The following is a 72,089-nucleotide window of genomic DNA, read 5'->3' on the forward strand; positions in this document are numbered from 1 at the left end:
TGACTGATTGTGAGTTCCTGGGGTCACAGAGCTACACATCCATCATGTATAAAATGTACAGTAAAAAATGCCTGGGAATCCCTTAGCCAAGGCCTAGCCTTAATGAACATCCCTAGAGTGGTAGAGTAGTAGTTTTACAAGTTTTACAAGTAGTTGTTTTACAAGTTTGGGGAGAATGCTGAGTTGCATTTTCCCCCAAACTATACATATATGCATATATATGTGTGTGTGTGTATATGTCTGTGTTTGTGTGTGTGTGTGTGTGTATATATATATATATATATATATATATATATATATATCTTGATAAAAGGTCTATCTTGAAAAAGTCCAGTCATTGTTAATATAACAAGAATGATTTGTATAGCATTGATGTAACCTGGCAGCCAAGGAGAGTGGACTAGAATGCAAATGCATGAGCAATAACCACTTCACTGTACTAGTCAGTAGGGATGGTAGACACCATTAAGTGAGCATGTATACTATGTGGCTGTTGCATTCAAAATGACTGAGCAAATAGAACAACAAATATGCATCAAATTTTGCATAAAGCTTGAATATTACTCCATGGAAACTATTTGAATGATTCAGAAGGCCACAGCTATGAGCAACCAATGATTGCAGTGTCATCACAATGCGCCTGCTCATGAATCACAACTCATGCATAGTTTTTTGGCAAAACATCAAATCACCCAGGTGACTCAGTCCCCCTACAGGCCATATTTGGTGTCCTGTGACTCCTGGCTTTTCCCAAAACTAAAATCAGAAGAGATTTCAGACCATCAATGAAATTCAAGAAAATACAACTGGGCAGCTAATGGCTATTGGGAGAATTGTGTGAGGTCCCAAGTTGCCTACTCTGAAAGGGACCGTTGACTTATTGTCCTGTCTTGTGTCTTCTTCAATAAATGTCTCTATTTTTCATATTATGTGGCTGGATACATTTTGGACAAACTCCATATATATTCATTTTATCCTCAAAGCAAGCCTATGTAGTAGCAGGCCACAAAATATTTTTTGCAACTATCATACTATGTTGATCATAGTTAATTTTCTAGTACGTGGCAGAATCTGGGTAGGTTTCTCTAATATTCCTTGTAATAACAGAAGATACAACTATAATGAAAAAGCTTTATATTCAGATTTTTCTGAAAAGGCTATTTCTGGAACTTTCTAATTAAAAGATAGATATATATCAAGTATGGCCTTGGTAGAAATTAGGAAATTAGGGATTCAATTATAAGAAATAATTCTTTATTTTTTTATTTATTTCCCTCTTTCCTTCTATTTACACATACAAACCAGCTATTTTAACAAATTATTCTTGCTAATCTCAATTCTCTCTTTTAAAAATGCACAAGATTCAAAGCTTTTTAAAGCTTTCCTTCACATATTTCGACTTTTAAAAATCCTGGAATACTACCTTTTGTGACAGCATAGTTAGAACTGGAGACTTTTATGCTAAGTGAAATAACCCAGTCGGTGAAAGACAAATACCATATGATGTCACTTATATGAAGAATATAATGAACAAAATAAACTAATGAACAAAATAGACATAGAGACATGAAACATGGGACAAACTGACAGCTGCCAGAGAACAGAGGTGAAAGGAGGAATGGTGGAAAGAAGGGGAAGGGACTAGTCAAAAACAGGTATCAGTGACACATGGACACAGACAATGGTGTGGGAATTGGCTGTGGAAGCAGAGGGTGGGCTGGGAGGAGGAAGGCAAAGGGGGAAAAATTAGGACAACTGTACTAAAATAAAAAAATAAAAAATATTTTGAGTGTTTGAGATATTTATTAAAATAGATTTTACTTAATTTCTCCAAATATGATATATATATACTTTTTGAAAACTGACAGAAATTACAACAAACTCCCTTGATATTGAAATATGTTTAGTGCTTAACATTTTATCTTCCTTTGGAAACTGGTCAATTCATTTTTTGTAGGCTTAATTTTTTGAAGAGTTTTAGATTTATAGAAAATTAATAGTATAAAGAAATTTCATATGCCAGCACCCAGTTTCTTCATCAACATCTTATATTAAAATAATTAATTAAATGTAAATTAACATCCTATATTAATATTAAATGTATAAAACATTTGTTATAATTAGTAAATCAATAGTGATACATTGTCGTTAACTAAAATTCCTACTTCATTCAGATTTCCTCAGTTTTTCCCTAATGTCCTTTTTCTATTTCCCATCCAATGTATCACATTCTATTTTCTGTCATGTCTCCTTAGGCTCCTCTAGACTGTGACAGTTTCTCAGACTTTTCTTGTTTTTAGCAACCATAAAAATTTTGAGAAATACTCATCAGGTATTTTGTAGAATCCTTCTCTACTGGGATTTATCTAGTGCTTTTCTCATGATTAGATGAGGTTATGGTTTATTCTGAATAGGACCACAGAGATAAAGTTCCATTTCATCACATGATAACAAGAGTATATTTTATCAATATGAAAATGATATTAATCTCAATTTTGTTAATCTAACTTGAGATAGTGTTTTTTAGGTTTCTCCATTATAAAGTCACTCCCCCACCCTTTCACACTATTTTTTATGAAGATATCAGTACCCATAGTCTACAGTTAAGGACTGGGGAGTTCTGCTCTATCTCCTAGAGAGTACAATATGTACATATATTGTCTGAAGTTCTTTTACATAAGAAATGTGTTTCTTCCATTTATTTATTTCTTCAGTCATTTAATATAGCAATATGGACCCATGGGTCTATATACAGTGTAATTTAAAAATAAGAATAAAAGAATAAACTCTTTCACATACTCACTACTGTAAATCTACTTTTCCCCCACCTGGTAGTTTATACATTGGGTCATATCCAATACTACCTTTAAGGGGTATTTTTATTTTAATTTATTTTGTGTTTTTTCATTACAGTTGACATACAATATTATATTAATTTCAGGTATACAACTCAGTAATTAAATGTTATATAACTTATTAAGTGATCATCTCAATAAATTTATTGCCTATCTTGCGCCATACAGAGTTATTAAAATATTATTGATTTTATTCCCTATACTGTACTTCACATCCCTATGACTATTTTGTAATTACAAATTTGTACTTCTTACCCTTTTTTTACCCATCTGCCCCAGACTCTCACATCTTGCAGCCATCAAAATGTTCTCTGTATCTGTGAGTCTTTTTCTGCCCTGGTTGTTTGTTTTATTGTTTTTAGATTTAATTGTTGATAAATATGTATTTGTTGCCATTTTATTATTTATATATTTTATCATTTTTCCTTCTTTTTAAAGAACCTTTAACATTTCATATAATATTGGCTTGTTGGTGATGAACTCCTTAGCTTTTTTTGTCTAGGACACTATATATCCTTCCATTCTAAATGGTACCTTTGCTAGGTAGGGTAATCTTGATTGTAGGTCCTGGCTTTTTATCACTTTAAATATTTCCTGGAAATCCTTTCTGTCTGTAAAGTTTCTATTGAGAAATCATCTGACAGTCTTATGGGAGCTCCTTTGTAGATAACTAACTGCTTTTCTCTTGCTGCTCTTAACATCTTCTCTTTGTCTTTAGCCTTTCCCATTTTAGTTAATGTGTCTTTAGTGTGGGTATCTTTGGGTTTATCTTGTTTGGAATATTGCACTTCCTGAACTTCTTGTTTAAGAAATTTTAGAAAAGTATGAAGCATGGGTCAATATGGGCTATTTGGAATATCCACTGGAAACAGCTTGGTTGTGAACACAATTTGAGTGGAGAGGGGTTTCAGACAATCACCAGGGCTGTGTAAATTGTTAATGAGTTTCATGGAGACTCAGATATGGTGGCAGACTGCCAGCTCTGTGGGAGGAGAGCTCAGAAAAGGAACAATGGCATCTGCTAGTATTTCTGTCTTGGAAAAAGCTACTTCTCCCACTCTTGCCTAGACTCTAGACAATTCATTTTCTTTCCATATACCCTTGGGGTCTTGGGAGCTTCTGTTACAGCATTGGAGCACAGATCAAGTTCAAGTAAGTGTATATGCAGGCCCTTTAAGAAGAACACTTGTATCCTAGCTTGGGAGTTCAATTGGTTGGAGAAGCATCCCAAAATGTCAATGCTGCTGGTTCGATCCCCAGTCAGGGCACATATAAAAAGCAATTGATGAGTGCATAAATAAGTGAAACAATAAATCTTTCTCTCTCTTTCCCTCTCTCTCTTCTTATTCTCCTCTCTTTCTAAAGCCAATTTTAAAAAATTTAAAAGGAAGAACACCTGGGACTCCAACAGCCCTCCTTTTCACTCAGCCACAATTCCTGCTGGTTTCTACAGCAGATGTTAAGGGGACTTCTCTTCCTGGCACTGGAAACTATGGCCCAGGGACCTGGGATGGGGCTGTATTAATTTAATCCTCAGGAGGATTGTCACAACTGAGATATCCCTTTCAACTTTTTATCTGCCACACATGAGGGGGTATGGCACCAGCCAATTCCAAGTCACCACACTTCCTACCAGTCTCCATGTGGCTTCTTCTTTATATCCTTGACTGTAAGACTTCTGTTCAGCTCAGTTACAGGCAGTTCTAAATGGTGGTTGTTCTGTATTTTAGCTGTAATTTTGATGTTGTTATGGAAGGATCCAAGTACTACATTTACCTAAGTTGCCATCTTCAATGGATCATTTAAGTTTTGTTGCTCAAACTGTTGTAACTTTTCCAGTGGAAACTGTGTAATTTGGATCCTATGTCCTTTTGAAAAATTCCTATCATTGTGGACTTTTTTTAAAGAACCCTTAATGCCATGGCATGTGGCTCAGCTTACTGGATCACATTCCTGTGGATTCCAAACTCACTCAGGGCATATACCTAAATTGCGGGCTCCACCTTTGGTTGAGGTGCATGCAGAAGGCAACTGGTCAATATTTCTCTCTCACATGGAAGTTTCTCTATCTTTCTCTCCATCTCTCTCTTTATCTCTCTCTCCCTTCCTCTCTCTCTAAAAGCAATAAAATATGTTTGGTTGAGGATTAAAAATAAATTAATAAAAGTAAAAAAATAAAAAATATACACTCTCTTACTTCTGAGACTACAAAATCCTTTAGGCTTATCTTGTATATTTCTTGCCTGAGTGCTAGACTCAGACAACAAATCTTCATTCCTTTGGTTGGGCAATGGTATTCCAAACAAAGATCTGGGCATTAGGTATGCATGTTGCTACTGGGTGTCATTGGACCTAGGTTATCTCAGCTGACAAAGAAAAGAAATGTATTTATATATACTAACTTGTATATATGTTGATATCTATAAAATTTTTATATGTAACTACCTGTATACATATTAAGTTAGATGCAATTTCACTGATGTTCTTAAACTCTAATCAATTGCCAAATGAAGCAGTCTAGCCTCCTCCCCTTGGTTTTCTGTAACTCCTATTCCAACAGTGAGAAGCCTGGTTTCCACCTCATCTGTCCACTTACTTAACATTTCAATTCTAGTGTATATGTATGTAGCAATACAGGATTGTTAACCCATACCCTTGTTAGAACAGCTTCATCAACCATAGTGCAGTGTTAATGTGCAGTTACTTTTACATTTAGTTTTTTTTTAATTTTAACTTTTTTATTGATTATGCCATTACATTTGTTCTATTCCCCCCTCCACCCTGCATGCCCCTCCCCCACCATTCCCCCCTTTAGTTCATGAACACATGTCTCAAGTTCTTCAGATTCTGTATTTCCCCTACTATTCTTACCCTCCCCCTATCTATTTTCTATCTACTGTCTATGCTACTTATTTTCTGTACCTTCTCCCCGCTTCTCCTTCTCCCACTCCCCTGTTGCTAATCCTCCACATGATCTTCATTTCTATGATTCACTGCTGATCCAGCTGTCCTCTTAATTTGCTTTTGTTTTAGGTGTGGTTGTTGATAACTGTGAGTTTCATGTCCTTTCACTGTTCATCTTTATCTTCTTTTTCTTAGGTAAATCCCTTTAACATTTCATATAATAAGAGCTTGGTGATGATGAACTCCTTGAATTTGGTCTTATCTGAGAAGCACTTTATCTGTCCTTCCATTCTAAATGAAAACTTTGCTGGATACAGCAATCTTGGTTGTAGGTCTTTGGTTTTCATGACTTGGAATACCTCTTTCCAGCCCCTTCTTGCCTGTAAGGTCTCTTTTGAGAAATCAGCTGACAGTCTGATGGGAACTCCTTTGTAGGTGACTGTCCTCTTAGCTCTTGCTGCTTCTAGAATTCTCTCCATTTTAATCTTGGCTAATGTAATTATGATGTGCCTTGGTGTGTTTCTTCTTGGGTCCAACTTCTTTGGTACTCTCTGAGCTTCCTAGATTTCCTGGAAGTCTATTTCCTTTGCCAGATTGGGGAAATTCTCCTTTATTATTTGTTCAAATAAGTTTTCTACTGGTGGCTGTGCCTTTCCCCCTTCTGGTGCCCCTATAATTCGGATGTTGGAGCGTTTAAAGATGTCCTGGAGGTTCCTAAGCCTCTCCTCATTTTTTTGAATTCTTGTTTCTTCATTCTTTTCTATTTGGTCATTTTTTCCTTGCTTCTGGTCTACTCCCCTGATTTGAGCCCCAGTCTCTTTTTCATTACTATTGGTTTCCTGTGCATTACCATTCATTTCAGTTAGTTTAGCTTTCATATGTTTCTCTAATTTATGACTAAAATCAACCAGTTCTGTGAGGATCCTGATAACCAGTGTTTTGAACTGTGCATCTGAATGTTTGGCTATTTCCTCACTGCTTAGATTTATGGGCTCTGGGGCTCTGAGTTGTTCTTGAGCCATTTTTGGTCTGTTTGCGCCAGTAAGTAAGTAAGAGGGGCGAAGCCTTAGTTGTTTACCAGGGCGGGGCCACCCAGGTCGCTGGTTTGATGACTTGTGTGTGGGGGCGGGGTCAGAGAGGGAGCAATGGCGGTCCTCTCCGCTACCCCAGTACTTCCCGTCCCACCACTCGCCCCAGCCTGTTTATCCGAGCAGAATTGTGGGAGCCTGCTGCCCTGCGCCGTGGGGTCTCAATGCTCGCCTCTTCACTGGTTTATCTGCACACAAATGCCCGACCTACCACAGATAGCCAGCAGCACCTCTTCCCTGTGTGCACCCGTAGCTAGCCCGCGATCTGCGACTTCCGCTGCTTGCGCGACACCGGGTTAGGGATCTTTTTGGTCCACCGGCTTCGCTGCTGGCTTACCCATTTAGCCGAGCATTTTCGTCCTTTTTTTCAGACTCTGTATTGTCGATTTTCTGCGTGGTCTGGTTGTGTTTATCGTTGTTAAAAATAGTTGTTCTTAGATTTGGTTGTGCACGGAAGCAAGGTGGGTCCACCTATACCTCTATCTTGGTGGAAGTCCTACATTTAGTTTTATGAAATCATTAAATCTCAAAGTTAAATCAACAACTCTCCCCCAGTTCCCACCCACATACAACTTCTGAGGAGGTTGTTTTATAAATGTGCAACAAATTCTTTTGTCAAATTTTCTTTGGTGTCCTAATTTTTTTAGAAATAATATATATTAAGATTTATTCTTTGTGCTGTACAGTGGTATGAATTTTCATAAATGTGTGACACCAGATGTCTACATTTACAGTGTCATACAGAATGGCTTCACTCCTCCCCGCAAATCCACTGTGCTTTATCTATTCAATTCTTCTACCCCAAAATGTCTAACAACCACTGATATTTTTACTGTCTTCATAGTTTTGTGTTTTCTAACATAATTTGAATACGGTATGTCACTATTTCAGACTGGCTTCTTTCACCTAACATTAGACATTAAAGGCTGATCTGTATCTTTTTTATGAATTGATAGCTCATTTCTTTTTATTTCTGAATAATATTTCACTATATGGATACATAAAAGTTTGATGTTCTGTTCATCAATTAAAGAGCATATTGGTTGTTTCTAGTTTTTGGCAATTGTGAATTAAATTTTACAAACATTTATGTATAACTTTCTGTGTGTGCATAGTTTATCAAATCAGCTTATACCCTAGAAGTGCAATTAGTGGATTTGATGGCAATACTATTTTTGTCTTTCAGTGTTGCTCTATTATTTTGCATTTCCACTAGCAGTGAATGAGAGTTCCTATTGTTCATCATCCTTATCAGCAATTATTTTTTAGATTTTTTGGATTTTACCCATTCTAGTGAATGTGTCATCATATCTCCTGTTGTTTTAATTAGTAGTTTTCTTTTTTATTAGTGATCTGATATGCACTTTAATTATCTTTTACATTTTGAGTCTAATTCTTGCTGTCTTTATAACCAAAAATATTCATGTTCCGGAGCAGTACTAAAAATAACTAGACTTTCCCAAGAGACCATAAAGTGAATTTCTTCTCATATCTTCTTGGGTAGAATTTGGTCATGTGCCCACACAAAAGGCAATCACTAGCAAAGAAATAACATTTCCATGACAGCTTTGTCTAGTCCATTGATTTTCTGTCATCTCCGCATTTTAGAATCACATGGGAGTTTTCTTAGTTGCAAATTCTTGTGACCCAGCTCAAAATAATTAAATCAGAATCTCTCATACCAGAGCCCAGACATAAATTTTTAAAAACATCCAAATAAGCCCCAGCCAAGTAGCAAGTCTCTCAGTTTGTAGATCATCATCCTGAAAAGCCAAGGTTGTGATTTTAATCTCTGTTCATGGCACGTATGAGAAGCAACCAATAAATGCATAAATAACTGCAACAACAAACTGCTCTCTCTCTCTCTCTCTCTCTCTCTCTCTCAGTATTAATAAAAACAAAACGTGTCCAAGTAATTATGATTTACAGTCAGGTTTAAAAATGAGTGGTCTATTTCTAAACTAGCCTGGAGATGGGCAATTATAGTAGATGGAAGGTAAACATCTAAAATTATCCAAGCTCTGCTAGAATGAGGAGAGACGAGGGGAGAAAAAGAAATGAACAAACAATCAAAATGTCTGCTATGCAGTATTAAATTTTTGTGTTTCTAACCTTCTCTCCTTTCATACAACACTAAATTTTTGTGTTTCTAAAATTTTAGAATAATACTTATTAGACCACAAATAAATAGTAAATTTAGCTTGATGCAAATTAATATGCCATTCTACTTATTCACATACATTAAAAAAATATGCAGTGTGCCAAAGTTCTCAGGGGAAGACATTTCTGGTCTTCAGAAAATGTTCTGAAAGGCCTAGAAAGTTCCAGAATATTCTCACACAGATGGCTATGTTGCTCCTCTATACTTCGGCACCAGAGATAACTAATTATGTTAACTTTCATTATTTACCTACTCTGTGACTAACCTTTTAGAAAAGCAAGAGAAATAGTTAACCTCTTGTCACACCATTCATGGATGAAGACTTCTTTTTAATGTTATTTTCAACAGGCTTTCTGTTGCAAACTTTTTAGCCAGCGGGTTGATTACAAAAGTTACTCAAGGTATTTACTCAGAATTGCAAGTATGATCCTTATTTCTGCATAATGTAGAGTATTTCTAATTATAAAATAAGTGCCTTCATAATCAGTGCTTCCCTCAGGTGGTTCTGAGGGCTCTCAAGAGAGATATCATTGTTTTATAATCTGTACAGCCATTAATTTGCAGTTTTCTAACGACAAATTATATTAAAAATCTTTTCATATGGTTATTTGCCATCTGTATGTCTTTTTTTGTAAGGTGTCTGTCTATATATTTTGCCAAAAAGATAAGATGATATGTTTCTGTATTGTTGAGCTTTAAGAGTGCTTTTTATATTTTGGGCATAAGTTTTTTATCAGATATGTGTTTGCAAATATTTTCTTTCTTTCTGTAACTAATTTCTCATTCCCTTAATAGTTAATTTCTCTGAGTAGAAGTGTTGAATTTTAATAAATTCAATTTACCTATTTTAACATTTTTATGTGTTATGTTTTTGGTGTTTAAAAAATTATTGCCAACCTCTAAATTCCTTATATTTTCTCCTAAATTTTCTTCTAGAATTTTGCATTTAGGCTTATAAATGCCTAATCAACTCAACCATTTGAGTTGATTATTCTGTAAGATGGAGGGTTTGTGTCAAAGTTAGTGTTTGCTTGCTTGTTCACATGCACATTCAACTATTCCAGCAGTAGTTGTTAAACATCGTCCTTTGTTGAATTCCTCTTGCTTCTTCATCAAAGATCAGTTAGCTATAACTGTATGAGTCTTTTCTTCACTATGTATATTTAATTCCATTAATTAATACGTCTATCTTTTTTTGCCAATACCACACTATCTCAATTACTATAACTTTAGAGTAAGTCTTGATATTAGATTGTATAATTTCTCCACTTTTATTATTGTCTTCAGTATTGTGTTGGAAATTATGATGTTCGCTTATTCAAATAAACTTTAGAATGGTTTTTCCAATGCCAAATTTGTGGATCAAGTGTAGAAATATTGACATGTAAACAATACCGTTTTCCAGTCCATGAACATAGATTATTTGCTCCATTTATTTTTATTTTTTGTCAAAGTTTTGTAGTTTGCTAAATATAGATTGTGTACCAGTTTTGTGAGATTTATACTTACATATTTTATTATGTTTGTGTTTTGAAACACAAAATATAATTAATTTTTATTAATTTCTAATTACTGGTTTTCATTGTAGATATATGAGAAAGCAATAGACTTTTGTATATTAATGATGTGTCTTGTGAATTTGCTATAGTCATTTATTAGTCAAGTATTTTTTGCTAAAACTTTGAAATTTTCTTTCTAGACAGTTAAGCTGTATGTAAAAAAAGATATTTTTATTACTTGCCTATATATATATATATATATATATATATATATATATATATATATAGCTTTTACTTCCTTTTCTTGTATTATTTCAGTTGCTAGAACATCTAGTGCAATGTTGTTTTGTTTCTTGAACTTAGGAAGAAAGCCCCTAGTTTCTCACCATTAAGTGTGTTAGCTGTACATGTTTTATAGATATTCATTGTCAAGTTGAAGAAGACCCCTTCCATTTCTAACTTCTGAGAGTTGTCATTGTGAATGGTTGTAATCCTTGTTTTGGTATTTTCTTAAATCACATAATTTTGGCCTTTTGATGTGATGGGTTATATCAACTTACTTCTTTTTTGGTTAATTTTGAACCAGTCTTGAGTGTCTGGAATAAATTTCACTTGGTCATGGTATATAATTATACTTGATATTATTGAATTCCATTTAATAATATTTTGTTGAAGATTTTTGTGTCAATGTGGTGAGAAATAATGGGTTGTGTTCTCTTTTATTATAATTGTTTATCTGGTACTAGTGTTAGTCTAATGCTGACTTTATTAAATAACTTAGAAGGTATTGCTTTTGATTCTATTATTGGGACAGCATTATGAAGCAATGGCATTTTCTCTTCTTGAAAGTTTGATAGCACCAGTGAAACCATCTGGATCTGGTTATTGACTCAATTGATTTAGTAGAAATCTATTTAGATAATTAGTTATCTTTGTGTGAGCTTTGGTAGTTTGTGTCTTTCAAGGAATTGGTTTATTTTATCTAGTTATCAAATTTGTGGACACAGCAGTGTTCATACTATTTCTCTCTTAGCCAATTGATGTTCACAGGATCTATCATAATCACCATTCTTTGATTTCTGATATCTTACTTGTGCTTTCTCTCTGTGTTTCCAGGTTAGCCTGGCTAAAATTTATTAATTTTACTGGTATCTTTCAAAAAATCATATGTTGGTTTCACTGTATTTTTCTCTTGCTTTTTTGTTTTCAATGTCATTAATTTTCCATGTAATATTTATTGTTTCATTTTATCTGTTTGCTTAAACTATCTTCTTTATTCCATAAAATGAAAGTTCAAGATACTGATTTTATATCTTTTTCCCTAATGGATGAGTTTAATGCATTTGGTTGCTATATACTACTTTTTGCTACATTCTATGCATTTTGATTAGTTGCATTGTCATTTACATTTTGGTCAAAATATTCTCAAAATTTCTTTTGGTATTTCTTCCTTGTATTATGCTATTTAAAAAGTAAAATTTTATTTGTGATTTAACAGTTATCTTTTTGTTATTTTTTATTCAATTTCTTTGTGGTCTGTGAACATACTTTGGAGGTTTTTTTCTAATAAAAAAATTTAAAATTTGCTAAGGTGTGTTTTTTAGCCTAGAATATGGTCTTAGTAAATGTTCTATGTGTACCTGGAAAGAAAAACATGTATGCTTCAGTTGTTGGCCATAGTATTCTATAGATATCAGTTGAATCACATTGATTAATAGTGCTGTTTAGGTCAACTCTATCCATAATAATTTTTCCACTGCTCTAACAATCAATTATTTAAAGAGGGGTACTGAAGTTTCCAAACTAATCTGTTTAGTGGTTGGTGTATGATTTTCTGTATCTGGAGGCACTAAAGGTTTCAAATCTTCTGCATTTTAGTTTTTGTCTTTGGGCTTCTCTGAAAACTCTTTAAGTAGAGTTTGTAGTTTGCAACTCTGGCTAAAATCCACTTTTTACTGGAGTCGTGCTAGGTGTTGGTTCTGTATGTATGTAGGGGAAGAAGTGTTCTACGATTTTGTGATTGAAATGCCTTCTTTTAGTGGGTGGGTGACCCTGGCTATGATCTTAGCAAGTGCCTTTTCCTGCTTCCCTCTTAGGGGCTTAGGAAGGTGACAGTGAGACTTGAGTAAGCTAAACACCTTTACCCAGGTGGTATAGCTTCTGTGAAGTGTTTTTCTTTGCATAGCAGGCCTTTGTTAGAGAGAATATTCTGAGTTTATTTCACAGGGATTGTTCTTTCACTCTCCTTGTCAGATTTAGAAAGGGATCTTCTTCAAAAGTTCACTGTGGACATGGAAGGGTTCCTAAAAGTAAAGCCCACATGCCCTTCTTAAGATTACAGTTCCCAAGAATTTCTCACTCTCACATTAATTCACACTCAGCACCCAGAAATTCATTAAAAAGTAGCATTTAAGAAACTACTATTTAAGCTCTGGCTGATGTAGCTCAGCGGATTGAGTGTGGGCCTGCACACCAAACAACCATGGTTCAATTCCCAGTCAGGGCACATGCCTGGGTTGCAGGCCAGTTCCCAGCAGGGAATGCATGAGAGGCAACCATACATTGATATTTCTCTCCCTCTCTCCTTCCCTTCCCCTCTAAAGATAAATAAATCTTTTCTCTCTTTTTTCCTTTGAAAAAAAGAAAGAAACTACTATTTAACTGGTTTATGGCATCATTGGCTCCTGGGGGTGTAAGTTCTCTGAGTCACTTCTGAGTCTCAGGTGTAAGGAGTAGGGCCTGATGACAATTTTTCTAGATTTGGGGACTCGTCTTTCTCACATTAAACTCTTTATTTCAAGAGCAGGGTCATTTTTAATGGGTAAAAAATCAGTGACCCCACCAGCATGGCTGAAATAATTTATCATAAAGATAAAGCTGGCACCAGAGGTCATGGCACTTGGTCCTGCCCAGCTGTCAACCCCTAACAGTGCCCATCATGGCGTGTGCTATATGTTGAATTGTTTTCCTCCTCATTTTCTTCTCACCTATAATCATACTACCAGGAGCAATTTTCTCCCAGCCATAAATTTATGTGGTGAAACACACTACACTTGACAGCACAATTATAAGGCTTTTCCTCCTAACTGCATGAACCATGTACTTAACCTACAAGTGAAAAGGCAGTATTCATTTAATTATAACTGGCCTGGTGTATATCACTAATTAAGATAAGAATCAGAATGAATCCTAATTTGTTCACAAAAGCCCTGACTAGGGATTTTATAAAACAAGATAAACTTCCTTAAGGAGGAAGCCAGCTCTTGATTTCAATGTTCCCCCCCCCAAAAAGAGAGAGCAAGAGAGAGAGACATAGAATAAAAAGAGAAACATCTAATGTTTATTTCATGCAATGAAAGTTCTAGGTATCTTTATATATTTTCATTAAATTAACTTCATATATCATAATAGTCTATAATATATATTATTATTATATCCATTTTAGAGATGTAAAGAATGATGAATGAGACAAAGGAGAGTAGGAAATACATAAATAAGACATAATAAGTAAGCTTGCTGTAATAGGTACATGTAGCACATTGTGGAGAAAATACTTAGAGGATATATTCTTTTTCAGGCACATGTAGAACATTTACAAATATTGTTATGTGTAGGGAACAAAATAATTAGCATGCATGTTCCCCATTTTCACTCTCAGCAGATGCACTGCTCCCTACTTCATAAGAAAAGATCAGCCAGTCCTGAAAAGTTCCACAAGTCTCAATCTCTACTTCCACACACCCACAGGGGTTTGCGCCTACACGTGAAGCTTTCCTTCCTGTTACTATCTTTACAGTCTTCCCAGAGATCAACCTCTCTACTTGCACATTAGATGCCATTTCTTGAAGCTTTTCTCCTTTCTTCTGCACCACAATTTATTTTTTCCCTACTCTTTATTTCCCATTGTCATATATGCATGCTTGTTTTCTCATATTTTTAAAAATATGAGAAAAAGTAAATGTCATACATTTCCCCCAATATTCTACAATCTGCAATATTGCTTTCCCACCTTTTGTTGTTACTGTCTAGAGTTTGGTCTGGTTTGTTATGGATGCCATTTACATTAATTCTATATAAATTATAAGATACACCATTATTTTTCCTAAAAATTGTAAAATAACCCATGAATACTGACAATTAACATACACAGTACCTTTGATCATTCTTTACTGTTCCTCTTCAATATAAAATTTCATTCAACAATTGGAAGAAATTGATAATTTTGCAAGCTTCAGTTGCATGCTTATCTTGTAATAGTCAATACCTCTGCAGGCATCTCAGTCACAAAAAGGAAAACATTCTATTTTTAAAATAACAATAATAATAATATAAGACTGCTCTTTCTACTAGTGAGTAACATTCTTTCTTATGTTACTTAAAGTTCTTGCTTGTTGCTTTGAAACAGGAAAGTATGAAATTATTTCAGTCTTCCAGAGATTGATATTTGATTTGATAATATCCATTTTGTTTATTGTGTCTCCGTATTCAGATGATAGTTTTTTAAAAAATTATAATTGTGGATATTCTAATTTTACTGCATTTTATCTAGATCTGGACTTTTAAAATTTCTATTGCTTGGCATTCTGAGTAGGATGAGCATATAATTTATTATATTTTAAGTAAATATTTTCACATATTTCAATAATTTACAAAAAAGAATATAAAGTTTGTATATAAAAAATAATTTAACACCATTTTAAAAAGTTTAGGTTGATTTTACAAAGCTGATTTTTAAAAATTTAAAAAATTTTAAATCCTTGTCATAATTGGCAGCAAAGATAGGATTTATGTACTGCTGTGTTATTGAATGCTTTTGTGATTATCATTTATATCAGCATGAAAAATTTACAGTTACCATAAATGTGCCTATAAAATATACAAAAATGTATAGAATTATAACCTTTATTTAGAGTGTAATGACTTTGATGATTGTTTGGATGCAAGTATGAATTATATGTATACCATAGCAAATTCTAAAAATGTTTTAGCTCCAAAGCTTTCTTACTAGCTTTGTCTGTGCCATAATAATGTGCTTATATCCTCATCAACAACAAACAATTATCTTACAATAAATGCAAGACTTTTAAACCTTAATTTGCAATAGCATAAACAATAATGTCAGATGCTTCATATTTAACAGAATGAAATTCCAAACTTTTATTTGATACTGTGTACTGAATGAAAAAGAATCCAACCATCATTAGAATTAACTAATTTTCTATATAAAGCCACTGCTGTTAGTGATATAAAACTTCCACTATTCTGCCGTGAGATCCAATTTCCAGGAATCACCCTTGTTTGTTAGCATCTTATTAATAAGTCACTCCTTAGAAAGCTTTTTTACACTCTTTAATCAAAGCTGCACTGGAGATACTCTATCTAAATTGTGATCCATTTGCCCTTGAGGTATGATAGAGGCCAGAGGAGGAGTTGGCTCAGCAGAGTATCAGTCTGCTCAGTTCTTCACTACTAGTGATAGAGGGCATCCCTGTCTTAAGTTGGTTTGAGTAATAAAACATTTTACCATTATATGTGTTGATGACTGCTGGGAGGGGTTCTATATTTTTTACCATTTTAAGGAAGTAATTCTCTTCCTGGCTCTCTAATCATTTCTTTCTTTACATAGACATTAAATTTCATCCAAATTTTATCAGTATGCATGGATATAAAACAGTATTCTTTCTTGGCTCTTGCGATAGATAACTTATTTAAAAATGACTGCAATTATCCCCCTTCCGGTATAGATCTCTCTTTCAATGTAACTTTGTCAAACACAGGATGAGGGTTGTGGAGTAGCCCAGAGTCATGCAATCCCCACACATACAAGAAAGGTCTGCCAGCTCAGCAGTGGGGCCTGCCCTATGGACCGTGGGCCCATTGACTCCTGAACAATAATAAAAGTGTATTATTTTAAACAAATAGGTTTGGGGATTTTTTTATACAATAAAAGCTAAATAATTATAAGATAACTAACTAAACATGGTTATAGGTGCATGTACATATGTGGGTAGGTACCTGTTGTGCAGAAAATTATCTAAAAACTTACACAGCAAATTGATGTCAGCAGTTACCCCAGGGTAACATAGAGATGTTTTAAATTTGTATATACTTAAACCTATTAGTATTTTCAGATGTGATTTATTCTTTAATGACATGCTTATTTCTTTGACAGCAAGGTAAATAAATAACTTTTGTTTCTTTAATCCCTAACTATGGTGAATTATATTAATAAAGGAGCCAATGTCAAACCATATGTGCATACTCTGAATGAACTATATTTGTTATTATTTTTACTATAGTGCTGGATACTGTTTGATGTAATGTTACTTGAGAACCAGCATCTTGACATTAAAGAACAATGGTCTTTGGTGTTCCTGTTTTATGTAATGTTTATTCCACACTGGATTTTACTGTTTTAGAAAGGAACTGAGAACTATTACATCATTATTATATGCTGCTGACTCATTTGTCCTTCGGGCATCTGCATTTCTCCTTTTTTCTTTTTGTTTGTTCATTTGTTTTGTTTTAGAATAATTGCCATAGATTTTAATTAAATTTTACAAATGAATAATACTTATATTTATCTAAAATTTTACTATATTTTTATGATATTCTGCATTTAAAATGTGTTATTTCTTCCCTTCTATTTTGCTTTGGTTAGTCTTATTTTTCTCAAATTTAGGAGTATGTGCTGCAATTCTGAGTTCAGAGGGAAGGTGTGAGTAGGAAGGTCTGACATTTGGGAAGAATAAGCACCTTGAAGTCTTCATGAACATATGAAAGTAGATAACCCAGTGATGAATGATAAAAATGTCTCATAATCTAAGCAGATGGTGTTGTGTAGGAGTAATGTTTTGGGGTGATTATTAATACCAAGGATAGCCAGACATATTAATACAATGATTAATGTATCTTCATTAAATAAATATATGTCAAGGACCTAACATAATTTAGTCCTTATAATAGCACCAATGAAAAAATTCCAAGATAAATAAGAAATCATTTCATTCTTCAAGAAATATATATATTTTTAACATGGAAACAAAATTACATTCTCACATAAATTTGCATTCTTCTTATAGACAGAAAAAATCTATCTGGGAATGTGTATAACCTAATAGGAATTGACATTTGCATAAACTGAAGTCCCAGCAGTCTGTCTCTGTTTAAATAACAAAACCTTAACATCTGGCAGTGATCTTTGCAAATGCTGTAAGAGCTTTTGATCTCTAAAAGTATACTACTTAGGGGTTGATGGTGTCAGTATTAAGCAAAAGGATTGTGCTTAGAACTTCCCTTTGGGATCATCTCAGCAAAGGAGGGTGTCCCTGTGCATTTAAAGAAGGAAAGCACAGAGGTAGATGTAAGGCTTCACATCAAGATCTTTGCCTAAAGCATCAGAATCAAGGTGGCATCAGGTGTTCTGAACAGGTGTGGAAAGTGATTCATAACCAAGGCCATGATTTCCACTAATGTGATTCGTAGGCTGAGTTTCACCACGTCCTCAATAGGAGGCACTGTGTCTGGTCCAGGTCCTGATCCCACCAGTCCTGGCCCAGGCTCCATGCATTACAAGAGTCACTCAGAGCTTATTCCTCTGCAGCCCTTAATGACAACTTCACACCAGCAGAAGCTTCATTGCCAGCATCTCAGTGTGAAATGTGTCTACATATCCCTACAGAGTATCGGCAGAACTTGAACCTGGTAAATATGAAAATCAGAAGAGCTCACCACTGTCTAAGCAGTAAACAGAGTTTGGAAGAGGCGTTAAGTAAGCTCGAATAGGACTCCCAGGAGAAAAAGAGTTAGTATTTATTGTCCCAAGTTCTGTGCCAGGTGCGTTGTATACATTATCTCATAAACCACGTAAAAACATACTTTACACAAATGAATAAATTGTACCTCAGAGAGGTTGAGGGACATGTCAGCTAGTTGTTGACAGAACACTGATTTGACTTTAACCTTCTCCATACCTTTTCTTACCTGCCAGGAATGGGGGAGGATTTATTTAGTCATGACATTGCTTCCCAAATGAGCAGGCATGGTTCGGCTAGGCCCAAAGACTTGGGGACATGCCTGATGAAAAGATTTTTTGTGAACCATTGCAAATTTCCCAAATGGCTCCCTAGATTCTACAGAGGTCATCACTCAACTACTTCCTGAGGAAAAATTTTGTGTTCATTGAAAGATTTCTAAAGATTTGAACCTAATATTTTAAAAATTCCAGTTTTCAAAGGAAAAGAAAAATGAATTCTGGCTTATTTAATAGTCTACAGAATTCAATGTACCCTGTATCTCCAAGTCTCTTCTAAACAGAGACCCTCAGGGTAATTCATAGATGTGATTACTAAATTTTCTGTTATTTGACCCCATCAATCTGGCCAGGGTAGATTGCGTCATGAGTCCACACTCAAGTCAAAAAGTAGTGAAGGGTCAGGTTTAAAGGGCAGTTTAAGGTGTAATTTGGCAAAAGAATGACCAGTGGTTTTGCTCTGACAGTGAATCCATGATCTGTTTTTAAGTAATTTGTGTTGTAAATGAGAGAGGGGTGGGAGAGAGGAAGAGAGAAAGGAAGAAAACCAGCAGAAATCAAGGCGGAGTTAGAGAAAAATAGTTATGAATATGGTAAAATTATTAGAGAAATATGGGGAGATTCTTCCAATAGTGTGCCAAAATGAATGACAAGGTCAATTCATTACTGTTAAATTTTTAGAATTTTTGTTTTTGCTATTGGTTGCTGAGCTTTCTGTATGCCAGGCACTGTGCTATGCTTTGGCATATTGTCTCAAATTTATCTCAGCCACTAGTTTTGCTGAGTGTCCTTGGAACTGTTTTGCTACTTGAAAGATAATGAACATCATTTCTGTTGACAGAAGGCCTGACCTTGACATCATTGACACAGATGCCTATGCTTGATGACTTCCTGGGGCATCCTTATAAGTATCCATGATCAGAAGCCGAGAAGCATATGTTCATTCTGAAAACCTGAAATCTAACATACTGGAAATTGACAAACCTAAAAGAAAAGTAAATGCTGAATTCACCACATAATGTTGAATTGGTCATAATTCTTCCTTACATGAATAATGAATCAGTTAAATTATCTACTGTCTCAAGAAATCACCATCTGTTCTTTAGTCTTTAATTGATGTAAGAGATGTTTTTAGGAAATCCCCAATGGAAAATAATTCTGGTGTTCACAAAAATTGGCTAAAAGATTAGTGGCTCAGCCAACCAATTGGTACAGGCGCCATGAGTACCTGTGGCCACCTGGGCAAGGTGGCCATTCCCTTCACCTCATGAATCACAGAGCTTCTAGCATCACTCAAGTGCCCAATGTCTTTGCATCAAATAGTTTAGTTTGGAGAGGAGATTTTGAAGCTGGAAAATGAAAGTAGCAGAAGACACAATATATTCTTCTACTTTGCAGTACACTGAGGACACAGATAAAGGTGAAAAAGTTTTTTGGTAAAACAAAATTTCATCAATTAGCCAAGAATTCCAGATGGCGAGTTTGCACCACATTTTAGACAATTGGATAAAATTAAAAGATAAGAGACTGGATTGCCATGTACAGGAACTTTCCATTTTTGTAGGAAATTTTAGTTTTGACTGAAAGACCTATGTCATATTCATGTTGTCATGTTTCTTGGCTCCCTGGAATAAGGAAAGGCCATTTCCTGGTTTCCCATTACTCAAGAATTTCAAAAAGTTTATGCTGAAAATATTGTGACATCTCAGCAATTTTTAGAATAATTTCGACTTCAGAAAAATTGTGAAGTAAATAAAGCTGAGTTTAAAGCTGTTTATTGTTCCTGTTCTTGTACCTCCTTGTTCATGTATGCATGACCCTTGGTATGTACATATAATGGTGATTGCATGATGTTACTGTGAGCCCTCTCTCCTTCCATGAAATTTTGTGAGGGTCCACTGGATCACAGGCATTATTCCAGGTTCTGGGGATGATGGTAGGCTTTATCCAGTTACTGTCTCTCTTCTTGGAAAACACATTCTAGTGTGAGAACACATATTAAATAATTGGTGTCACAATGAATGAATCATTCAAAAAATAAAAAGCTGTCTGAAAGAAAGAACTACAGCTCAGGAAAGGCACAAAATATTGAGAATTGTCCTTTAGCAACAGGAGATGGAGGATGGGAAGTAGATGGTTGAAGAAGGTGTACTTGAGAAAATGAGAGAGTTACACTTGAGCTGAAATAATGCAAGGTAAGTAGAAGAATGTGCAAAGCTTTTCAGAAAACACCATTCCGAGGAAAGTGAATAACACTTAGAGAGGACCACTGAGAAAAGTGGATGGTGCAAAAAGGTCCAAATGTCCAAACTACAGAAAGTGACAAAACTACAAACTCCTCCTTTGCTTCTTTATTCTTCTTCAAAATATGTGGCACCACTAACATATTAATTATGTATATGTATATATATAAATTCATTATGTTTTACTACCTCTCTTTCCTCACTTATTATATTTGTGATCTATAAAAAAGTGTATTTCTGTGCTTCATACACTTCTACATCCAGTTTCTAGAACATCTCCCATCATACATAAGTGCTTGACAAATATTTCTTGCCTGACTGACTGACTGAAAGAATGAATAGTACAAGGTGATGCTGGGAGGTCCCAGGGTCTCAGTGCAGCTGGCCATGGTCTTGTAGGCCAAGTTATGGACTTGTTTATACAGTTATAGAAAGATGAGGTGCTAAGTAGATGGATGGGTAGCATACCTATATTTATGTAATCATTATGTTTACTGAGCACCTTTTTGATGTAGATATCTTACTAGGCAAGGTAACATTCAAAGGCAAATAGGGCTTTTTGCACCCCCGGATTTTTGAGGTATCAGACACATGGACAGGTCTGAAAAGGTAGAATTATTGAAGTAGATATACAGTTCAGTAGAATAACAGGTAGAGAGGAGATGAAACTTTCAGATGGTAAGCCTAAAAGGAATGGGAGAGACCCCAAAATTAATGGATTTAACACATTGTCTAAGATTTCATTGTAACAATAGCTAAAGTGGCTGAAGACAATATTAGCAGACAAACAGATTGTTCAATTCAAAGGGAAATGTTTTGGAAGTTAAAAACTAGAGATTCCAGAAAATGTCCTTATCAACTTATGTTACATCCTAGGTGCAAACTAGCTATGTTGACATAACAGTGTGCAAAATATTTTTATATACTTATAAACAATATGTGCTGTCAGTCAGAGGAAAGGGAAAGAATGAAGCATTTATTAAACAACTTCATCATGGTAGGAACTCAGTGCATATTATCTCATTTAATCTTCACAACAAGGAGAAAGTAGTACTCTATATTACCTTCATCTCTACATGGAAAGACAGCTCAGGCAACATCCCGGTCTTGTCTAGTAAGTAATGGAACTGAAATTTATACTCATATCTTTTTCTTGGTGAAATTTGTGTATTGTTTTTTCGCTATACCTACTATTAGAAGGAGGAGGAGATGGGAGAAGATAATGAAGAAAGAAGGAGGGAGGAAAGAAGGGATAGGAGAAAGAAGACATGCAGTATTGGGTCCCATCAGTGAGCCCAAGAAATCCTGTTCTTAATTTGAAAGAGCTTGTCCTTTAAGCAAGATTAAAACTAAAGGTAAGAAGCAGCAAAGTAGTAAACTTATGTTAGGTTACATTTGGCAGACCAAATGTGTAAAAATTCGAAAGCTTATAATACAACATTTCTATTACGGGAAATAAAATCAAAACAAATAAAAAAAGTCCTTTGGGCAGTGAAGAGAGGTGACTGCAGAAAAAAACCTTCCATCCATATCACAGACGTCCTGAATGGAGGTGGCTGACTGATGAGTGATTTGGAAGGTGCTGCAATCTCTCCCTCAGCCCTGTGAGTTCTGAACTGGCACTGTAGCCCTAACACAGAATACGTTTAGGGTCAATAGTAACATTCCAAGATGCGTTAGAGAAGAGGTCATTGGATAGTAAACAGTGAAGGTCATGTCTTTTAGGTAGCTCTCAAGAGACACTTTTCTCTAGAAAAAGAGCAGAAAGGTCTATGAGAATCCTTCTTACTGTAGTGCTATCTGTAGCCCACAGATAAGTACACAACTCTGGTGGTGACAATGACCTGCTATGGGGAACCAACACTGGCATCTCTTTAGTCTTCAGATCTCTGAAGCGATTTGGGAGAAAAGTAGCTAAGTACTGTAGAAAGGGGGGTGTTTTATAGTTTGTGAGGCCAGATTTATCAAATAAAATTAAATTTGAAATTTAGATAAATATCTAATAATTTTGAAACAGGAAGTTTTATTTTCTAAATATGAAACTCTAATTTAAATGCATGCTTTGGTCAGTTTTGGCTGATCTCGGAAAATAGACCAGGTTGCTTAAACAAAAGAAATTTATTTCTCATAGTTCTGTAGTCTGGAAAGTCTAAAACCTGTGTGCCAATGGCCCACTCTTGTGAGGCTTCTTTTCTTGGTTTGCAAACAGCCTCTTTCTTGCTGTGTCTTCACACAGCCAAGGGCACTGAGAAGAAGCTCTCCTATCTCTTTTTCTGTGAACGCTAATTCCATCAGGAGGGCTCTACCCTCATGATCTAATTACCTCTCAGCCTTTTCTGAAAAATACCCTGTTAGGGGTTAAGGTTGAACACGTGAATTTTGGGAAGACAAAAACATTCAGTCCCATTTTATATGATAACCCTATTATAGTTCATGTAAACTTTGGGTATGTGGAGTCAGACTGAGAAATCTCTGCATGGGAGTAGAAAACCTCACATGGATCACATTGGAATGTACAGAGACAGGAGCTATAGCTGATGGAAGAGGGAAAGATAGCCTCACTTTTGGTGATGCCAAGAGGCCAAGCCTTGTGTGTTGGCTTTCAGGAAAGAGATTAAGGAGAAGAATGGGACACATATTGAGGAGTATGGTAGAAAGAGAGGCTGGAGGCTGAATCTAGGCTTTAAGCTGACCAGGTGGCGTGGTGAAGCTGGACTCATCAAGACTGAGAAGGCAGCAGAGAGCCAGAAAGGGATCTGCAGAGGGTTAAGGGCACTTGGGAGACAGAGCCTAGAAAGTACCTAGAAGACAATGAACACAGAGGGTGGGAAATCTAAAAACAGCAACAACAACAACAAAAAACCCTTTTATTTAACCCTGAGGTGGCCTGGAAGGTCACCATGTCAGTTTCCACAAGAAATTCAAATATGATGATTTTAGAGGACTTTACCTCAATTTCTTCAGCCCCTCAGGGAGCTGGGATCGGATTTCATGGTGTATTAATAATTCTGTGTATTAATAATTAATAATTAATAATTAATAATTAATAATTAATAATTCATTGTTGAAGCAGAAGTTAACTGAAATTGACTACATCTACCTCATCTCATTGCTTTTGACCCAGGGATTATAAAAGTGATGCCTGGTTTGCCATTCTAGGATTTCCAAGTAAAAGGATATCTTCAGGTACAGCTGAGGAAAGGGTCCTGGACCATCAGCAACTCATAAAGCCATTGAAGCCAAAATTGTTTTGCCACATTGCCCAAGCAGGTAAGGGATTTCTTGTATGGAATGTGCCCAAGCAGTGTGTCCTTCTCTTCGGTGTGTCCTTTGCTTCTTTGCTCCCTGCTTCCCTGCTTACTCTGTGAGGCCCAAGCAGAGTTGCTTTTATTTGGTTTGTACTTAGTATTCAGATAGCATGTGATGTGTGTGTCATGAAGGAAAGATTTGGGACTCTAAATTACCTTTCATGCCAAGATTTTCTCAAAGCAAAATTTATATTTAGATGATAAGAGCTCATTGCATGTTTAGGGAGTTATGATAAGGGACAAAACCAGAATAAATATTGTGAGTCAAAATAATTATGTGGCTAACATCTCGCCTGCTGGGAGCAAAAATTGCTTTTCTTCTACTGATGCTGACATTGCTGTAATTTGACTTCTACCTGTTAGCAACAGTCATAAAATGACTGGAGAATAGCTTTTAGGAAATTCACTGATGAAACCTGCTAGGAGTTGTGAAGACATCCCCACAACAGCAGAAGGGATCTTCAGAGACAACCAATTCAGAGACTGTCTAAAGGTTTTGTTCTTTGATTTAAATGGGATTTTTTAACTTGACAATACATTTTCTTGGAAATTTAAAAGAATTATATATGTAAGATTGAAAGAAATGTCATAGTCACAGTGAGAATGCCACCTCATATACTCTAGTTCACCATTTACCAGAGAAGCATATTTCACAATTCACAAAGAAAATTTAAAATATTATCTATTTTCATTTACTTTCAAAGCAAGGTGAGACGTTAGCAGAAGAGAACCAGATTTGGGATCTGAATCTAGAGCTGCATTTCTAAGGTGCCCCTCCCAGTGACAACATTTAAGATCCACAGAGCACTTGTTCAGTGGCTAGGCAGCCCCACTGTGTTATGTATGACTTCAGTAGTTTAACCCCTGTTACAGTCCAATGAGTCAGGCACATTATCTTCCTGTCGGGGATAAGAAAACATCTTCAAAAAGATGGCCTCGCTTTTCCGAGGTCACACTGCTGGTAAACAATGCATATAGGAAGGCTGGTAAATAATGGATATGGGACGGCTGCTCATTCTTTCTGCACCTCAGCTCCAGTATTCATGTAAGTTAGATAAGAGCAACAGATGTTGCATAGCTACTTAAGCATTTCAGTTTCCTTCAACGGAGTTAACTCTTGGATTTCAAAACCCACTTGAGAGTTAGGTGTTGTTCCTTGATTCTGAGGAAATTGAAATTAAGTTACTAGGTCATAAGGTAAATGAGAGCTCAGAATCAATGGCAGGAGACTCGGACAAAGGATATTTTTTCCTTTTTCCACCTTTTTTTTTTTTTTTTTTTTTTTTTTTTTTTTTTTTTTTTTTTTTTTTTTTCTTGCTCCCCTCCCCCCCCCACCCCCCCCCCTCACTTTCTTCTTTTGCGTCTTCCCCCTCTTTTCATCCACTCATCCCAATTTTATAATAAGGGCTTGGTGATGATGAACTCCTTGAATTTGATCTTATCTGAGAAGCACCTTATCTGTCCTTCCATTCTAAATGAAAGTTTTGCTGGATAGAGCAATCTTGGTTGTAGGTCTTTGGATTTCATGACTTGGAATATTTCTTTCCAGCCCCTTCTTGCCTGTAAGGTCTCTTTTGAGAAATCTGCTGACAGTCTGATGGGGACTCCTTTGTAGGTGATTGTCCCCTTAGCTCTTGCTGCTTCTAGGATTCTCTCCTTCATTTTAATTTTGGCTAATGTAATTATGATGTGCCTTGGTGTGTTTCTTCTTGAGTCCAACTTTTTTGGTACTCTCTGAGCTTCTTGGATTTCCTGGAAGTCTATTTCCTTTGCCAGATTGGGGAAATTTTCTTTTATTATTTGTTCAAATAAGTTTTCCACTGGTGGCTGTGTCTTTCCCTCTTCTGGTACCCCTATAATTCGGATATTGGAGAGTTTAAAGATGTCCTGGAGGTTCCTCAGACTCTCCTCATTTCTTTGAATTCTTGCTCCTTGACTCTTTTCTGTTCGGCCATTATTTGCTTTCTTCTGGTCCACTCCTTTGATTTGAGTCCCAGTTTCCTTTTCATCGCTATGGGTTTCCTGTGGAATTCCATTCATTTCCATTAGTTTAGCCTTCATATGTTTCTCTAATTTGTGGCTATAATCAACCAGATCTGTGAGGATCCTGATGACCAGTGTTTTAAACTGTGTGTCTGAGAGTTTTGCTATTTCTTCGTCGCTTAGATTTATCTCTGGGGCTTTGAGGTCTTCCTGCGACATTTTTGGTCTGTTCTGGCCCTTCAAATGTGAGAAGCGGCGCCTTGGACTCCCAGGTTGCTGGGTTGTGCCGCTGTATGTGGGGGCGTGGTCAGAGCGGGGAAATGGCGGCGCCCTCTAAGCCGCGGCCGGTCCAACCACCCACTCCCTCGCCCGTCCGCTCGCGCATAGGCAACTGCAGTCAACACGCAGCACCACCTCCCTCCACTGTCCGCGGCGTGCGACGTCCAACAAAAGATTCCGCCAAAAAATTTTATTCCCTTTGACCAACAGAGATACTATTCATAAAATTCAGAGTCCATCACTACAGGGCCACCTCTCATGCTACACAGGCTTTCTACAAAGCTAAAAAAAATCAAAAGGCAACACTAAGGGAAGTTACTAACTTCCAGTCCCCAATGGATTTATGCCTTGGAACCCACAGAAATCAGTCTGATGCAACATAGTTACTAATTTCACCTTAAGGTAACCCCTAGTCTCCTTATATGCTCATTGTAATATATTAGCATACTAAATGACACAACCCACACAGACACGATCAGAAATGTACACAAAATGGCCAATGGGGCTCTTGTGGAAAGTCTCAACCCCTTTCCCAGAAAGATCCTGAGTATTCCTCCTCCTCATTGAAAGCCTTATACCTTGATTAAATGAGTGTCAATAAAAGAAGTAAATACCATTAGGGAGGGGCTGCTCTGCTTGTCCCTTTCTCACTGCTTCACTAATGAACTGACTTCCACTTTCCACTCCATGTTGGCTACCTTTGAATTATTTTCTATATGAAGCCAAGCACGCAGAGTGGGTTTTAGACCTTTGGGTCCTGACACCCCTAGAATGCCCACATTATCTTTTTTGTATAAACTATGCCTTTACATTTTTGTTTTGATCCCTTCTGAATCCTAGCTGCATTTTCTGGTTTTGGTTTATAAAGGATACCCCTCTGCTAAATCAATACATTTTCACTGAGGGTTGCTAGACTGACCTAAGCTCCCTCAGCTGTCTCTGGACACTGCCCTTTCACATCTATCCTTCTCTAGGGAGAAGGTGACTTCCTCTTGTTGAATATCTGCTCTGATCCATTTGTGAGGTTAGAATTTTTAAATACATTAACTTCTTAAATCACCACAATAACTCTGTTAGGTGCTGTTGACATTTTACTTATCATGGAACTAAGAATATACAGCTATGAAGCAATAAGTAATTTGACTAAGTCACATTTATACCTTAAGGGTGCAGCCAGGAATTTAGTTTAGGTGTATTTGACTCCAAAGCCAATGTTCTCCCCTTAATGAAGCTACACTTTTATTCCCTAGTGCAGTGACAATAATTATGAAAGATTCAGTGCTCACATTCACATAATGACCTCCCAAGCAGTTCTAATCCATGAATTTCCCGAGGTCTAGGATATTTAGAAAATCACAGGACTTGTTATGCTAGCCTGGATTTCTCAGAACATAGTTTGACCCACAGGAGTTACAAACACCTTAGAATCTAAAAAAAGCCTAAGGCACTTTAAAGCCACAACTCCTCTCCTATGTGACCTTAGTGACACTGTGGAATCATTTTTATAGATATAGACAAAGCATACACTATTTTTATGAGGCTAGTATTGTATAGGACAAGTTCTCTCTTCCCTGATACATCACCTTTCACTCATTTTTATTGCCAGTACTAGGCAATTAAACTTGTTTTCATTAAAATATCACTCTTAGTGAGAAGAGTATGACTTTGGAAAAGGCTGAGCTTTGAGGAACCTTGGGTGAGAACTCTCACTAGACCTTAACCAATTTAGACATAAAGGTGTAAAAGTGGAGCTAAGATAGTGGGGCATGGGAATACAGTGACATTGGCAACCTAAACTGCCCTTAGAGCTGATTCCTACCCCATCCTCTAAGACACCTGAGTGGTCTGACATGATGTTGGTTGTCATTCATGACTTGGCTCATGCAGGTGCTGATCACTGAAAAGATTTTCCTGAGTACCAAAGTGAGACTTGGTCTCACACTCTCAGGAGCTCAGTTAAGGGGAGAGCTTGCTAGGTGTTGGAGTAGCCTATTAAAGCAATAATGAGCCAAAATGAAAGAAGCGCTGAAGCTATAATCACTTACTGCAGTACACATACTGACTAAACATTGACAAGATACTATCTTCCCCTATTTTATTCTCTTTGAATGATAGAATCCCTGGTGGAGTGTCAGGTAGAAGTTGTCTATTTTTTGAGAGAGCACCGAGCAAAAGTTCCTGCAGTATTTTGTACCAGAGCCTGGGGGAAGAGTATGGGGGAGGGAAGAGGGGTTGGAGGTTGCTGGCACCATTAGTAACAAATCCCACCATTTCACCTATTGAGGAGGATCAAATTACAGTATTTTCTGTAAGTCAGAAAGAGGTACCTCTGATACAGAGAATGGGTCTATCGGCTGAGTCTACACCCAGCAGCAGCAAGGAAGGAGGCAAGAACCACAAGAGCTATTGCTCAACTCAGCTATTATTAAGTGCAGATCCACACAAAGTAGAACACCAACATCACATTGCTATCCTATTCCAAAATCACACAGTTAACACAACACACATCACTAAATGGAAGATAACAAACCCAAGTCCCAGAGTCACAGTCCCACGTCTAGGAGACAGTGCAGTGGGTGGTGAGCCATAAGCATATTGCAAGGAAGAGCTCCACTGACTGGGTCCAATGCTGAGGCCAGATGGGTTGAGTGGATGTCTCAGGGCTTGATCTGCCAGAGCATCCGGTGGTATGTGGCCTAAAGTGTCAGTGGAGCAGCGTCTTGTGTGGGAGATTTCCTGTCTCCAAGGTTGCTCTGAAATCCACCTAAATTATACCCAAATTCTTGGCACCTGATTGAACTGAGAAATTCTGTGGCTTGGGGCCAAGAGCCTCTAGCGCTCTACCAGTAGGCAAGCCCTCTCTCCAGACATGTCTCTCTGCATCTTGTGCACACTGCCTTAGCAGGCACTTAGCAGGCCTCCTGGTATGACTTAAGTAGTTTCCTTTTTGAACCAACGTGTCATGTCTGATCTGCAGCCATCTTGGTTGACATGAGTGATGCCATTTTGTTTTATATATTTTATCTTATCTTAACAGGACCAGTGCCATTTTATTGGTACTGCTCTCCACAGTTGGACTAGGAATGGGAAAGAACTGAGTAATGAGTCTTAGTGGGGAAATGTGTCTTCAAGTTTCTCCTCCCCTTTCTGTCTCCCATGAGGAGATCTCTGCAGTGGCAGGCACCTGAAGAAAACCTCAGATAGAGAGAGCTAGCAGTGAGGGTACCCGGGTTAGAAATGCATCGCTAACCAGCAGAGTCTGAGTCCTTGCCAGCAGCTCTCTTTAAAGACTGCAGTGCATCAGCATGCATGAGGCATACAATGGCAGCTTGTCCCCATGACACTTGCCACAGAAATCCCTTGTATTGTCTGTGGTCTGGCCTGAAAAAGTCACGCACAAGTTTTAACAGGAACCAGTCTCCAGAAACACAGTCCTTCAGTCAGCCAGGTGTGAACAGTCTGGGTGGGCACAAAAAATGAAACTGATCTACTATCCTGACCCAGGAAAAATTCATATGTGAGGGAAGATGAATTATTTCAGTCTCATATGTTGTCTCATTCTATACCAACATTAATGTTTGCTATTGTCAAATTATTTCTTCCTCATAGGCATTTCCGTCATGGTTTTAAGCTTATTTAATTATTAGGCATTGACTTTATAAATTTTGTTTCTTAAATTAATCTGTGTGACTTATAATGTCCCTGCTGATCCCAGTTACTGAATTTTGATGGCTGGCATCAAGGAAATAAGGCTATGGTATAATTAGGCTTCTTGTTTTAGTTCAGTGATTGAGTTTTTATAAGGTTTGGTTGGACTGCACCTGCCTGTGGTGCAATGTTCTTATAGAAGTGGATCATAGAAACAGCACAGCGATGTGAAATTATCCCCAGGTAATGTAGTAATATAGTAAATATATTACATATTTCTTTTGTTCATTTGCTGTCTCCCCCGCATTAGAATTTAAGTTCTCTGGGCAGAAAGTTATCTTTTTTACGTCTTTTTTTTGTCTTGTTTTAATTGCTGCAATATCTCTAGCACCTGGAGTGGTGTTTGACACATTGTAGGTGTTCTATTTATGTTTGGTGAATGACTCAATGAACAAGGTTGGCATTATATGAAACAATCTAATTTTCTCTCAGTAAGTACCTAAAATGTCATTTTAAACAGATATTACTAATGAAATGCTAACCACAAGCATCACATTCACATTGGATAGTGACACTTTAATGCAAGAGAAACAAATTCAAATGTTTTCATATGGCAAGATGTATTTCATGACCCAGTCATGAAAGCCTCAGACAAGTCACGGTAGTGATATAGCTCAATGTCTGATAAAGCATTATCTTGGGAGACCTCACTAGATGCCTCACTTATTAACACCACTCTATTATCCCGCAACCATTTGGGGAAAAGTTACAACTTTTCTCACTTGCAAGAGATATCTTTGTTTCTCAAATCATTAATTTTATTATAAGAATACATACTCAAAGATAGCAATACTTGGAGATAATAAGGAGAAATTGTGCAACATTATTAATGGACTGTCCTGAATCTTGAATGTATTGCCTAATTTAACTCATATATTCTTATTTCCCTTTTATATTTTGAAATCAAGAATGTCACAACTGAAAGAATAAATAACAACACCTCATTCTGATTTTTATCTCAGTACCTTTACAGGAGGTCTGGTCAGTGTGCTTATGTCAAAAGACTTCACATTGGATAGCTCTGAAACTTAATCTTTCAAGTTCAGTCCTGGAATACTTCTCTGTAAAAGTTTTGTATGCCCTTGAAGGCTAATTTCAGTGTCCTGGGTAATTGAAAGAGGTTTCCCATGGATTATCTAGGTTATTGTTCTTCAGACAGTGACATAATCATTTCTGAGGGTTAACTTCCCAAGAGCCGAAACAGGAACATGATTATTAAAATTACTAAATAACATCAAAAGGAATCCACAGTTTTAATAGTAGCGATTTAAATAACATTATACGAACATTTAAAATTATTTTCTAAATGTTTGTTGTTTATATAGTTATATAATTAATTTTATATGAGTATCCATCTAGAAGTCATGATTAATTCTAATAATTTTATGTAGATTTAAAATTATATTTTAATATGACCCAGCTGGAATAGCTCAGTGGATTGAATGCAGGCCTGAAAATCAAAGGATTGCCAGTTAAATTCCCAGTCAGGGGATATGCCTAGTTTGCAGGCCAGGTCCCTGGTACGGGGTGCATGAGAGGCAACCACACATTGATGTTTCTCTCCCTCTCTTCCCCTCTCTCTAAAAATAAATAAATAAAAGCTAAAAAAATAAAAATAAAAAATATATTATATTGATTATGCTATTACAGTTGTCCTATTTTTTCTCCCCTTTTCTCCCCTCCACCCTGTATTCCCCCACCTAAATTCAAGTTCATGGGTCACACATATAAGTTCTTTGGCTTCTCCATTTCCTGTAGCATTCTTAACCTCTCCCTTTCTATTTTGTACCTACCATTTATGCTTCTTTTTCTCTGTACCTTTTATTCCATGCTTCCCTCCTCCCTTTCCCCTCTGAAAACCCTCCATGTGATCTCTATTTCTGTGAATCTGTTCCTGTTGTAGTTATTTGCTTAATTCACTTTTTTATTTTTATTTTTTAGATTTGGTTCTCAACAGTTGTGAGTCTGTAGTCATCCTACTGTTTGCATTTTTTATCATTTTCCTTTTCTTAGATAAGTCCCTCTCACATTTCCTATATTAAGGGCTTGTTGATAATGGACTTCTTTAACTTGACCTTATTTGGGAAGCACTTTATCTGCCTATCCAGTCTAACTGATAGTTTTTCTGGATAGAGTAATCGTGGATGTAGGTCCTTATCTTTCATGACTTTCAGTATTTCTTTCTAGCCCCTTCTTGCCTGAAAGATTTCTTTTGAGAAATCAGCTGATAGTCTAGTCTTAAGGGAACTCTTCTGTAGGTAACAGAGTCCTTTTCCCTTGCTGCTTTTTTAAAAGATTCTCTACTTATCCTCAATCTTGAGTAATGTAATTATGATGGGCCTTGGTGTGTACCTTTTCGAGTCTAACTGTTGGGACCCTCTGAGCTTCCTGGATTTCCTGGAAATCTATTGCCTTTGCCAAATTAGGAAAGTTCTCCTTCATTATGTTCTCAAATAACTTTTTAATTTCTTGCTTGTCCTTTTCTTCTCCTGGCACGCCTATGATTTGGATTTTGGAACGTTTAAAAACGTGCCCAGATCCTCCAGATGCCACCTTGCCATGAGCCCTCTCCACCTTGGCTTCCAGTCTTTGCCCCTCCTACTAGTCTGGATCAATATTTCTTCTTTAATAGCTGTTTGATTGTCAAACTTCCATACAGCTCCATTTTTTAGAAGTTTTGGTTATTTTTTGTTTTTAAATTTTTTGTTTTCCTTCTTTTGGTTGTGCGAAGAGGCAAAGTATATTTACCTATGCCTCTATCTTGGTCAGAAGTCTTATGTACTTTTTTTTTTGTTTTCTATGTATATTCAAATATACAGTTTACAAATAATGAATTTTAATCACTTACACTTCTTAAAATATTTATTTCTTTTTTTATTGCACCATCTATATTGTCCAAGTAAATAGACTAAAAGTGGTCAAATGTATTGAGGTCTCTTCAGAAAAAGTCCATCCACTGATAATATAATATGATTGCTTTGCACTGCCTCTGATGTAACCTGGCAGTCAAAGAGATTGAGCATGGGAATGTGCATGCATGGACAATGATGACTTCACTGTACTAGTCAGTGAGAAGGTAGACGCCACTGAGTGAACATGTGTACTGTGTGTCAGTTACATTCCAAATGACTGAGCAAGTAAGGCAACAAATATGCATCAAATTTTATGTTAAGTGTGGGTGACTGGTGACTGGCAGCTTCAAAATGACACTGAGCCTGCTTGTGCATCATGCCTCCTACAGAGTTTTTTTGGGAAACCTAAAATTACCCAGGTGATTAAGCCCCTAAACAGGCCAGGTTTGGTACTTTGGGCTTTTCTCAAAACTAAAGTCACATTTGAAAGGGAAAATATTTCAGACCATTGATGAGATTAAGGAAAATAGTAGGGGGCAGCTGATGGTGACTGGGAGAACTGTGTGAAGCCCCAACATGCCTACTTTGAAGGGGACTGAGGTGTCATTGTCTTATGTACAATGTGTCTTGTATCTTCTATCTTTTCAATTAACATCAGTATGTTTCATATTACATGGGTGGATAACTTCTGGACATGCCTCTGCTATCCTGCAACATTTCTCCTATTCTGCCTCATTTCTTTTTTTTTTTTTAATTGTTGTTCAGGTACAGTTGTCTCCGTTATAACTCTACCCTACCCCTCCTGCCACACCCACCCCTACCTCCCACCCTCAAACCCACCTCCTTTGGCTTTGTCCATGTGTCCTTCATACATGCAAAGAACGTTTGAAATATTTCAGAATTAAGAATAATATATCATAGCCCTGGCTGGTGTAACTCAGTGGATTGAACATGGGCCTGTGAACTAAAAGATCGCAGTTCGATTCCCAGTCAGGGCACATGCCTGGGTTGCAGGCCAGTTTCTAGCAGGGGACACATGAGAGGCAACCATACATTGATGTTTTTCTCCCTCTCTCCTTCCCTTCCCTTCTAAAGATAAATAAATCTGAAAAAATAAATGAATAAAATAAAATTATAAAAAAGAATAATATATTATATAGATCCTTTGTGTCTTATTAGGAATTCTCAATTTTAGCAAATGCTGAATCTCATTGGCAACTAATGAGATTATTCTATCTTTGTCTCTATCCTGTTAATGCAGTGAATAATATTGACTTGTTTAAAATATTAAACCAAACTTGTTTTACTGGAATCAACCCAACTTGGCTGTCATATATTATCCTTTCAATGGAATTTGTATTTGGTGTGATAATAATTTTTATGTGATGTTTACATATATTTCAGAATAAGAATTCACTCAATCTTCCTTAGATGAAATGGTGATATGTTTTGTTATCAAGAGTAGCCTGACTTCATAAACTAAAGAAACTTCTTATTCTCTAATTTAGAAGCAGTCATGAGAGATTAGCATAATTTCTTCATTAGAATTTCTATATGAAATATGTTTCAGAATAATTACATATTCAATATATTACTGGATATAGAAGTATTCTGATTTTATACTTATTTTGGCAGTATTTGAGTACATGGGTGGAATATGAGATAATTTTGATGATGATGAATATTTTCCATATCCTGATTTTGGTGCTGATTATACTAATCCATGAATGTACTAAAATTCATAAAACCATTTAATAAATAGCACCAGTTTATGAAGCTTTGTCAGGGAAGATTTTAGAGTCTCTCTGAGAGAGATCCATTTCTGAAAAAGCCAGAACGTCTCTGGTTCTGTTAGGTGTTTAGTGGGTTTGATTTCCCTGGCTTCTCACCTTTGAAAGCTGCCTTTGAAATTCCTAGGATAGATCTTATTCTAATTAAAAGTCTCATTAAGTATGTTTGATTCCAGGATTGAACCCCTTTCCCTCCATTAATTTCTAGTGAGCTCTGTCTTAGCCCAAATTGCTCTGCATGTAGCATCCAAAAGCTTCCTTTCTGGACCATGGGTCCCTGTACTGCAGAGGGTTAGTCTTTTTTCACTTAGGTCATCCTCATCTGGCCAGGCATCTAGGTTTATCACAAGTTATCTTCTTTTCACAACACAGGAGAGAATCTTATCTTTCTTAGAAGTTAAACCTCCTTCTATGTCACAAACACTAGCCATCTCATAAGACACTTTTTAAAGAGTTTATGAAATGTTTACATAAAAAGTAATTTATTTTTGATAAAGTATAAGATCAATCATTTTATATAAGGTATATTTCATTTTGGATAAAGTATAAAATTAAATATTGATGTAATTTTTCACTAAATATAGGATCCATGAACCTCCACAATAAGAATTTTAATGTCTTTATGCAGCTCATCTGTTTTAAAATATGAGACTTACATGATAAAAATATCTATTAAAATGGTAATGAGAAAACAAAAAAGTAGTGATCCTAGTATTCTTTTACCTTTTTAAAAAACCCTTTTACTACAAACTTCAAACACTATTCTAGAGGAAAAATAGTTAATCAATTATGTGCTTGTCACTAGTGGAAAACAAAATATTTTGATTGTAATATTGTAAAATTTGGAGTTTACAAAGGTAAAAAAAATCTGTGCACAATTCAGTACAGAAAAATAAAGTACAGAGATCTATCCAGGATAACATGTAAATTGTAGCATGGACATTTTCTTGATCTACCAGTTGTATTATTTTTCCTTATTTTAAAATCATTTTTAGTTTTCAATTACAGTTGACATGCATTATTATATTAGTTTCGAGTGTACACCACAGTGATTAGATATTACATAACTTACTTAAGAGATCAACTTGGTAAATCTCACATGCATCTGATGCTACATATAGTTATTAGAATATTATTGACCGCATTCTCGATGCTGCACTATACACCACCACTATTCTGTAACAACCAACTTTTACTTCTCAGTCCCTTCATCTTTTGTACCTATCTCTCCAACCCCTTCCCCATCTGGCCATCATCAAAACATTCTCTGTATCTAGGATTCTGTTTCTGTTCTGTTTGTTCATTTATTGTGCCTTTTAGATTCAATTGTTGATAGATATGTATTTATTGTCATTTATTGATAATATTTTTTATCCTTTTTTCTTCTTTTTAAAAAAGACTCCTTAATATTTTATATAATACTGGCTTGGTGGTGATGAAATCCTTTAGCTTTTTCTTTTGTCCAAGAAGCTCTTTATCTGTCTTCAATTCTAAATAATAAATTTGCTGTGTAGTATAATCTCGGTTGTAGGTTTTTGCTTTTCTTCACTCTGAATAATTCTTGCAAATCCCTCTGGCTTGCAGTTTTTGTGTAAGAGCTCCCTTGTAGATAACTAACTGCTTTTCTCTTGAAGCTTTTAAGATTCTCTCTTTGTCTTTGATCTTTGCCATTTTAATTATGATGTGTTTTTTTGTGGGCCCCTATGGGTTATTCTTGTTTGGGACTCAGCATTTCCTGGATTTGTATTTCTATTTTATTCCCTAAGTTAGAAAATTTTTGTCATTTTTTCAAGTAGGTTTTCAATTTCTTGCTCTCTTTTTCTTCCAACACTTTCATTATGCAAATGTTGGTATGCTAGAAGTTGTCCCAGAGGCTCTTTACATTATCCTCTTTTTTTAATTCTTTCTTTGTTTTTGCTGTTATTGGGTGTTTTTTTTGCTTCCTTATATTATGAATCACTGATTCAATTCTTATTTTTGTCCCCTCTACTGTTGATTCCTTATAAATTATTCTTCATTTCACCCAGTGTAGCTTTCATTTCTGACTGATCTTTTTTAAAACAGTTACTGTCCTCACTAAGTTCACTGAGCATGTTTATTTCCAGTGTTTTGAACTCTAACTAGTAGATTTCTTATCTCCATTTTGTTTAATTCTTTTTCTGGAGTTTGTTCTATTCTCTGATTTGAGTCATGTTTCTTTGTCTCCTCATTGTGGCAGCTTCTCCATTTTTGTTTCTATGTAGAGTGGCTATATCTCCCAAACTTGGTGTAGTGGCCTCATGCAGTACTTGTTCTGTAGTGGCTAGGGGCACTGCCTCCTTGATCATCCAAGCTAGGCACCCGAGGTGCTTCCCCTATATGGGTTGTGTGCATCTTTCTATTTTAAGTGAGACTTCATTGCTATTAGCACATCAATGGTAAGGATTCACCTCCAGTCCAATCAATGACAATAACTGGCTGTGGCCGCTGGCCATTGACCTCGAAACATAGATCAGCTGTGTAGGGGCCCACCCCACAGAATAGGATTTACTTCAGCAGCTGTGGTGTCTGCTGAGTCCACCCCTTGAATGCGTTGTGGAAGTGGTTGGGTAGTGATGCTTTTTTGTAGTCTGTAGCTTTCTACTGGGTGCACTGGCTCTGGGGCCTTCTGAGAGGTGCAGGCCAAGGTCAACTACTGCCTATGTTCTGCCTGGGGCAATCTGGCCTGAACTATCAAGAGATATTCAGGTGGCTGCTACTTGTGCTATGCTTAAAGGTGCCCAGGTGAGACCAATCTGTAAACCAAGACTGGCTATTGCTAGTCCTAGGCCTGGGGCCAGTGAGGGAGAGGTATGGGACATGCTAAGCCCAAATGTTGCATGTCTGAGAGTTTTTAGGAAAATCTAAAACTTGAGCCAAGTCAGGTCATTCTCATGAAAAAGCCACTAGAGACACCTTGGGTAGTTCCAGGCATTGGGTGAGACAGGGTATCAGAGAATCACCAGGACAGGCTGAACAGTGTAAGTCTGTTTATGGAGTCTCATATATGGCACCTGCCCATTGGTTCTGTGAAAGAAGGACTCAGAAAAGGAACAATAAATGGCCTCTGCCATTTTTTCTGAGCACTTTTTTCTGAGATAAAGCTGTTCCCCCAGTTCTTGCACTGGACAATTCAGTTCCTCTTCATATGTCTCTGGCATCTTTTGATCTGCTGCCCCAGAACTGGAGTTCAAAGTGAATCTATCCAAATGTCTGTGTGTGGGCCCCTTAAGAGGAACCCCTGGGCCCTGGTCAGTGTGGCTCAGCTGGTTGGAGAGTTGTCCCATAAACTGAAAGATCACAGGTTTGATTCCCAGTCAGGGAACATGTACAGGTTGTGGGTTCTGTTCCTGGTTGGAGTGCATCTGAGAAGCAACCAGCGGTTGCCTCTCATATCTCTTGCATCAGTGTAGGAGACCACTCTGCGTGGAGTGGGCCCAGCCCCCAGTGGCAAACATTTACTGAAAAGTAACTTCCTAAAATCTATGCTAAACCTTCCAAGGGTCAGTGTAACTGGTTCAACCACTTTTCCCTTTTCATTTGCAAATATCACTCTTCTGTGATGTGATCAGCTGCACTGGCTCCTTTGTTTTCTGCAAAAGATAAACCACCTAAAGCAACCTGTGCATAGTAAATGAGGACCATCATGTAACCCAATAAAGGCCAGTCATGGTGGAGGCCATGGCTTTTGCTCCCCTTGAGAGAAAAGCCCATGCTGTCCCTTTTCCTCCACTGGACTCGGTAGTCCCTGTGAATGTCTCATTTCATCCATAATGACACAGACACTGCAGGCCGATGTCAGCATCGCATCAGTATTTCTCTTCCCTTCTCTCTCCCTCCTTCCCCTCTCTCTAAAATCAATAAGCATGCCCTCAGGTGAGTATAAAAAAACCCAAACAAACAAAAGCAGGAACCCCTGAGACTCCAGAAGCCCTTTGTCTTACATAGCTACACTTGTGGCTGGTTTTCATAGTCAGAAGTTATGGGGACTTCTTTTCCCAGCTCTGGAAACCTGGAATGGGGGTTCTGGTGTGGGACTGGGACCCTTTGCTTCTCAGAGAGGACTTTCACAGCTGAAATACCCCTCCCAACTTTTGTCCATCACACATAGTTTTGGGACCCTCTTGTCGTCCAACATCTTCATCCCTCCTACTAGTCTCAGTGTGGTCTCTGTAATTCCCCAGTTGTAGGACTTCCATTTCCACTAAATTTCAGATATGAATGATGAATGTTCTATGTTTTAGTTGTAATTTTGATGTGGTTGTGCAAGGAGGCGAGTACTGCATTTACTTATAACTGCTGTCTTGATCAGAAACCCCTCACCAGTACTATTTTCAACTTTCCACTCGGAATATTGCCCAGACACAGCAGCTTAATAACAAACAAAAAAATTCCCTTTTGTAATTCACAGAAAGAAATATTAACTTGTATGCATAATGACATTTATAGGATAGGAACACATAAACTTCCTCAAAAAATTTGAATGGATCTGCCTGCCCCATAGGAGCCTGAATGTCTTTTTATTAGCTATCAAAAGTGATGTTTGATAATCTTGACAATAAATAAAGTGTTGCTCTAAAGATGTTTTATTCAGTTATGCTGTAATATAAAAATAATATGTGGTCTTTGACCCTGGTTTTTAGCATAGAGCTCCCCAAATCTTTTGAATTTCCTGACTGAAAAGAATATCTTTTTACAGTACTAGTGATCCCCTTTCAAATATATCTGATTATATATATATATATATATGTGTGTGTGTGTGTATGTCTATATACTTAGCATGAATATATCTGCTAATTTATTTAGCAGAAATATATATATGATAAAATATATTTATGCTAATAAAGTGATTATTGGTAGGCTCTAGATAATTTAAAGTGGGAGTGGTGGGAGGGCTGTCCCCAGAGAAACCATCCATGTCATTATAGGGTTGGAGTTTTGAGCTCTAGTCCTGACTTACAGATAGAGAAGAGAGACCGGAGATGGAGTCTAATCACTGATGTCCTTGATTTAACCCAGTTTGTCTATGTAATGAAACCTCCATTAAAAAAAACAACAACAGAGTGGTATTCAGAGAGCTCCTGTGCTGGTGAACACATCCAGGTACAGGGAAGATATTGTACCTACGCAGGGTATGGATGCTCTGCACCTCTTTCCCAGCACCTTGCCATATGCATCTGCTCCACCTGGAAGTTGCATCCTTAATGTAGGAGAAGCGCATGTGAACTATATAAATTAACTAAAATCGAAGTTAATTCAGGGGCCCGCCTGCTTCGTGCTGCTTGACACAAACCGCAGATGACAAGATGCATGCAGGCCATGAGGAGTTTCCAGAGCAAAGAAAATTCCTGCAAAGATTGATTAATAGTTACTCAATATACTTTATTGCTTACACATACCATAGAAGGAAAATAGAGTACCAAATATACCTTGTAAAGGTTAAAGTTAATCCCCTCGTTTTTTCTGCTATTTTCCCATACCAGTAATTTTTCATAGAAACTAGAAACAGTTATAGATTCAACCTCTAGAGACATTTGGGGTCTCTCTTCCTTATTCTGTGAGGAGAGTCCACTACTGTTTGTGGAATGACTTTCCTTGCCTGTTCTCTCTGCTCAATTAAACCTGCTTTTCCACTTTAACCTCTCGTCTGGCTTGCATCAAAAATTCTTTCCTATGTGAGGCCAAGAAACCTCTTGTCTCAGGGCTCAAGGCTCCTTTAACTTGCCACTCCAGCACCATTTTTTTAATAACAAACTGAGATGCAAACTTTATAATAAACTGAGTTTTATTCTTTATAATAAATACTGATATTAAGTGAAGTTATTCACTGAGTTCTGTGAGTTGTTCTAGTAAATTATCAGACTTGAGGGTTAAAGTTGTAGGAACTCTCCTGCAACTTGTAGCTGGCCAGGCAGAATTGTGGGTGGCTTGGGATTCCTGTTTGGAATTGTTTTCTGAACTAGGGGAAACCTGATAGAACTCAACCCTTAACTCAGATAGTGCCACAATTGAGTTGTCAAACACCTGATTTGGTGCTGGAGAAGCAGAGAATTGGTTGGTGGAAGAAAAGGAACCCTCAAGTCAATAACTGTTAAATATTGCCTAAACACCTGATTGAATGGCAATATTATATTTTGTACTCATTCCGAAGAGAATATTTCTATTATTTAATTTAATGTCAATCATTTCACTTACTTTAGCACTGCTCCAGTTTTATGTCTCCATCTTCTTAGCTTTAATTAGATTTAGAACATTTTGCTGTTGCTAAGTTGAGAAAAAAGGGAACCTGAGAGGCTAAGAGACCTCAGTTAAATTACTTAACCTCCTATAAACTCAGTTTCCTCAGTTGTCACATACAATTTGTCTTAATAGCATAAAATTCATGAGCTCTAATTATAGCAAAATGAGAATCCAAATATAAATCTTCCGAAATATTTGGTAATATTAAATATACCTCTCTTTTCCCATTTGGAAAAAAATGAGTCATTCTTGTCACTAGTGCAGAGGTGATCCAGCAGGATATAATTTAAATAATAAAGCTCCAACTGTTTTCTATATTTATATTGCATAATCAACAGCTTTATTCAAATAAATAGGTATATGCACACATATTCAACAGCTTTAGAAAATATAAACCCCAAGATTCTATTTGTAAATTCTTCATGGGAGGACAAAAAACAAAGTTTATCTGACCATCAATATTAGGTTTTTCTATTTTATGATGAAAACACTGTAGGAAAGACATACAAACAGATTACAGTGACATAAATAAGAGAGTTTTTGGTTCTGTAAAATTTGGGCAAACAAAAAGGTTTTGGAGAATGAGTATAGTAAAGAAAGAACTTCTAAAGGGGTGAAGTAACTACAGTAGTTAACATCTGAAAAACTTACCTTAGACTAGTTTCAGAATTCAAATGAAGCTTGTATAAAATATTAGACACCAAGAGGCAATAGTCATATATTTGGAATTACTATGAGTGTTGAACATATATTCTATGAAGACTTTCTTGTTAATAGTTCTTATTTTAAAGTCTAGAAATTCTTGTAAAAATAAAACCTATGAAACAATCACAGTTGAAATTTCTATCTAAGGACCCAATCTTGATAATGAAACCTTGTAAATCTTTATCGTGGATCAGAAAAAATTGCTAAGAATCTTTTTAGCATGTTAGCTAATTGAAAAATAACTGAGAATTTGTGATAGAGACTGGCTTACAAAGATGAAAACATTTGCTATCTGGTCCTTTAAAAGTTCGTTAATGCATATTCTAGAACATTACATGTGTCAAAATTTTTTCAAGACCTTCCACATTTGCAATATACAAATTTTGCTGCCTTTATATTTCTATATGACAGTATAAATTTATCATGGTTACAAATAAAATAAAAGAACCATAAATTCTTATTTTTATATAATCTTGAATAGCAATGTTCTAACACTCAAAAATAACTTGGCAACATTGGTGTTGTACTAGACCTAACTGATTAAATCTATTCCCCTAGAATTGTGTTTTGAGATTTGTTCTCCATGAAAACAGTGTATTCTGTTATATAAACCTACACATTGCATTTATCTTTTACTCATTCATTCCTTCATTCATTTTAATCCTCACCAGAGGATATGTTTATTGATTTTAAAGAGAAAGGAAGGGTCAAAGAGAGAGAAAAAAATCAACATGAGAGAGAAACGTAAATTAGTTGCCTCCTGCACACACCATGACCTGACCGGCGATTGAACAGGCAACCTAGGTATGTGCCCTGACCAGGAATCAAACCCACAACCTTTTGGTGTATGAGAGGAAACCAACCAAGGCACCCCACCAGAACACATAGCATTTATTTTTTGAGGATTATTAAAAAGAAATGGCTACTTATGCATAGATTTTATAATATGCATGTTTTCCATTTAAAAATTATCATTAAATTGTTTTCCAAAGTGGGATGGTTCTACAGTCTCAAAATTAAGCATGAAGTTTATTGTAAATTTTTGGTTGTAATTATAATTCCAAGGAAAATTTGTTTTTCCCACTTAAGGTAAAATTTTTATTTTTCTCAAATGCCCTTTCTATCCATATTGAGACAATTGTACACTTTTTAATTTTTAATTTTAAACTCTGTCAATTTAAAATTAAGATAAATTATGTTAATTTATTTCTAATGTTAAATTATTCTTTCATATCTTGAATAAGTCAGACTTGACCATGAAACTCCAATACAAAGAAACCTCCAATTCTATGGATTGTTTTATTTTATTGGTCATAAATTTTCTTACATGTGCTGAGGGTCTCATCTACTTGTCATAATGTTTATACATTTTTGTATTCTGTTAGTAATAAAAGCATAACTGTTATTTGAACCCATTATTAATTTGAGTCTGATTACATGTCAATAAGATATTTCCTGAGCATATGGTTCTTATTTTATAATATCCATCTGTCACTATCTGTACCTGTATTTTATTTGCTACTTCATCTCTATCTTAGATTGATCTATGTCAGTATGTTTCCCAAATTTAAGCTGGGTATATATTTCATATCATCACTTTATCTATTGGTCATGGGTCTTGGTGAAATCTAAGCACAGTAAATCCTTTAGGAATATATTTAAAATAAAATAAGTGTATTCTGTGCATGAGAACATTAACCTTTATAACAGCTCTTTAGATTGTTCCATTATCATTCCCCATTTTACTGATGTGATAGCTGAACCTTCAATAATTGGTGCCACCAGTGAGTACTGTTTTATATCTCTGAGTCCATTTCCATGACCAATCACAGCCATCAGTGTTGTAACAGGCACCTGAAAGATGCAGTTCTTGGTGGTAGAAGAGGGCTGCTGCCTGAACAACAAGGACCAGTGGCCCCTACACTGCAGTTGGGACTGTTCATTTGAGAGAAGTTGAGGGAGTCCTGACACCCTGGACTCATGAGATTGAGGCTGTTGTTTGAATGGTTTGACCTCTATCCCCCACCCATGGAGTGTCCTTGGTGTCTGGAAAGAGGAGCATATATTTTATACTGGACCTATTTAGGCTTATTTGCTTGCCAATGGAAATGACTTAACAGCAAGGCAGAAAAGTGGAAATTTATTAAATAGATTGGACAATTTCAGGAGCAAGGGCTTGGTCATGGAAGAAGAGTTGGCCTTAAATGTGAGTTGTTGCAGATAAGCAGGATTGAGTGGGTATTCCTGAGGAAAATGTACATTGGGAGTTTTTATAGTAAAGAAGTATGGTGTCCTGCATTACAAGAAAAAAATGATTATGTATCATTAAAGCATAAAAATGACTAAAATTTGGAACTTCTGATAATACTGAAGTATTATTTGTAGTATTTTTTAATTTTGGGTACTAGATTCAGTAACCTTGAAAAATAAGAGATAGAATGAAGCATACTGAAATTCTAGATTCTAGAAAGGACATATCAATCAGTGATGGCAAGACTCAGGAGACAACTGTGGGAGAAGGTGGCTGAAGTGTGATGTAGATACAATGCAGACAATAGCAGCTGAAAAGTTCAAGGGTCTATAAAGCCTGATAACAGATTATTTCTTTTCTTTGTTAAGACTACTCCATCATTCCAATTGCTCAGGTCAAAACCATTGTTGTCACCACTTTTTCTGTTTTATTGCACACTATACATCATCCCATCAATAAATTCTGTCTTTTCTTTCTTTATAGAATACCTTGATTCTCCCACTTTGCTCCATCTTAGTCAAAACCACCATTATCTTGTGCCTGAATTTTTTATCAGCCAATAACATATTTCTTGGTTTTTGCCCTTTATCCCTTTCCATATATTATTAACATTGTAATCAGAGTGAATCTGCTAAAACAGAAACACAATTCAGATTATGTCATCGCGTGTTTCAAACTCTCTAGTGGCTGTCCATCTATTTTAGAAAAAAGCCAGGATGTTACTATGTATATTAACCAACTGTTGTAACAATAATACCATATAGCAAACAATATCAAGGATTTATTATATCTATACTGATGACTATAGAATGGTTGCAGGTGGCCCAGGCTCAGGTACGCTTGGTTCAAGTTACAGGTTGGGCCTAGTTCTGTTTCATGTACCTCTTGTTTTTGGTCAATGCATGCTACATAAGAAGTGGAAATTAAGGTACAGAGTGCACAATAAAATAATACAAAGTCAATTTTACCTGTTCAGAGCCCATAAAAATATAGATGCTGTTAAATGAATTAGACATGCAAAAGATTCCGTGGGTGGGAAGGCCAATAAAGGACAAGAGTGACAGGGGAAGGAGGGCGTAATGGAATTAAATGGTAAAGGTATTAAATAGAATTTCTGTGCACCAGTATCTCTAGAAGTGCTTTAATCTCTGTCAATCTAAAAGTAGATTTATAAAGATTTGATTTAGTTTTTTGCAATTTTGACCAAATCATGGGGGGAAATCCCTGAAAATAATCTGTTGAATTTATACTGTGACATCATAACTGAGGTTGAAACAAAAGGAAACCAACCTATTACTATTATTTTATAATAAATTACATATTCCTTTTTTACAATCTTCCAAATGCAGTCAGATTTTATTTTTGAAATAGTTTATTTCTCTCTCTCTTTCTCTTTCTCTTCCTCCCTCCCTCTGCTCTCTCTGTTTTAATTTCTTTGAGGATTCAGCAACAGCCAGATTTTTACTTGTACTCTTTTTTTCCTGTCAACATGAAACAATTCAATTTGCTGGTGAAAGGACAGTATTTAGGAATTACAAAAGCATGCCTTCTGATGAATCATCTCTGAAAAAGAAAAGCAATGAAAAAAGTACAATAAATTCCATTTTTGGAAATAGAAGCAAACTAGCATCTTGTAATATTGACATCAGAGAAATGTACCACAGAGCTAAAGCATCCAGTCCTTTTTATGGCTCTGGTATCAGATGGTCAGGTACCTTCTCTTCCTCTGAGCTTTAGAGGTTCTCATAAGAATCTATACAACCAGCCTTCTGCCCTGTCTATCCTTCCCCGTGTTGACAAGAGGAATACACACTGAATCCCTTAGTGCAGAGAAGCATCTTAGTATTAGTGAAGCAGACAACTTTGCATGGTATTGATCCAAGTTTTAAGCCCAGTTTCCAGGTGCGCTAGCTGATTGCCTGTGTGGTATGAATAAGCTCCTTAACCTCTCTGAGCCAAGGCTTCCTCATTTGTAAAAGAAAGGCAATACATGGACCTGGAAGGTTGTAAAATTTAAAGGAAATAGCACAGGAGGTGTTAGACAAAAGGTGTGTTCCATGTTAGCCATTTGTATTATTGAGACCACTAACTGCTTTGTGGTTGTTAATATAGTGTTTGGGGACTTGGGTCCTAGTGTCAAACAGACCTGATTTCAAGTCTTGTGTGACTTTGAGCAAATTTTATGATCTCTTCATGTATCAGTTTTCTTGTCACTTTTCTTATAGTGTTGCTATAAAAATTTAGATGTAAGTATAGAGGGTTTAACATAGTTATGGCTGTTACTTAATTTTATACCTTAAAGATACACTAATACGTTAGATATAATTTTCAGTAACATACTTGAAGAAACTGAGACTTATAACATTAAAAAAATCCACAGTTACTCAGCTTGAAGAATTTAAATTCTATTCTCTCTCCCTCCCAAGCCTGAGTAGTTCCATAACAGAGCTCAAGACAATGGTCTATAGAATAAAATTGAGTCTTCCTGGTTTATTTTTTTCTCATACCACACGCAATCTAGCAAACTTCTCAGTTCCATCTTCAGAATAAATTCAGAGACTGAGCACTTGATGCCCCCTCCTTCCCACTTTCCTAAGCCAAACCATCATCATCTCTCACCTGAACAATGTAGGAGGTCTCTGAACTGGTTTCTCTGCCTCAAAGTTTGCCCAAGAAGATTATCCTCACTACTGAAGCTAGATTTATCCTTCGGAAACAAGAAAGAGGAAGTTCAATAACCTTTAATATCTTTCAGAATAAATAGCAAAGTCCTTACCATGGCTTAAGGGCCCAAATGACCTGTCCTTTGTTGACCACCTGACCTTTTCTTCTGCAACCTTGAATCTTCATCATTCTGTTTCAGTCACACCAACTTTCTTGTTCCCAAAACACAGCAAGGACTCTGCTGCCTCAGAGCCTTTTCCCTGTATGTTACCACTGCCCTGAAAACTTTGTCTCAGATATCATCTTGATGAATTTCTATGTTTCAAGTACTGCTCAATGTCACTGTACCAGAGAGGAATTCCCTGTCCAGTATCTATGTGTAACAGTTCTTCTGCAATCCCTTTCTATCTTGCCCTCTTTATTTTCTTCTGTAGTATTTAGGTAGTACAACTTGACCTCTCTTTATCAGTTAAATCCCAGAAGACAAGGGCTTGGCTTGTTAATTTCTCACCCCTGGGGCCTGTCACAGTATCTGACACACAGTAGGCACTTATAAATATTTGTTGAATGAATGTAATGATTACCTGATGCTCTGTGTAGTTATATAACCTGTAGAAAGGGTTGACATAATGGATTTTTCTTGGTTCCCTAAAGAACTATGGAGGGAGATTGAGGCAATAAAAGTGTGAACCTCTCAAGGGGAAGACCAGACAGAATCCCATTCTCTTTCCAAGTAATTCAGACATTTAATTAACTTCTTCCGTCCTGGAAACTCTCCAGAGGCATAAAAACAATGTGGGCCTGTCTCTACTTAACATCTAGCTGGTTCTGGCAGTCTTATTCCCAATTCTGCATAAAATAACTATAAAGGAATTTGTAATCAGTTGATTAATTTAGGATTATTCACTCTAGGCTGTAAAGAAATAAAGTAGATGACAGCTGGTTGCAGTAAAATTGGTGAAGTCAAGTGAAAATAACAAAGTGAATACTTTATTAGAGTTTTTATCTTTAAGAATTTTGTAAGCAATGCCATAGAAAAAATCTATCTACCAGGTATTGATCTGAGTACATCAGAAAGCAATGTTATACCCACCAGTCCCAGTTTTCCTGCAATGTGCTATTGTCCTGAGTTGGGTGCTCCAAACTGTGTTAATATAGACTGTAAATTCAGACTATGGCCTTTGGACTATGAAATGGTATATGTTCCAGGATTTCTGTAATAGGAGAAACCAAAAAATGCTTCTTATGTGGGCCTGTGGTTTTTATAGACACAGTTTACAAAAAGTGCAATATAACCAAAGTAATTTGTTTAAAAAAAATCCAAGAAAGAATCCTGGACATTTTATAACAGGAAATAACTCTTTCACCAAATGGTTATCATTTTTCCCCAAATAAAAGTTTTCATCAGAAGAATCAGAAAACAGCCAAATGAGAATATATCTATCAAATTACACTTGCCAGATAACTATGTTTTGTTGTTGTTGTTTTGCTTATTTGTTTGTTCCTCCTGGGACTGCATTCAGTTCTGAAAGCTGACAGGATCTCAGCATTGTGTCTTTATATGAGAAGAAATCGATTTTAAAATTTACCTGATTTTGCTGGTAAACGCAGGTGGATATTTCCACACATTGTATAATAAACTTACAACTTTAGGATTTGGATTGGGAAGTAAATCAAGTAAGCTGGCAAAAGAAAATAAGTGAAAGATTAAAAAAAGAGCTGGTGGAACGAAATAAGAGGGCAAGGAAGACAATCCCCTACCTGCACCAAGTGGCCTGGAAAGGCCTTTAGAAATCAGCCAGAGTAGTAAGGTCAATCTTGGCTTCCAATAGAATACCCTGAGGGACAGTTAAACAGTATGAAAAGTCAGGCCTTTCCCCACAGAGATTCTCACCAAATGACCTGAGAGTGGGCAGGTCTTATCATTTGTACAGACTTCCATAATCACTGTGATGTACAGCTAAAATGGACCATCACTGCATCAACCTAGTCTTGGAAATTTAGAGTTGAGTGGTGATCCAGAATCATGCAAAATCAAGACTAAAGCCTAATTTTAATTTCTTAATTTATGGGAAATTACTAGCATTCAATACCAGTAATTCAATACTACTAGTATTGAATTCAATACTAGCATCTTTCTATCTAACCCGCAAGTTTGATTATGATTATAGGGCCAAAATTTGGTTGCCATGGTATTGCCATATCCTCTGAAATTTTGAAGAAAGCCCCCCAAAACACTTGTTTTGGGTACAGCATTCAATCACTAGGGGCTTCGTTTTTAAATTGGGAAACTACAGGGCTCCTAAACATAGAGAAAAATCAAATAAATACCTTACTTTCAAATACTCGAAGCTGTGTTAATTCATCATAATGCCAGGACTGTTTGTTTTACCAAACAGTAACTCAGTAGAAAAACACTACATACAGATAGACTGACAGAGGGAATAATCCTAACAGAGGGCACGCACTTTCTGTGATGGCCTTGGATGTTTCTTGCCGTGGCCCAGAGCTTCACCTGAAATGAATTGTAAATCCGCATTTATATTCACCTACATACCCCTGGAACTATTAAGGAAGGCAGATGATCTAAGTCACTTTCAATCTTAAAATGTTAACTTGGGAGCAGAAATGTGCTAGAAGTGAATTTGATCTGTTTGCAAAGATATAAATATAAGATATGGTTGGGACATTAGTCAAGGGAGCAGACAGGCAGCTCCCCCCATGACTCCCACCTATGGCTTTTTTTAATCTTTTATATAGCTAAACACATTTTTGCTATTTTACCATAGTAGCATAGGATTCTCTTCCCTGCACAGCCATGGTCATAGGAGGTTATATAATTCCTCTCCTATATAATTGCAGTCAATTTGCATAGTCTATTAGATTACAACAACATGTTTCTATATTTGTATGAATTTAGAGTATATGGAAATATGATATTTTCATATTAACTGATATATAAGTTGCTCAGACGAAATTTTACTGGGAAGGTTGATGTAACTTTAGCTTTAGAGGATTAAATGTTGAAGCCAGCTGAAGTGTTACTCATTAACTTATTTAAGTATTTCAGATTTATTTTCACTTCTCTTGGCAAATGTTGACTCTTTTTTAATTGTTCTTCAAGTACAATTGTCTCCATTTTGTGCTACCCTACTCTCCCCACCCCAGTTATCCCCACCTCCCACCCTCCATCCTACCCCTTTTGGCTTTGTTCATATGTCCTTTATACATGTTCTTTGACTACCCTCTCTTCTTTTCCCACATTGCCCCCTTCCACCTCCTCTCTGGTTACTGTCAGATTGTTCTTTATTTCAATGTCTCTGGTGATATTTTCCTTGCTTGTTTGTTAATTAGGTTCCACCTATAGGTGAGATTATATGGTATTTGTCTTTCACTGCCTGGTTTATTCACTTAGCATAATGCTCTCCAGATCCATCCATGCCATTGCAAAGGGTAGGGGCACATTCTTTCTTTCTGCTGCATAGAATTCCATTTTGTAAATGTACCACAGTTTTTTTGATCCACTCGTTTACCGATGGGCACCTGGTTGCTTCCAATACTTGGCTATTGTAGATTGTGTTGCTATGAACTTTGGGGTGCATAGGTTCTTTTGAATATTTCAGGATTCTTAGGGTATAATCCTAGCAGTGGAATAGCCAGGTCAAAAGGTAATTCCATTTTTAGTTTTCTGAGGACATTGCATATTATTTTCCACAGTGGGTGCACCAGTTTGCATTCCCATCAACAATGCACTAGGGTTCACTTTTCTCTACATCATCTCCAACACTTGTTTATTAATTTGATTATATTGTCCATTATGATCAATGAGAGTGGTATCTCATTGTGGTTTTAATTTGAATCTCTCTGAAGGCTAGTGATGCCATCACATGCAATTTAAGCTCTGTGTGGTTATATAACCCATAGAAAGTGTTGCCATTATGTCAACCCTCTCTACAGGTTACATAACCTTAAAAAACTAAAACTAAAAGTAAAGAATGTTCAGTTGTGTGAGCATCCTTTCATATGTCTTTGAACCCTCTGTATGTCCTCCTTGGAGAAATGTCTGTTCAGGCCCTCTGCCTATATTTTAATTGGATTATTTTTCTTCCTGGAATGGAATCCTGTGAATTCTTTATGTATTTTGGAAATCAAACCCTTTCCCAAGGTATCATTTGCAAATATATATTTCCATATGGTTGGTTCCATTTTCATTTTGCTGATGTTCTTTTAGCCGTACAGAAGCTTTTTATTTTGACTAAGTCCCATTTGTTTATTCTTTCCTTTATGTCCCTTGCTCTATATGACATGTCAGTGAAAATATTGCTGTATGAAATATCTGAGAATTCCCTTCCTATGTTTTCCTCTAGGACTTTTATGGAGTCATGACTTATATTTAAGTCTTTTATCCATCTTGAATTCATTTTTGTGTATTGTGTAAGTTGGTGGTCCAGTTACATTCTTTTATATGTACCTGTCCACATTTCCCAATACCATTTATTGAAGAGGCAATTCTTTTTTCATTTTATGCTCCTACATGTTGGAGCCCAAGAGGCCTGTGAGGGTTCGTGGATAGGGTCTAGCACCGCGGGTGTGGTGACTGGGCCTGGTTTCCGGCCTCGGGGCTATCTTGGGTTGTAACAGTTCTCTGACCCTTTGAGAAACTAGCCGCCTCTCCTTTCCCATCAACTCATATCTTTGGCCTGTGCATCATGTACCCAGAAAGTATATTAGCTTGGGAACATCCAGACTCTAAGAGAAGAGATAAACTTTGTAGGTCAAGGAAGTGAGCTACGTGCCAGAAGGCTTCTCCTTTATTCTCCTTTGTATTCAAGATTGTATATAAGCCAGAAGACTGTGCAATAAACTTGCCTTATGCCAGCAGAGCATTTGGTCCTCTCCTTTATTTCAGTCCCTCGCTCAGCCTCACGACCACCCTTGCCGCAGTGGGCTGCGGCAGAGTGGCGCCCGGAACAGGGACCTGAAGAGTCCAAAATCGTGAGGATTTGAGATCCCGAGAGGACCGCTGCTACAGGGGCCCGGTAAGTTAAAAGTAAAAGTAGCAGGGAGCAGTGTTGGAGAGCATAATAATGGGGAATTCCCACTCTTCCAAAAGGGAGTTGTTTGAACAAGTATTGTGCACCCTATTAAGGGGACGAGGTGTCACAACCTTTAAGGGGAAAATCCATCGTTTTGTGGATTTTGTCCAACAAGTATGTCCTTGGTTTCCTATAGAGGGAACGATTAATATTAATACTTGGAGGAAGATTGGGGAGTCAATAGATGGTTTCTCCCCTGAGAGACAGATTTTCCCTGTCCTTCAGAGGCAGAACGATCAGGGCCAACAGTGGCGAGATTATGAGCCTATTCCTTACAAGACCTTGAAGGAGTTAAAATTAGCCCAATGTGGGGCTACGCCCCCCTTCACCATTGCTACCATGGAAACTATCGCGAGCCTTGCTCTTCCCCCGCATGATTGGAAAACTATGTGTAAGGCAGTGTTAACTGGGGGTGATTATTTGTTATGGCTTGCTGAATATCACGAGAGCTGTGAGCAGCAAGCTAGGTCTGAAGCTGCTCGCAGGCTTGGAATAACATGAGAGGCAGCTAGAAAGCTGGTGCAGGAGCAGCTTGCTGCCAGACATATTGAACCTTCCACGTCACCATGAAATTCTCCTATATTTGTTATCAAAAAAAAAAGTCAGGAAAGTGGAGACTCCTTCAGGATTTGAGGAGAGTAAATGCTTCCATCTTCCCCATGGGTGCGTTGCAGCCTGGACTTCCATCTCCTGCTGCCATCCCTCCATCTACTTATAAGATTGTGATTGACTTAAAGGACTGTTTTTATACTATTCCACTGTTCTCTTCTGATTGTCAGCGATTTGCTTTTAGTGTTCCCTCCACTAATCTTCGGGAACCAATGTTAAGATTTCAATAGAAAGTTTTACCTCAGGGTATGACTAATAGTCCTACCTTGTGTCAGAAGTTTGTGCAGCAAGCTATTCAGGGAACACGAGATGAGTTCCCCTCGGTTTTAGTCATTCATTATATGGATGATATCTTGCTAGCGCATTCCAATCATGACCTCTTGATTTTAGCATTTTCTAGGATGAAACAAGACTTAGCTGTTTTCGGCCTGCAAATAACAGCTGATAAGATCCAAAGTGCTTACCCTTACTCCTATCTTGGATATCAACTTAAGCCCCTGACTTTTTCCCCTCAAAAATTGCAGACTGATACATGATTTTCAGACCCTACTAGGAGAAATCAACTGGATACGCCCATCTTTGAAACTTACCACCGGCGACCTTAAGCCTCTTTTTACCTTACTTAACAGAGATTCCAATCCTGCCTCTCCTCGAGCGCTCACCCCGAGCGCACGGCAGGCCCTACGGCTAGTGGAAGACGCTCTTCAGTCCGCCCAGTTGTCTTACTGTGATATTTCACAACCTTGGTCCTTGTTAATAATACCTTCTTCTATCGCCCCGACAGGAGCTCTCTACCAGCATGGGGTACTCCAGTGGATTCACGGCCTGGCAACGCCGAAGAAGAAGGCGCTTGCCTCTTATGCCTCTTTAGTAGCCGAACGAGTTCAGCAGGGACGCAAAGTGTCTATCCAAATCTTAGGACGAGACCCTCCTGTTATAGTCATACCATATACTTCCGAGCAGTTTTCCTGGCTAATGAACATGAATGATTCTTTTCCATTGGCCTTTGAAGGCTTTTCAGGTCTCTCATCATTTCCCAAAGGACAAGATTTTGCATTTTGCCTCTCAAGCCCATTTTATCTTTTCCAGAAATCTCTCCCTCACCCCTTTAACTTCCGCCGTCAATTTGTTCACAGATGGTTCATCTAATGGACGCGCTGTTCTAATCACCCCGGAAAAATCCCAGGTTTGGCAGGTCGCCTCCAGTTCTGCTCAAGAAGTTGAACTCTTTGCTGTTCATCGGGCCTTCCTCCTTATCCCTGAACCTTTTAATCTTTATTCTGACAGTCAATATATTGTCCATGCGTTAGCTGTTTTGGAAACTGTCCCTTTAATTACAACTTCTAATTGTACGGTTCTCCAGTTATTCCACTCCATCCAGCAATTACTTCGACAGCGAAAAGCCCCCTGCTTTGTTGGTCACCTTCGGGGACCTTCATCTCTTCCAGGACCTTTGGCGACATCGAATGCGCTCGCAGACTCCCATACTCACGTCTTTCTTTCGCAGCAGCAACGTGCTCAACAATCCCATGCCCTTCACCACCAATCTGCCCGATCTCTTCGGTATCAATTTCAGCTTACCCGAGAGGCGGCACGACAGACTGTTAAGTCGTGCTCAACCTGTTCTCAGCTGCTTCCAGTACCCCATTTTGGTGTTAACCCCCGAGGTCTCAAGCCTAACGATCTCTAGCAAATAGATGTTACACATTGCCCCTCCTTTGGCACACTTCGATATCTACATGTCACTATTGATACTTGTTCTCATTTCCTTTTTTGCCTCCCCTCTATCCGGCGAAAACGTTCGTAATGTAATCTCTCATATGCTATCTTGCTTTTCAGTACTTGATATCCCCCAAATTTTGAAGACTGACAACGCCCCTGCCTATACCAGTAAAGCCTTCGCCTCTTTCTGTACTTCCTTTCAAATCCTTCATAAAACAGATATCCCTCATAACCCTCAGGGACAAGGAGTCATCGAACGAGCACACCTTTCTCTCAAACAACAATTTGCTAAACTGAAAGGGGGGAGATGGTATAGCCCCCACTCTCCAAAACTGCTTGTATCTCATTCCTTATTTGTTTTGAGTTTTTTAACCATAGATTCGGAAGGGCACTCCGCGGCGGACAGGCACTGGGGGCCGCGCATGCGGCACTACCCTCAAGTATTTTGGAGAGACCCCATAGATGGGTCTCGGCATGGCCCTGACCCGGTATTAGTTTGGGGCCGAGGGCATGTTTGTGTTTTTCCCACAGACGCTGAGTACCCACGGTGGTTGCCCGAGAGGTGTGTCCGCCATGCCCAAGAGCAAAATAGAGAAGCTCCGAAGGAGACTCGCGACCATGTCACTGAGGAACCGGAGCACCCATCCCCGGAGAGCCCAGAGGAGACTCCAGCAGTTGGCGCTGATCCTGAGCCTCCTGTGGATACTGAGAACTCAAGTGAAGGCTGAAGAATATTGGGCCTTTCTTCCCAATCCTCCCGTCCTGCATCCAGTTACTTGGGAGGACAATGATTTTGTGCCTGTTTATGTGAACAATACCCAGGTCTTAGGCCCGCCATCTTCCGGGCATATCTTGCCCGTGTCAGCTAAGTATAATTATACCGGCTTGTCTACTACTCAACCCATTTGCTTTTCTTCGACCCCAGGAAATTGTACCCTTATCTCCAGGTATACTGATTGGGATGGTAATTTCACTGATAGACCTCATTGGGGTGTGGACATGCTTTATCTTCATAGAAATGTGAGCACCACTACTATTGGCCAGGGGTCCCCTCCTCCTGACATCCCGGTATGCAAGCAGAGAACGCCCTCTCAGAGCCAGTGGGGCCCGGCATGGAGAGTTTGTCATCTCAACCATACCGTTTGTGATCAAGGGATTTGTGACTAGAGCGATTACTGAGAAGGGACCTACAGGCCCCATGAACCTTCTGTATGGAATATGGACAAAGAATAATCGGACCTATCAGACTATGCTTTGGAAGGCTGTCGCCTCCCTCCAATATATCACCGTAGCCAAGAGACAAGTAGTTTGGATGCATATAGGAACACAAGACGCTATCTCCGTAGACGGAACCCAGAAAAATGTATCTGTCATAGCTTGTGTACCCGACCCCTTCGCGTTTATTGCAGGGGATCTGCGGCTTGTCCAGAATACCATGTATAATCTTACCTGTCACGATTGTATTTTAACCAAACTGTCTTAATTCCTCCTTGAATGTGAGCTGCTTGAGCAAACGTAAGTAACAAGGATCCTCTTTTGCATTTGAAGTCTAGACTGTTTGACCCTGAGGTGGTAAGGCGAGACATTGCCGAAAGCCCACCCAGGGGCTCCCAAAGGAGGGGACGTCCTCCGGAGTAGTGACTAGGTCACTTTTAGTTTGGATGCATGAGAACCGCGGTTCGCCTGTATGAGAGGAAATTAGGTTCGCTTGTGTGAGAGGAGAAACTATGTCTGTGCCGGTGGCAGTCTTTGTTTGTTACGGCTATGTCAGTGTCTGTGTTTCTATGTCTAGTTTGTGATTTTTGTTTCTGAGCGTGTTTGTAAGCCAAATCAATGGCTTGTACGTCGATCTAAACCAGCAGAAATTGGATATGACCAAAAACGAAGTTCCACTATGTTATATAAAATAAAAAAGGGGGAGATTTGGAGCCCAAGAGGCCTGTGAGGGGTCGTGGATAGGGTCTAGCACCGCGGGTGTGGTGACTGGGCCTGGTTTCCGGCCTCGGGGCTATCTTGGGTTGTAACAGTTCTCTGACCCTTTGAGAAACTAGCCTCCTCTCCTTTCCCATCAACTCATATCTTTGGCCTGTGCATCATGTACCCAGAAAGTATATTAGCTTGGGAACGTCCAGACTCTAAGAGAAGAGATAAACTTTGTAGGTCAAGGAAGTGAGCTACGTGCCAGAAGGCTTCTCCTTTATTGTCCTTTGTATTCAAGATTGTATATAAGCCAGAAGACTGCGCAATAAACTTGCCTTATGCCAGCAGAGCATTTGGTCCTCTCCTTTATTTCAGTCCCTCGCTCAGCCTCACGACCACCCTTGCCGCAGCGGGCTGCAGCACCTACACACTTTGTCAAATATTAATTAACCATACATAGAGACATAGGTTTATTTTGGGGCACTCTATTCTGTTCCTTTGATCCATGTATCTGCTCTTATGCCTGTACCAGAATGTTTTGACTACAGTGACCTTGTAATATAATTTTATATCAGGTATTGTGATCCCTCCTACTCTGTTTTTTCTCAAAATTGCTGAAACTATTTGGAGTCACTTATGTTTCCATACAAATTTTTGAAACATATATCCTATATCTTTGCAATACTCATTGCTATTTTAATAAGGATTGCTTTGAATCTATAGTTTGCTTTGGGTAGTATGGACATTTTAATGATGTTAATTCTTCTAATCTATGAACACAATATATACTTCCATTAGTTTGTGTCTTCCTTTATTTTTTTTTCTTCAGCGTTGTGTAGTTTTCTGAGTATAGTTCTTTTACCTCTTTGGTTAAGTTTATTTCTAGGTACTTTAGTGTTCTTCTTGGCATAATAAATGGGAATTTTTAGGTTCTGTTTCTGATATTTCATTGTTTGTGTACAAATATGCCTTAGATTCCTGAATATTTATTTATCCTGCTGTTTTGTGAAATTCCCTTGTTAGGTAGAATAGTTTTTTGGTGGAGCCTATGAGGTTTTTTATGTAAACTATCATTGTCATCTTCAAACAAATGACAGTTTTGCTTCCCCCCTTTTAATTTAGATGTCTTTTATTTCTTTTTCTTCTCTGATCCTTTGGTTAGAATTTTCAATACTACCCTGAATAGAAGTGGTAAAAGAAGCACCCTTGTCTTGTTTTTAATCTTAGGGGGAAATTTTTCAGTTTTCTTCCCTTGAGGATGATGTTCGCTGTAGGATTCTCCATATATGGCCTTTATTATGTTGACATATGTACCCTCTACTTCCACTTCACTAAGTGTTTTTATCATAAATGGGTACTGTACATTATCAAACACTTTTTTCAGCATTTATTCATATGATCATGTGATTTTTCCCGCATTTTATGTGATATTTTACATTTATTGATCTGAAAATGTTCTACTGTCATTGCACTCCTGGGATGAAGCCAACTTGATCATGTTGTATAATCTTTTTAATGTATTGCTAGATGCAGTTTGTCAATATTTTGTTGAGGATTTTAGCATCTATGTTCATAAGTGATATTGGGCTCTAGTTTTCTTTCTTCGTTGGTCTTTTTTAAAAATCTTTTTTCCTTTTCTATTTAATTGTTGTTCAAGTACAGTTTTTTGTCTTTTATTCCCATACCAGCCAACCCCCACAGTCCTTCCCATCTCCTTCTGATTTCCAGGCCCCCTAGTTTTTGTCCATGTCTCCTTTATAATTGTTCCTGTAAACTCTTCCCCTATTCCCCTGAAATTCCCTCCCCTCTTTTCTCTGGCCAGCCTGTTCTTTATCTCAGTGTCTTTGGTTATAATTTGCTTGCTTGTTTGTTTTGTTGTTTAAGTTCCTGTTAAAGGTGAGATCATATGGTATTTGTCTTCATTGCCTAGCTTATTTCACTTAGCATAATGCTTTCCAGTTCCATGTATGCTGTAGCAAAGGGTAGGACCTCCTTGTTTCTTAATTCTGCATAGTATTACATTGTGTAAACAATGTACCATAGCTTTTTAATCCATTCATTTACTGATGAGCACCTAGGTTGCTTCCAACACTTACAAATTATAAATTGTGCTGCTATGAACATTGGGGTACGTAGGTTCTTTTAAATTGGTGTTTTGGAGTTGTTAGGATATAACCCTAGCAGTGGAATTGCTGGGTCAAAAGGCAGATCCATTTTTAGTTTTCTGAGAAAATTCCATACTGTTTTCTGAAGTGCTTGTACCAATCTGCAATCCCACCAACAGGGCACTAGGGTTCCCTTTTCTCCACAACCTCTCCAACACTTGTTGTTTGTTGATTTGTTTATAATGGCCATTCTGACTGGTGTGAAGTGGTATCTCATTGTGGTTTTAATTTGCATTTCTCTGACAGCTAGCAATATTGAATATCTTTTCATGTGTCTCTGGACCCTTTGTATGTCCTCTTTGGAGAAGTGTCTGTTCAAGCCCTTTGCCCATTTTTTAATTGGGTTGCTTGTCTTCTTAGCGTGAAGTTGTGTAAGTTCTTTATATATTTTAGAGATTAAACTGTTGTCTGAGGTATCATTGGCAAATATGTTTTCCCATACAGTTGGTTCTCTTTTTATTTTAATACTCTTCCTTAGCTGTGCAGAAGCTTTTTATTTTGATGAGATCCCATTTGTTTATTCTTTCCTTTATGACTCTTGCTCTAGGGGACATATCAATAAAAATGTTGTTGCATGAAATATCTGAAATTTTCCTGCCAGTGTCCTCCTCTAGGACTTTAATGGTGTCACAGCTTATATTAAATCTTTCATCCACCTTGAATTTATTTTTGTATATGGTTTAAGTTGGTGCTCGAGTTTCATTTTTTTGCATGTAGCTGTCCAGTTCTCCAAACACCATTTGTTGAAGAGGCTATTTTCATTTTATTTTATGTTGCTACCCTCTTTGTCAAATATTAATTGACCATAGAGACTTGGGTTTATCTCAGGGCTCTCTGTTCTGTTTCATTGGTTCATGTGCCTGTTTTATGCCAGTACCAGGCTGTTTTGATTATAGTGGCCTTGTAATACAGTTTAGTATCAGGTGCTGTGACCCCTCCTACTTTGTTCTTCTTTCTCAAAATTGGAGCAGTTATTTGGGGTCATTTATGTTTCCATATAAATTTTTGAAGTGTTTGTGCTACATATATGAAATATATTTCATTGGTACTTTAATAGGCATTGCATAGAATCTGTAAATTGCTTTGGGTAGTATAGATAGTTTGATGATGTTAATTCTTCCAATGCATGAACACAGAATCTGTTTCCATTTGTTTGTGTCTTCACAGATTTCTTTCTTCAATGTTGTGCAGTTTTCTGAAAACACTTCTTTTACCTCATTGGTTTGGTTTATTTCTCGGTATTTTATTTTTCTTGTTGCTATATCAAATGAAATTTGTTCTTAATTTCTGCTTCTACTGTTTCATTGTTGATATACAAAACTGCCTTTAATTTTTGAATATTGACTTTGTATCACACCGTTTGGCCAAATTCATTTATTAGTTCAGGCACTTTTTTGACTGAGTCTATAGGCTATTCTATGTACACTCTCATGTCAAGTGCAAAAAATGAGAGTTTTTTTTTCTTCCTTTCTGATTTGGATGCTTTTTATTTCCTTTTCTTGCCTGATCACTGTAGCTAAAATGTCCAATACTATACTGAATAAAAGTGGTGAAGGTGGACATCCTTGTCTTGTTCCTAATCTTAGTGGAAAAAATTTTGGATGTGCCCATTGAATATGATGTTGGCTGTAGGTCTCTCACATATGGCCTTGTATTGAGAAATGTTCCCTCTTTTCCCACTTTGCTAAATATTTTTATCACAAATGGATGCTGTACCTTATCGAATGCTTTTTCTGCATCTGTTGAAATGATCATGTAATTTTTGTCTTTGCTTTTGTTTATGCGATGTATTACATTTACTGATTTGTGAATATTGAACCATCCTTTCATCCCTGGGATGATTCTCACTTCGTTATGTTATATGATCTTTTTAATGTATTGTTGGATGCAGTTTGCAAAAAATTTTTTGAGGATTTTAGTGTCTATATTCATCAGCGATATTGGCCTGAAGTTTGCTTTCTTTTATTGTGTCTTTATCTGGTTTTGGAATTAGGATGATGCTGGCTTTATAAAAAGATTTTGGAGTCTTCCATCATTCTTCCATCAAGAATAGGGGTTAGCTCCTCCTTAAATGCTTCATAGAATTCTCCTGTGAAACCATCTGGTCCAGGGGGTTTGTGTGTTTTGAGTTTTTGGATTACTGATTCAATTTCATATGCTGTTGGTCTGTTCAGGCTTTCTGCTTCTTCTTCATTCAGTTTTGGAAGATTATATTTTTCTTCCACATGCATTGGGAAAGAATGTGTATTTAGCTTCTTTCAGATGAAAGGTTCTATATATATCAATAAAGTCCATTTTATCTAGAGCATTGTTCAATGCTGTATTTTTTTTTGTTGATATTTTTTGGAAGATCTGTCCATTTTTGACAGTGGGGTGTTAAAATCCCCTACTATAATTGTGTTGCTGTTAATATCTTTCTTGAAGTCTTCCAATATTTTTTAAATGTATTTGGGTGCTACTATATTGGGTGCATATGTATTTACAATATTTATGTCTTCTTGGTGAATTTTTCCCTTGAGTATTATGATATGATCTTCTAGGTCTCTCTTAATGGCACTTTTTTTTGAGGTCTCTTTGTCTGACATGAGTATTGCTACCATGGCTTTTTTTTTCTATCAATTTTCTTGGAAAATTTATTTCTAGCCCTTCACTTTCAGTCTGTGTAGGTCTTTTGTCTTGAGGTGGGCCTTTTGTAGGCAACATATGTGTTGATCATGCTTTCTCATCCATTCAGCTATTCTATATCTTTTGATTGGAGCATCTAATCCATTTTCATTTCAGGTTATTATTGATAGGTACCTATTTATTGCCACTTTTGTACCAGTGTTCTTCTCTCTTTCTCTCCCCCTCTCTCCCCCTCTCTCTCTCTGTCTCTCTCTCTCTCTCTGCTTTCCTTCCTTTCCTTAAAGCAGTCCCTTTAGCATCTCTTGCAGAGCTTTTTTGGTGAAGGTGTATTCTTTTAGATTTCTTTTGTCTGGGAATCTCCTTATTTGGCTTTCGATCTTGATTGAGAGCTTTGCTGGGTAAAGTAGCCTTGGTTGCAGGCCTCTGCTTTTCATTACTTGGAATATGGCCTGCCATTCTCTTCTGGCTTGGAGTGTTTCCATTGAGAAGTGAGCTGCTAACTTTATCGAGGTCTCCTTGTATGTTACTTCCTGTTTCTCCCTTGCTGCCTTTAAGATTCTCTCTTTGTCTTGGAATTCTGCCATTTTAATTCTGATGTGTCTTGAAGTGGGCCTCTTTGGGTTCCTCTTGTTTGGGACTCTCTGTGATTCCTGGGTTTGTGTGACTTTTTTCTCTCATCAAATTAGGGAAATTTTACATCACTACTTTTTCAAATAGGTTTTCTATCCCTTGCTGTTCTTCTCCTCCTTCTGATATCCCTACTATACAGATATTATTTTGTTTCATATTATTTTGCATTACTCTTAATCTCTCTTCAGTCTTTCTGAGCCTCTTTTTTTTTCTTGCTCTTTCTGGTTGTTTTTTTCTACTTTTTCCTCCAGCTCACTGATCCCATCTTCTGCTTCATTGATCCTACATTTGATTTCTTCTACTGTGTTCTTCAGTTTAGAAATTGTATTATTCAATTCCTCTTGGCCCGTGTTGATAGTTTCTATTTCCTTTTTCATGTTGATGTAGCTTGCAGTGATTTCATTGTAATTTCCCTGTAGTTTTTAATAATTACTGTGGGCTCGTTGAGCTTCCTGATAACCATTGCTTTGAACTCAATAACTGATAGTTGAGTTGCCTCTATTTCATTCAGCATTTTTTCTGAGGCTTCCTCCTTTTTTTCACTTGGAGTTTGTTCTTTATGTTCCCATTATTTGTGAGACTTCTCTTGTTAGCCTCAGCTTCTTAATGGATCTGGTCTGGCTCCCTGAGTTTATGGTGTGAACTTCTGTGGTAGAATACCTGTGAGATTCAGTGGTGTAGTCTCCTTGTTCTTCCAAGCTCACTATTTTTGTGCTGTCATTTAAGTTGGCTCTGTGTTTGTTTTGGGGGTTTGATTGTTGTTGCATCTTTCTTTGGTGGGTTCTTCCCACCAGCTAGTTAACTGAGGGTCACTCTGTCCACCACTTCTTTATTTTGTTGTGCTTGTGAGGGCAGGTTGTGTTCAAGTTGTTTCTTTCATGTGTACAAGGTTTCGAGGATTCTCTCTGGCTCTTGTTCAGTTGTTTGTTCTGGGTAATTTTTCCACTATTTAATTATATTTCCAGATAGGTTCTGAATTGAGTTTAGTGTGGCTTCGACTTCCTCCTTCACTTTCTTCTGTTGTTCTCTGTTGGTGGTCCCTTTGTTGCTGTGTTTCCTCTTCCAGTGGGCATCCTGGTGTTCACAGCTTCCATCTACTCTTTTTTGTGATCAGTTGAAGGGGGAGGCAAAATGGTTTAAGACAGCAAGAGAGTATTTTATGCTATTTACAGTAGTAGCCGGTAGAAAAGAGACAGGAGGTCCTTTGTCTATGTATAGTGTTAACCATAATATTCCACCCAACCAGCTGCTTTTTAGAAAGGATAGAGAGAAGATAAGACTCTTGTTGGGGAGATAAGTTTTGTAAGTTGGATCTAGAAGGCAGTGAGGTTGTAAGAATTCAGATTGTGAGGTAAGGTGAAAGTAAAGGATAGTAAATAAGTGTAGTATGTGAGAGAATAGAGTTAATCAGTATAGTAATGGAGTTCAGGAAATGGTGAAGTGAGCTAAGATCTGGGAGGGGTGCTGTGTCGTATTTACAATTGTATGGAACATCTATTATTTGCAACAAGATGAGAGCAACAATCATATGACAGAGTCTATGTGATCTGAATAACAAGAATAGGGAGTATAGGACCTTGAGTAGTGTGCTAATGGAACAGAAATGAAGTGAAGGACAGTAAATTAGCACTACACTATGAAAGAGAAAACAGGGGACACCTGTCAAATGATAGCCAGGAAAAGAAGACTAAACAGAAAGAAGAGGAATACTAAAATAATATTAATATAAAAGATGTAAGAATAATGAAAAATAATAATACATATATGCAATAACTTGCGAGTTCTCTGTAATAGCAAAGTAAAATTTGTCTTATTGTCTCAGCTGTTGGGATGCCCCCTTTTCGTGTCCAACTCTGGTCTTTTCACAGTTCCAGGTTTTTTGTCTTACTTGTGGGTATTTAAAAAAAAGTGAGAGAGAGAAATAAGCAGAAGAAGGAAGGAAGAAGAGATAAAATTGGAAAGAAAGGAGGAAGAAATAAAACAAGCAAGAAGGAGAGAGAGGAAGAAAAAAATGAGACATAAAAAAGGAATAAAAATTAAAAATTACTTTAAAAAAAGCCTCTGTGGTTTCAAACTGGCCACACCAGTGTTTCTGGTCTTGGTGGTTGCAGCAGACTGAGGGGCTTTTCTCTCTTCCCTATCAGCACTCAGTCAGTCTTGCATGCACTCTCCTGAGAGCTAGCTTGGCACCTCTCAATGGGTCCCTGGGTGTGGGATCCAGACCTTCCTCAGAGTGCACTCTCCCCTGGTTTACTGCTGTGGGCTGGGATCTTCCCCAGAGTGCACTCTCCCTGGGTTTGGTTGCCCATCCTTCCCAATGCTATAAAGGCACACAGGGCCTCCCACTCCCCTTCGAAAGTACTGCCAGGCTGGGTGGGGAGGAGGCTAGAGAGATTTCTGCAGGAGAATACCCCAAACATTGTCTCTTTTTTTCATTTTTTCTTTTTGAGATATTCCTTCTACTCAAGCCTGATGCTCTGTACAGCAGCCTAGCCTCTCCCACAGTCCAATTCTCCAGCCATATCAGGGACTATTGGGGTCAGGGCCTCTCAAGGCCCAACTCTCAATTCTTCCCAGCCAGTGTCCACAGGCTCGGTGAGTGTTCACAGGCCCTATGTGTTTGCCACTTAGTCCTTATTCCCCCTCTCTGTGACTTCAAACAACCAGGTCTCTCCTGGTGCTGTTCAAACCTTGTTTGAGCAGGGAGGGAGCAGTTGACCCAGCTCTCTTCTAAGAACACCGTGGCAGACCCTGCAGGTGCTGGGACTGGGGCTGCATCCACCTGGGTTCCTGCACCAGTCCCTGGGACCTTATTGTCCTGAAGCACTTTCCTTACCATCTGGTATCTCAATGTCTGCTACAACTTTTGGTCTCCTATTGTCATATATGCTGGGGTACTGTTGGCTGTTTGCTGTGTTCCTCCATAGATCAGCTAGGTTTTTCTCCCATGTGTAAGGGGAAGTGAAATCTGCTTTCTCCTACCTCGCCACCATCTTCCTCTCTCCTCAGGTCTCTTTATTGGTCTTTATCTGATTTTGGAATTAGGATAATACAGACCTTATAAAAAGAGTTTGGGAGTCTTCCCTCTTCTTGAATTTTTTGGAATAGTTTGAACAGGATAGGAGTTAGCTCTTCCTTGAATATTTGGCAAAATTTTCCTGTGAAGATATCTGGTCCAGGCTTTTTGTGTGCTGAGAGTTTTTTGATTACTGCTTCAACTTCTTTGGCCATTATCAGTATAGTCAGGTTTTCTGCTTCTTCTTGATTCAGTTTTGGAAAATTATATGTTTCTAGAAATCTGTCCTTTTCCCCCAGTTGTCAAATTTTTGGCATGTAGTTATTTATAGTAATTTGTGACATTCGTTTGTATTTCTATGGTATTGGTTGTGATTTCTCCTCTTTCATTTCTGATTTTATTTACTTGGGTCCAGTATTTTTTTTTCCTTAATGAATATGGCTAAAAGCTGAATATACTTTCTAAGCTGCTTCATGGTCTGTTTTAATAGATCATTTGAGAGTTGACTTTGAGCATTTCACTAAGAAGCCAAACAAAAAAAAAGAATTATAATTGTGCATGTTATTTTTACCAATATCTTTTATACAGTATAACATGTAGAATGAACACTGGTGATTGTTTTGTATTTGTGTATAAGTCTCCACCTTTTTCTAATGTTCAATCATCTCTATAAGCAAGCCAAAGAATCTATTCATGAAGCCACTGATACAAATGTTTTACAATTTCACTTTCTGCACAAGCAGAATAATTCCTCAACATTGGCTATGCTTGTTGAGAGGCTCAAACAATCACCACAATGCTATAAAAAGAGAGTTGCAAAAAAATACACAAGACTAAAATCTCAGGTATGAGTTCCGAATCCCACTTCTCCAAAAAACACACACATGCACCACTTTGAACTGTTTGAATTTGGGTTATTAATGTCTCGTTATCTTAGTGCCATTTCTGAAAAATTCAGGTGATGCATCAGTTAATAGAATATAGAGAGAGCTAAATGAAATAGTGTATGTAAAGCAATTATTACAGTACTACTATCTATATAATGTTGACAGTAACTACTTAGTGTGTATTTACTATATGCCTAATACTGTCCTTTGCATTTTCACCCTGTACTTCATTTAACTTCAGATGCTGCATCCACTACTTTTTTTTTTTTAACCACTGTGCTGATCTGTCCCCAACTGCAATCAAATGTAGCTCTGGAGTCTGACATACTAATATTTGCATTGTTGTTCTCTCTCTTTGGAGCACAGTGGAAAGAGTAAAGTCTTATATATATGTAGAGATGCATGGATGAAGTGTGGTGAGTTCTGATACTCATTTACATCTGCAAAATGTAATTATTTATACCTCCAGGAATTGTTCTGAATTGTTACTGCCTATCATAGGGCAAGTACATAATATGCATTAACGTGTTTCATTATATCTATATACCATCAATAGTAGGATATGTCAGTATTTCATGTTCCACTGAAATAAAAAATTGCCTATTAAAACATAACACAATATTTCCTTATCATCTTGACCCTAAGGCACATTGTTACTTCAGAGATGTTAGGATGTAAAGAGGAAATATGTATCTTAGAATCAATAAATTAGCAATAATAATTACTAGTTTTCTTTCTACAAAATAAAGGTAATGTCTATTTCCCACAAAAGATATGTCCACATTCTTTGAAATGAAATTTTATTTACTATATGCTGATAAATTGGATTAAATTATCCATCTAATTCCTCACTCACTGTGGCAATACTTTTATCTATACCCATCTTGTTGGCTTCTGGTGGGTCTTTCCTTGCCCCTTGACATTGGGCTTGTCAATGGACTTAATTAAGATAATGCAGGGTTCCTCAACATAAGCAATAGATTGAATTTTGGGCTGGAAAATTTGTTGTTGCAGAGGGTCAATATGTAGAAGTATCCATAAACTGTACCCATTAGAAGCCAATAGCACCTCTGCTAACCTCCAAGTTGTGACAACCAACAATGTCTCCAGATTTTATAAAATGTCCCCTGGGAAAAATTAAAATCAACCCTGTGGAGAACCATTAGGTTAATAGGATATTAAAGGACCTGACGAACAGAAACTTAACCTTATTTCATGATAGGGTTTTCCTTCCTGCACAACAATGCTGAAGCGTGAAAAGACTTTCCCCTGGTTTTCTCTCCCTACAACCTGCTCTGCCTTCACCCTGAGCTCCAGAGTAATGACTAGCTCATAGCTTTAAGCAGAGGCAGTCTACTGAGCCAGCCTAGATCAGCAATCCTATCACTTTCATTTTCTTGGGTTTTTTCTTTCTTTGACAAGAATATACTCTCTGGTAATGTTTTGAGGAAGAACATATTTATATTTCCATCACCTTTTAAAAAATTCTAATTCTAGATTGGAAATAATTTTCACCTAGAATTTTGAAGATGTTATACTTACACCATCATTCCAGCATTCCAGAAAATTCATACAGCTTTGAAATCCTCTGAGAAGTCTGCTTCCTTTTCTTTTCCAGGCTGGGGCTGCTCGAGAACTTTCTTTACAGTCAGGGTGCTGAAATATTATGACAACATGCCTTGAGTGCTATCTTTACATTTATCGAGCTGGACTATTTATGAGTCTTTTTACAGTAGCCTTGAATTTCTTATAATGGAAAATTGTGCAGTGTTATTATTTATTTAATCCCTTACCCTTTTTTCTTCTCTTTATGAAACTCCTGTTAGCCAGTTGTGGGACGTATTTTGGTTTTGGTCTACTTTCTGTGGGATTTTTTCTTATCTTCTAATATTTTCACTGAATTTAATATATAATATATATTATGCACATATATGCAATAACTTTCTTATTACTGTTTTTAGCATTCTGTAGTTTTTTGTTTTGGGATTCCATGTATTTTTTTCATCTCACTAGTGATAATGTAAATAAACATATGATATATATAGATATTAAATATACTTAAACAGTTGATGCTATACTTGTATTTTCTGCTTTCTTTGAGTTCCTTTTATTTTATTTAAGACAAGCTTTAAAATATTAACTGAAGATTTATGTTTTTCTGAATCATTTTCTGCAACTCTCAAAGCCATACCTATTTTATAACCGACTGTGTAATTTGGTTTGGTATGAAATTGTTAAACATTGAAACCCCTGGCTTTTGCACCATGAGAATAATTAAAATTATGACATAAGAAATGCTCATGAATTCCATGACAACTGCCTCGTGGTATGTAAGGTAGAGTTACTTTCCACTGAAAGCTAGAGCTTTCCTGACAGCCCCACAGCAGAAGAGCAAAAAGGTGGCTCATCTAGTCTTGGCTGTCTCAGAAGATTGTTCTTTTCACATTGAAATAGAATATGCAGTTCTTACAGGCTGCTTCATCAGCACTCATGCCTTTCCTGCTTGGAAACCGCAGTGTTAGAAATACTAAAATACAGGCTGGTGTGACAAAAAAGTCTCCCTTTGCATACCACTGAGGCTCTGACATGCATAGAAATTTGGAGGGACCAGTCTAGCATGAAGCAGGTGGGTACAATGGCATGAAGAAAGAAAGAATGGAGCCAGATGTAAAAGGCTTTAGATGTCATTTGCAAGAATCAGGTCCTATGTGGGAGCCCTTGTAGGGTGTAGAACATGCTTAGTGCTTGCATTTTAAAAGCATCACCTGGCCTCCTAATGTCCCATGTTACAGACAATGAAGCCTGCATGTAATCAATTTGAAAGTGGTTACTTAAGAGGCTCAAAAGACTTCCCCCAGTTAACTCCATGCCAAGTAAGAATTGTATTTGACTGATATATGGGGCATTGCTTTTTCATTCTGGGATCATTATGAGTAACAGCTCTGTCACAGTCTCCAAGTACAGAAGGATGAGCAGGTGTTTTTACTGCAATCACCTCAATACTTCTCTTCTCTCCCAGCAATTTAGTAGTGTTCTTATGTCATTCAAACATCAATGGAAAGTGAGACTTCGAGTGGTGGAAAAAACTTGAATGCCTAATTATATGGTTTAACTTCCCATTCCTCCCCTAAAGAAGTTCTTTGACATTTGTTAGGACCATGTTTCCCAGAAGACAATATCAATAACACCTTTGGGAAATTTGCTTGGGTTGATTTAACTCTGAAAGATGATATTTGAAAAACTACTTTGAATTTTATTTCATATGCATTATCTCAGTTCTACCTTAAACCAACTACTGGTTATGTGTTATTATTGTTCCTATTTTACAAATGGTGCACACAGAATGGAAGATAAATTAAATTTTATTGGAAAAATAATTAGTTGACAGAAATTGGATTTGAAGAAAGCTATCTACTGACCCCATGCTGCATACACTTCTAGAGATTAGTGGGCAAAAAAGCACAGTTTGTACACCACACGTTCATATTTGTATGCAAAGAAATGATGCCTCATGTTAATTGAAAAGTTCACATGTTTTCTGTGACACTTAAGCCTTTCTGGTGTCTCCATTGGCTTACTTTCTATATTTTATCTGGTGGAACTTTGCATAAAGACGCAGAGGTATCCAAAAGTAGGTAATAAACAGATACATTCCCAAGGACAAATGTATTTCTGTAATGAAAGCAGTATACAGGAGCCCAGTGAGGTATTCCATGGCCTTGCCAGGCCCCTGAGGTGTTTATCCAATTCTTTCTGCTGTCTCTGAGCTCAGAGTGAGGATATAAATAGAACACTCTCACCAAAGCTGAAGCAGGAGGCAAATGTACAAATGAGAACAAGATAGGAGTTTGAAACATAAAGTTACACAGATAAAATTTTGCAGCAAAGAATAATTTTAGGGAGCAGACAGGAGGATATTAATCTATAATGTGGCACATTCTGAATGCAGCAGGATCTGTCATACATAGTATATTATGATGTGGTCTCTGAACACTTAATGACATTCATTTTATTGCCATTTTCCTCTGGTGTAGAATAACATACTAAACTGATCAATAGAAGGCTTTGGCTTCCTGAAGATGTTTGCAGAGATGGTTGAAAGTGAATAACATGAAATGTTCTTTTATTTTTGTGTTGATGCTTGTTATTTTAAGACTTTGCCAGGGTTTGCTTCTTAGTTCTGAACAAGAGTCTTGAGATTGTGTCATGAGGAACAGGTTAATCACTTGCAGATATGCACATTACCACAGACATTAGGTATGTAGTTACTCAGAAAGAGAAAAATGAATAGGTTTTCTCAGGCAAGGAAAACTATCAAAAATACTTTCTTTCATATATATTTTTACAGTGTAGAGACTGCTCGATTCAGGTGAATTTGTATTGGATCACAACCTAGAACATAAACAACTGACACCAGTCAGTTTGCTTAGTGTCTCTGGGATTCACTTTGCTGTTCTTTTAGATGGTAGGTGGAAGGAAGATGGGAGTGGATGGGGAAGATAACTAATTTCTAAATGCCGTTCTGTTCTGTAATTATCTGCCAGACACTGAGGCAGGGATCTTCTCACCTTGTCTCTGGTGTGCTGATAATGTTATTATCATTTTACAGGAATGTCTGTTCATAAATTTCCAGGGTCAGATGCAAGTCTCAAGCTCAGGTCTAATTGCAACTTGAATGTTGTTATTGTTCAGGACTCTGATTCAGAAGCAACAATAACACAACTCAAACCATTTTAGGTAAAAGGGAATTGACTGGCTATACAAGAGATGGAAATTGGGATATAATGAGAGCTGGGCCTCAAAAATTTGAACATACCCAGGACATTGTCTGTGCTCATCTTTTCTCACTCTGCCTGACAACATCTGTTGTTGATTGGATTCAACCACACACAGCAAGCAGTAAGGCCACTGATAACTCCCATGTCTCACATTTCTAAGCTTCATTACTAGAGAGACTGGGTTGTGGGTCTGCCTCTCTATAAGTATCCTGAGGATATTTCTGACTCCTCCTGCTTGATCATCCATACACCAATAAACTGTGCCTATCAGGTAAGTTATTATAATCAGTCCAGTTTGCTTAGTTGGATGCCCATTGGTGGTAGGAAGGGCAGTGTCAGCAACATGAAATAGTATGGAACACATACTAATGTTGGGAGGTGGGAGTGTTATTCCATTGCTGACACTGTACTTATGTAATCTGGCAAGATCCTCTGATCTAAGAACAGACCATCCTCTTGGGGGGAAACCTTGACCTCTGGTTTCACCAATAAAGTAGCACAACACACTAGAGCTCTCTGACCACCCAAACTACTTTGTCAAAAATCACTAATCAGATTTTTCTTAGAATGCAGGACAGTAGCTACAATTAGGTCACCACTGAAGTGACCAAGATGAGAGTGAGAGAAGAACCTTCTTGGCAACTATGTACCAAGTATTTCAAAATAGTTGAATACAAAAAGGCAGTTGCATGAAATTGAAGAAAGATCTGCAACTTTCCCTAGAACCATGATGGCAGTCTCCTCCAGCTTTTCTAAAGCAACACTACATAAACACTTGACCTTGATAACAACAGCATGCTTGGGGTACATGAGGGAATACAACTAAGGGGCTCCAGTACCATTCCAGTGTAATGTATGCCTTAAGTTTCTCTGAAAGGGAAATTCTGGAACCACTTCTCCCTTAAATGATCAAGGAAGTAAGTGGATGTGAGCCTAGAGAAATCCTTATACTTTATAGTCTAGAAGAGATTCCTTGTAATGTAGTGGTGAGAGGGAGAGGTGGTGGTAGAGTAGATGAGGGGAGGTTCTGAAAGAAATAATCATTTGGAATCACTCTAGACTTGGCATCAATTCTCATCATACAGTGGTAGCAATAGAAAGCCTCTGGCTTCCTTGTGCTCAAGATGGCAGCACTGAGCTAGTGGTACAGATGCATTCTCCTGGAAGACTGTGACAGTAGTTGCGTACCTGGCCACCCTCAGGAAAAGCTGCAACCTTCAACTTCCTCCTTTCAAATAAAGCACAAGAGAAAGGAACTCATTAAAAAAGAAACAGAGTTCCCAATTGGGACTATGCTATGAATTTACATATATTATTTTTCCTCTTTTTCATAATGTGAAAGACTTAAGCAAGACTTAAGAATTAAGCAAGAAAATATCAAAGTTCAGTAGAATTCACCTGAACTCCCATGATTCTATTTGTGGCTCTCAGTTTTAGGTGCACATTAAAATTTCCTGGGAAGTTTTCAAAATTCCCAGTGCCCAGACCACACCCCAATCCAGTTAAATCAGAGTCTCTAGAGCTGAGACCCAGGCCTCTGTGCTGTGTATAAAGTGCCCTGCATTCTGCTGTGCAGTCTTGGTTGAGAATCACTGCCCTAAACAAACTCTAGGTAAACAAATTTATTCTGCACACCTGGAGGTAACAGAAGAAAACCTAGCAGGGGATACTCGATTTTTTAAATTAACTTTCATGTATGACATTCTTTAGAAAAATACATTGTCTGTTCTGAAATTCCTTTGTCAAGTCAATTATGGTTTTCCTTTTTCTGATGAAAAAAGGCATTGAAATATTTCAAGGTGAAATTGCCTGTTCACTGAACATACATTGTAGCAGCAGCGTGATTGTCTTTATCTAAAAGATAATGTTTCCCCAGTTATTTAAGAACCTAATTCATTTGGATCTAATTGTTTTCATTAAAACAAATTGAAAGAGAAAAAATAAAAATGGAGTTACCAATCATAAGCAGCCCCAATATAATATATAGAATAAAACTCAAAGAGAGAAACTACTGAATATGACTTTACCCTCTATTACACAGTGGATAAGAAGTCACTTGTG

Source organism: Artibeus jamaicensis, unplaced genomic scaffold (assembly GCF_021234435.1).
Source record: "Artibeus jamaicensis isolate MK-2021 breed Jamaican fruit bat unplaced genomic scaffold, CSHL_Jam_final contig_332, whole genome shotgun sequence".
In the NCBI taxonomy this organism is placed as follows: Eukaryota; Metazoa; Chordata; class Mammalia; order Chiroptera; family Phyllostomidae; genus Artibeus; species Artibeus jamaicensis.